Source organism: Panthera pardus, unplaced genomic scaffold (assembly GCF_024362965.1).
Source record: "Panthera pardus isolate Hobbes unplaced genomic scaffold, ASM2436296v1 HiC_scaffold_21, whole genome shotgun sequence".
Lineage (NCBI taxonomy): Eukaryota > Metazoa > Chordata > Mammalia > Carnivora > Felidae > Panthera > Panthera pardus.
The window spans coordinates 20520847-20592935 of record NW_026526777.1 but is presented as its reverse complement, the minus strand read 5'-3'; positions in this window follow the sequence as shown (position 1 = coordinate 20592935).

The following is a 72089-nucleotide window of genomic DNA, read 5'->3' as shown; positions in this document are numbered from 1 at the left end:
CACCCTTCTCCTTCAGCATCTTTCTATGTGCCTTTCCTTCTTTCTGGACATTCCTTCCGTAGCAATCTTCACGATACACTACGTCACTGGTTTGCTCAAACGTCAAGTGAGGCCTTATCTGACAACTACATTTCGCAGGACTAACCTACCGAAGCCTGTTTCCCACCCAATTACCATTATCTTCCTTCCTTGTATTATTTTCTCCTTATGTGAAATAACACCACCACCTGGCCTACTATACCATTTATTTCATTTTTTTTCCTGTTTATTTTCTCTCACTATATGAGTTGAAAAATCCAGTAGCCTGGAATTTTTGTCTATATTGTTTACATTTGAATTACAGAACTTAAAACAGTTTACAGTATGCAGAGACATTTAAAAGATATGTGTCTTTTATGTATAAATGCATGTATAAATCAATGATGATATATCCAGAATCTTGCTAGTGCAATGGCACCTTGATAATGTACCATTGTCTTAAAATCTCTGGATAAGAGTCAAGGAAGTGCTACTTAGTAGGGGAAGGGAGTAGGAGGAAAAAGGATGGAGTAAAGACAATAAAAAGCCCATCAAAGTGCACAAAGATATGAAACTATTACCTAATTTGCTTGAAAATTTAAGAAGACACCTTTTCTTTTCTTTATTTTTCTTGTTTATTTTTTTTTAAAAGTTTGATTCCTTATTGTGAGATAGAGAGAGAGAGAGTGAGAAAGACGGAGGCAGACAGAGAGGGAGAGAGAGAGAGAGAGAGAGAGAGAGAGAGAGAGAGAGAGAGAATCTCCATGCTGTCAGTGCAGAGCCCAGTGAGGGGCTCGAAATCGAGGGGCTCAATACCATGAACCGTGAGATTATGACCTGAGCTGAAATCAAGAGTCGGTCACTCGACGGGCTGAGCCATCCAGGTACCTCTTTTTTCTTTTTTTTTTAAAGTTAAGAATACTATGCATTTTTTCAGCTTGACTAACTAACCTTTCGGCAAATTACAAAATAAAGTTTTCCAAACCTGAAACCAGATGTGTTTCTTTAGAACAGCAACAACATTGGCTATCTCTCTAATTTGTACTGTTATGAGGGAAAAAAATAAAATTAGGATTTAAGTCACTTCTAACTCCTAACTTCAGTTTTTAGGGCTATAGATTTTAAATAGTTTCCTATGTCCTTATACAACTTAACCAAACTATACCTAACATTGGTTTCTAAGTAAGTATTACTATTAAATTCAAGCCATTAAAAAAAAAAATCCTACGTGCATTTATGTTAACCAAACCTTGTGTGCTTATTTTTGCCAATAGATGTCAGTGGTTGACCACATTAGTGACATTATTGCAGCTGTACTTGTTTTATGCCACTGTTAAAAGGCTAGTATTTAAAAGAATGTATCATTCCTCAAACGGTCCTTTTTATGATTTCACCTTGAGAAGTAATATATATTTATGACACAGTAGAGTTGACAATAGAAAATGTTAATAGATTCTCTAATTGATTGCAACTATTGAAATATTTAAGAGCTATAGGAAGTATTCACAAAATTAAAATGACTTTTTAAAATGCTTGCTTTGTTTATATGGATTTATGTATATTCCTTCAACTGAGCAATTTTCAAAGTTCAAGAGAAACTGTTCATATATATAATGCTTTATCATTTTCATGTCTGCTCTGGATATTTTTATTCAGGTTTCAAGTGACTTTTTTTAAAAAAAATCTGGGAACACTGTCCAAGACAGTTTGCAAATAAAGCTTTATTTTTTTAAATTATAAATAATTATATTATAATTAAGGAGTCATCATGTTATACCGTTAAACATGATTGTGAACATTGAATTCAACATGAAATAGTCTCATTCTAAAATCTTAAACATTTCCAATAGATACAATTGTTTTAAATTTCCTTTTCTACCATTTAATATTTTTATACACTCACTGTTTCTTTCCTTAAACACATCTTCTTGAGTTAGAAATAATATAAAAGTAGGGTCACTGGGTGGCTCAGTTGGTTAAGAGTCCAACTCTTGATCTCAGCTCAGGTCTTGATATCAGGGTTGAGAGTTCAAGCCCCACATTGGGCTCTGTGCTGGGTGTGAAGTGTACTTGAAAAAAAAAAGAAATAATATTAAAAGTCAAATAGTCTGTGGTATATTTACCCGGATCAATAATTCAAAAAACTTGTTAATAGTTGTTTATAATTCTTAGGAAGGGTGGGTCATGCTTCTCTTCTTTCGTCAGTGGGAAATGCATGAAGTCCTGAGATTTTCGAAAAATTTCTTCATCGTGATGCTTTTCCCTTAGAAAGCTGCCATTATTGTGTTGGACAAAATATTGAGGCAATATGTGGATAAGAACTTCATTGAACAGAACTGAAATGTGTGCTGTCATCTTTTGATTAATTCAAGACATATTTATTAAAGCTCCTACTGTATAACAGGAGTTAAATATGGTTTCTTTCTTACTTATGGTTATCTGTTTTCATGCAGAAAACTTATTTGCCTTTTCCCCTATGTATAAAATAATTGTGTGTGTGAATGTGTTTTAATAAACCTCATTAAGTGAAAGAAAATACAAATCACAGAGTGGGAGAAAATATTCGCAATACATAACCAGACAAAAAGTGTGCATGCAGAACATACAAGGAACTCGTACAAGAGAAAGACATTCAGCTCAACTAAAAGAAAAGTGGGTAAAAGAGTTAAGTGAGCACATTTCATAACAGAGGATATCTAAACGGCCAATACGCATGTGGAAAGACGACCATCAATATTAGTCATCAGAGAAGTAACAGTTGAAACCACTATGCACTCACTACAGGGTCTAGAGCTTTTTATAAAATGGCAATACCCAGGGTAGGCAAGGCTACCATAGAGCAACAGGGTCTCTCATACAGCTCTGACGGGAGTGTAAGTAGTTCCAATGGTTTTAGAAAACCGTTTGGAAGTATCTTTTAAAGCTGAACATCTGCAGAACAAAACCTATGATCTGATAATTCCAAGAGCATTGCATACACATGTGTACCCAAAGATATGCATCAGAATGTCATTAGCAGTAATGCTTGTAACTCCCTGGAGAGGAATGTTTCTCTAAGGATTCTGCAAAAGATGTCACTCCCTCTTTCTTTTCAATAGGAGTTTGGAAAGAATTATTATCTAACTGCACAAATACAGATTGCTTATATTTTCTGTAATAGGCACATAAAATAATAATGAGTAATAGAGTCTTTCCTATGAGAGAAACATTTAAAAATGAAGTTCCCATAGTCTTTTCTCCCCATGCTCATTTTCTTCTAACACAGCATTCACTCAATAACACACACACCACTTAGGTCATGTTCAGTTTATATGTCAGTTTCGTTTTTAAAAAAATTTTTTTTCAACGTTTTTTTATTTATTTTTGGGACAGAGAGAGACATAGCATGAACGGGGGAGGGGCAGAGAGAGAGGGAGACACAGAATCGGAAACAGGCTCCAGGCTCCGAGCCATCAGCCCAGAGCCTGACGCGGGGCTCGAACTCACCGACCGAGAGATCGTGACCTCGCTGAAGTCGGACGCTTAACCGACTGCGCCACCCAGGCGCCCCAGTTTCGTTTTTTAAAAACACACAGTTTAGACTTAGCCAAAAACCACATCTTCTTCATTTTTCAAAATTGAATGAATGTAAATAATTATTTTCAGCTATAGTTCATAGTTCTTCAGGAATTGAGCTTTGGGCTGTTCCTCCTCAAACATGGTCACCTGTCAGGAGCTTTAATAATGCTGACTAAAGCTTTCTTATCGTTGTAGGTGACACCGTAACTAAATATGTGTATAATTTATGTATTATAAGGTTTGAATAGCTTAATAGGTGCCCGTCTCAAATTTTTCAATATTATAGCCTGAAAGCATTATTTAGAGGGATGTTCTGAGTTGATGAATACATAGAGGACCAAAGGTGAATATATATATATATATATATATATATATATATATATATATACACATATATATATACATATATATATACACACATATATATATATACATATATATATACATATATATGTGTACATATATATATGTTTTTGATATTTATTTGTTTTTTGCAAGAGTGCAAGTGGGGGGAGGGGTAGAGAGAGGGGGACAGGACAGAGGATCTGAAGCGGGCTCTGTGCTGACAGGCTGACAGCAGCGAGCCTAATGTGGGGCTCAAACTCATGAACAGCGAGATCATGACCTGAGCCAAATCATACACTAAACTTGACTGAGGCACCCAGGTACCCCAAAAGATGAATATTAAAAACAATTTCAGGCATGTAGTTGTTAATGCAATTGGGAGATGAGAGACCGAGCTCACATTTATTTTCTTAGTTTTCTCCATCAAAAGTTGGACACACAATTGCAAAGAGTTAGGTTTTATTTATGTTGCTAAATGACATAAATTCAAGAAAGGCGAGGTTAGATATGTATATATAGCACATATAAATTACATGTATATATATCCAAACATATACATAAAATTTACATTTATATATACTTTATGTATATTACACACACATATGCACACATACACACATATGTTTGAAAAACAGAAATAAGGAAGAGTATTAGAGAAACATACTTTATTTTAAAATTTCATTTTCTTGTTCTCTGGTTTATTTGATGTTTCTCTTGAGGTTTCTTACACAATAAAGGAAAAATAACTGTTTATAAGCATAAATCTTTCTCTTATATTTAGCCATAGTCCTTGGGCAACATCTTGAAACTTAATAAACTTGAATTTTGTCAGAAGAAAAGTGAAGGTAATTTAATGGTCAAGACCCTGTCATGGAAAATCTGTTTCTTGGAGCTCTCTGAAATTTGAGTTGGTGAGCTACTCTCTTGCAAGAGGCAGTCAAGAGACCAAATAGAAGAGACACTCATAAAGTTAGCGAAGGCAGGAACTATAATATGCAGTTTGAAAGTACTGTTTTTATGTACAAGAAGCTAATGTAGTGGGAACATCGCCAGATTTAGAAGACGGGGTGCACATCCTCTTTCTGTCACTTCTATCTGAATGATGGGGAAGAGCACAGTCATTTAGGAGCCTTGGTTTATCCACTGGAAAAGCAGGGGATTAGGACAGAAGATGTGGATGGTCCTTTATGGTTCCAAAGCAATGAATGCTATTCATTCCAACATGTTCAAATATCAACAATTTAAGATACATTAACAAGTATTTTCTATATTCTACTGAATGTTCAAATTGTTGCTGCTGTAAAACAACAAAAATTTCACACAAAAACACTCTGGTCTGCTCACCAAGAGCTCAGTATGGAGAGGCAGGATGTAAGAAATCTAGCAAGAAATAGTAAAAATTTAAAAATAAAGCTCAAATTTATATAGCTATCTTTTCTGCTTTATTTTCACTTGTGTGGGCTCATTACAGCTTACTCATAATTCTTATTAGAGGATTACAGCCCTACCATTTAATTTCTATATGGACGTGGGCAAGTTGAGCTTTCTTAACCTCAGTTGTTAGAGAAGAGCATGAATATATCTACCCTGGCAAGACTTAGTGAAATTTATAAGGTCTGTAAGATATGCAGAGCTTCTAACACTGTACCTGTACTTTGTAAGTGCTCAAAATGGCTAGAATCCTGCTTTATCTAACCTTATTGTTTTGAACAAATTATGGTTAGTTAATTAGAATAGAATAAGAGGTTATTAGAAAAGAATTAAGAAGTCAAATATACTAGTACAGGCTCAATGGAGAGATAAGTACAATAATACAAGATCCTTGGTTTTATTGAAACTGTTCTATACTTCTGTGTTCTTCTCCCAGTCTCTCAGAGCTATCTGGAAGTTCATGTCACTGTCACATGGGATAGTATGTTTACAAACTTCTCAGAAGAAGCCTCTAACTCCTAGGCAAATGGGTCAGAGCATTATATGGATAGAAAGTGAGCCAGACAAATTATCATTATTTCAAAACAATGATGATCCTATATTTTGTTTTTCAACGTTTTTTTTTTTTTTTTTTTTTTTTTTTTTTTTTATTTTTGGGACAGAGAGAGACAGAGCATGAACGGGGGAGGGGCAGAGAGAGAGGGAGACACAGAATCGGAAACAGGCTCCAGGCTCCGAGCCATCAGCCCAGAGCCTGACGCGGGGCTCGAACTCACGGACCGCGAGATCGTGACCTGGCTGAAGTCGGACGCTTAACCGACTGCGCCACCCAGGCGCCCCATTATTTTTTTTTTTTTTCAACGTTTTTTTTTTTTGTTTTTTTTTTTATTTTTTTATTTTTGGGACAGAGAGAGACAGAGCATGAACGGGGGAGGGGCAGAGAGAGAGGGAGACACAGAATCGGAAACAGGCTCCAGGCTCCGAGCCATACATATATTTTGTTTTAAGGAGGACGAGCATCTAATGACAATAACAAACATGCAACTTCAAGATGCAAAACTTTTGTCCTTGAACTTGAACTTCACTGGAGAACTTTATTACTTCAGTTGAAATGTGTTAAGATTAATACTTACATACATTTTTCTTTTCATTTAAGGGATAGAAATTTTGAGATAGTATTAATTTGCTTTGGGGTCAATATCATTGCTTAACTCTTATAGAGGTAGTATATTTCTAATAGAAAAGTGAATTTAATATATTCGATTAAGAAAAAATGGGAAAGACTAAGATTTGAGTTTCTAATTAAATTCTTCAGATTACACTCATTTTATCTGTAAACCACAGACTCTAACAGTATTAATGATATAGGCGATTAACCAAGAGGACTGTGATTTACACACTCACAATCTTTAGCAATATCTTTAAAAAATAAAGCCAGATTTTTGGTTCATTATACCCAATATTTGTCTCTGACTGACACTGCTACTAAGGGAATACTTTTGAAAGTATTCTGACTGAGGAAGTCATCCATGACAGTCTCAGAATGCTAACAAAAGGTCCCCCCAAACCTTCATTTTCCTTTAATATAGTCTTACAAGTGCATCATCCACTACTATGTAGAAGATATTATGGAATCTAATTTTTTTTCAGTTTTGGAATAACAAGTACTATCAGCTTTTTCTCCTTTATGTGAAGTACTTCTTTTATCTCCCTTTCAAGATGCTAAGGTGTATCACTATTTCTGGTACTTCGATTGTCCAGTTTAAGATGTTTTCTTTTAAGGGTAAAATTACATTCTATTTCTCATTGCTCCTGGTATTCTAAATCTTTTTAGCCAGAAAGCCACACTGCATTGATATATTCAGGGAGCATGCTACACTGACTTCTACTTCTTTCTTCTCAGTAAAAATCAATAGCTTTGGAGTCCATCATCATAGAATTATTATTTGGATTGTTTTTCTCTCAAATTCCCAATGTATTTATGTTTACCATCTAAGGAGCTTCGCTGTATCTTCTGTAGTTTAGTTTTTCATTTTTTTGAGATGTCAATTTGTGTGCCGGCATCTACAAACTGCCTCACAGCACTACTATCCTTTTCTTCTTTTTATTGATGCAATCCGTGAGATTTAGCTAAGCACATTGCTACCTATCTTTGCAGCGAGATGCAGCCATGTGAGTGGAAATAGGTCAAGAGTATACAAATGGAAACAATGAGGATGATCATAATTTTATGAGAGAATTTCTTAAAATGCAATTTTTCCTGTCTCTTCTAACTGGTTGGATCATAGGTGTGACAAGGCTGAGAGACAAGAGAAAAGCTCTCAGGCTCTCTGGATGATTGGAATAGGATTCTGGATAGAATTTGAGCTGCTCATCTCTGGACTGATATGTGAGAGATAAGTAAATCTCATAGTTGGTGAGCCATTAAATTTTGAAATATCTTTGTTAGAGTAGCCTAGCCTATCAACTGATTAATGCATTATGTAAAACTGAATTTCATTGCAAATTCTTCCAGATGCTTTATGAAGTGCCACGGGTACCCACTTTCTTGGTAATTTTCCATCTTCGGATTCATTCTTAGTTTTTGTCTTCCCTCTAAGTTAGTTAAGCACCACTCATCGAAAGACGACTGAGAACACACCACTGAAATATATTTTTGGGGACCTCTTAAATTTCTTTTCGGAAGAAAAATGGAATTTAAACAGTAAACCAAGCCACTCTGGCATTTTAAGAAAATCTACTTACCAAACTTTTTGATGTGGCTGCTGTTCCCAAGGGGTTATTGGATCTGATTAATATGAGAGCAATGAAAATGTAACAAAATACAAAGGAATGAAAACTGACATAATATTTTTGAATGCATGCATTTTGAAAAGACATAGTAATGGATTAGTATGAGTACCAGGGAAGAGACTTGAAATCATTTTATTTTTGCCTTGAAAGAAAGAATGTTAATATTTTCATCGTATTTCATAGGAAAGAAGCTATGAAGAGTATGAAAAGTCAACCGCATGTGTGTTTGTAAGAGCGGAGGCACCAGCTTCCACCCCTCTGATGTGGAGTTTTCTTTCTTTCCTCCCATATCCAGACACCAAGGTCTGTCAGTTATGTGCCTTGGTATAATGTCACATCCTATTCATTCTCTTCTTTGCACCCTAAAGTGTGGTCATATGGAAGTACTTTATTTCCAAAATTTCGCTATACTTCCTTCTCTCTCCAGATTTTTCAGATGCTATTCCTGCAGACTGCAAAAAATTTTTCTACCACGGTTTAAACTGCCTAACTTTTCCTTATTATTCAGCCTAAATAGCCTTTCCTGGCCATTCTGCTGTGTCTTTTCCTCTTGCTCTGTGTTTCTGAATCCTGAAATGATAAAGTCACATGGATGATAAAGACAAAGAACAACATCTTTGCTCATGCACTGTATTGGAATATTGTGATAATTAATTCTATTTTAAAAAAAGAAAACAGTATGTATGTCTTGATTTAAAATGTATCATAGATTGGATACTATCTTGTATTTGAGAGCAGAATCTGGGGAGAGAAATACTTTGCTTTCTGGCAGATTTTGATTTTATTTCTTTCACCGTCATAATATAAATGACAACTTATTGAACTTATTTTTTCTTTCACTTTTTCCTTCTGCCTTTCTTTCTAGAGGCCAACATCTGTTTTGTTCAGTACTCTATCCTCAAAATATGCAAAATTAACAAATGGAGGAATGAAAGAAAGCATATATAAGTTGTTTGTTGTTAAGATTTTCAGAAAAACCACTTTGATTGTATGAACTCACTTATGATGTAACAGGTGATTATTTTAAAAGTTTAACCAAGTTCCATTTAATTTCTACATAGTACATGGTTTCATTCTGGGCACAATGGACTATTTAAAAGTGAATCAACAAAACTACTCTCTTCAAGATTTGTCTGATTCTGTGGGGAATAAGAAATATATGAATGACCACAATATAAGGCAGAAAGGATCATACACTATAAACAAGAGACTGTGGAAAGTCTAAAGAAGGATCTCAGGGAATCAGGAAAAGCATCCCTTTCAGATGACATTTGTTTGAGATGGGTCTTAAAACATAATTAACTAATTATGTAATTAGTAGTAGTAATTAACTAATAAAAGAAGGTCACAAGAGACATTCCAGGAGTATTGAATCCTATGAGCAAATGTACTAGATTTTTTCATGTGGAGAAATCATTCTGTGTAGCCTGAGCACAGTGAATGGGAAAATGATGGGAAACATGATGGGAAAGTCAGGTTGTCCAGTTGTAAAGCTCTTCTAATGTCAGCCTGCAATAGCATATTTTTCATCTGGCAATGGAGAATTGCTCAAGGTTTTTGAATGGGGATATGACATGAGCAAAATTGTGTTTTATAAAGAAAATATAAGCAGCTGTATACAAAATGGATCAGAGAAGATGCCTATTACAATAGCTTATGGGAAATTGAAGGAAGGTTGTGGGTTTGGGAAGGAGGTAATTGGTAAATACAAAAATAAAATGCACACATTATACTAAAAAGAGGATTAGGCATATTATTTGTGGTCAAAAAAAAAAAAAAGGAAAAGGCCTAGTGAGTTTTGTGTTTCCAATGTTCATGGCTGGGAACAATGTTTAATTTATGTAAGAACATGATCCTCCAAGATAAGAGTAAATCTAGTACAGATTATGAAGAAATAAATTTTTAAAAGAGAAGCAGCAATGTGTCTTTTTTGGGGATACAAAGGAAGGATGTGCATTTGTATACATAAAAACTTTAGAAGGAATAATAATAATATTTTAAATTAATATAGAGAATATCTCAGAGGGTTTAATTGTCCAGAGTATACAAACAATATTAGTCCTTGACAAAACTGCAAAAATGGCACATAACTGTTTTTGTTTTTCTTTTACTGCTGCAATCCTGTCACTCCCTCTCTCTTTTGTCTCCCCTCAGACAAAATGAATTGTCTGGCTTCATCCTGGACAGGCCTAGAGAAATTGTCTCTGTTCTCTCCCCCATGCTATTGAGGCTCTGGTCTTCCTTTCTTTCTTTCTTTCTTTCTTTCTTTCTTTCTTTCTTTCTTCTTTCTTTCTTTCTTTCTTTCTTTTTTTCTTTTTTCAAAAAAAGTTTATTTATTTTGAGAGAGAGAGAGAGAGAGAGAGAGAGGGTGAGCAGGGGAAGGGCAAAGAGAGAGGGAGAGACAGAGAGAATCCCAAGCAGACTCTGCACTGTCAGTACAGAGCCCAACATGGGCCCAAGGTGGGGCCAGAACTCACGAGGCGTGAGATCATGACCTAAGCCGAAATCAAGAGTTGGACACTTAACTGACTGAGCCACCCAGGCACCCCAAAATTATCTGGTCTCTCAATCCCAGCCATTCAGGGTCTCAAAGTTTCAAGGTGACATTAGATAACTACATGAGCCAGCTTGTATTAATATTAATACTAAAAGACTACGTGAGGGCTTTACTTCTTCCTTCCATGGAAGACTTTTATTTAGCCAGAGATATTTTTATGCTGTAATTCTGACTTTGGTTTTAGAACTGATGAAATACAGAGAGAAGGATATTGGTGGCTGTTTTGGAACATCTCAACCCTCATATTTTGACTATGTATCTCTCTGGCTTACCAAATGTTAAACTATTCTGTTGGATTAGGAAACCAAACCTACTGTGTGAACCAAGTCTGTAAATTTGGCATCACATGCATTTGATAAAAATGTTGATTCACATTTTGTAGAGAACATAATACAATGTGTCTCTCATGCAACCTTCAGGAGGCTTCCTGCCAGCTTTCTTATAAATAAAATAGTAACAATTTACCCACACTTAACTTCTAAAGTTGTTATTTAATTTGGGTGGAAAAAAATGAGTGTAACTTGTGAATCACAGTGTACTATAAAATCTATAGTTATTGTTTGTGATTAAATACACTTAGAATATAGTTTTACATGAAAACTGGCATGATTTTCCTACTATGACTTTCATTATGTTCTATTTCACAGAGTCTCACTCTGTTTACCTGGTGACTACTGAGGATATACTGAATGGTACAAATTCCCAAATCCCATCCTTCAGGCTTGCTATGTAGTGAAGTATTTGCATTATTATAAAACAAAAAGTATAGAAATGAAAAAAAAAAAGGCTAAAAATTCCAGGAGGTATATTTTATACCTGCCATCTAACTGAAAAATCCCAAATACAGATGCTAATTAGACTTTTAATGAATTATTAAAATAAAAGTAATGACTATTCAGATATGTTGCAATCAATAGTTCAGTTAACTATTGTTGAGAGAATCTCTAAATCCTAAATGGGTAATAATAGTAAAGCTTAAAAGTGTGTCAAAACATTTAGAGTTTCTTCTTATTTTGGTACTAACTCTAAAAATAAGTTAATATGTTTGTAAATTTCATTGTGTGTGTGTGTGAGAGAGAGAGGGGGGGATTGGGGAATGAGTCTTTAGTCAAGAAATGAATGCCATGTTATGTGTAATTTATTACACTAGCTCAGATTTTGCATACTTCCATTGTTTTATATACTTTTATAGCCAAAGAGATTATTATCTCCTCACATGGTTTCTCTAGGCATTGCACTCAACATTCTAGAATCTGTACAATGTAGGTGTGGTGAGAACCATGGGTAGGGTGAGGAGAGTGAGGTGCTCTCCTGTGTAAAATTTAAGGACACATCAAAAAAAAATCTCACTCATCAAGATAAATGTTTCAATGCAATATTTTTAAAATAAAAATTAATGCTAGGATCAATGATGAACGAAATATGAAATTTTAAATAAAGACAGGATCAGTATTACTGATTTTTACTTTTGCCTCAGGTTTTACCCTGGCTTGGTATAACATTTTTGTGCATATATTTTCTGATCCCTAATGCTATAAATTTCTTTTTTTAATGTTTTTTAAATGTTTATTTATTTTGGAGAGAGAGGGAGACAGAGTGAGAGTGGGAGAGGGACAGCGATAGAGGGAGACAAAGAATGTGAAGCAGGCTCCAGGCTCCGAGTTGTCAGCACAGAGCCCGACACACGGCTCAAAATCACAAACGGTGAGATCATGACCAGAGCTGAAGTCAGACACTCAACTGACTGAGCCACCCAGGTACCCCGCTATAAATTTCTAAATTATGTCTTCTAAATTGGATCTAAAGGTCAATAATTAGGGCACACATTTATTATCAGAGTTGACCAAATAATTTAATATATTTTTTAATTATCTGCTTCATTTTTAAAAAATTCTGTAGAGATTTATATTGTTATCTTTGGTATCTTGGTTTTCAATCAGCTAAACTGCATATTATTCACCACTAGAAGTAACAATAAAACATACTGTCACATTTTATGGACACCAATTTATTTTTATGATTTAAAAAAATAACATAAATCTTTCTTTTAGAAATATACTTTTAGAAGTATATTTGATTACAAAAGCATCACAATCAAGAGGTTATTCAATCGGACTTCCAGTTACGGAGTTAATAAGTCATGAGAATAAAAGATACAACACAGGGAATACAGTCAATGGCATTGTAATAGCGTCGCACGGTGACAGATGGTAGCTACACTTGGTGGGCACAGCCTAATGTGTAGGGTTGTTGAATCGCTATGTTGTGTAACTAAAACTAATGTGACATTGTGTGTCAACTATGCTCACAAAAACTTCAAAAAATGAGATTATTCAATAATTCTAAAGTATAGATGTAAAACTAATAGAAGAAAATTTGGACCACACAAAAAGATGTGGACCCGATATTCAAAGTTATGTATGCATCTACAATTTTTTTTTTTTTTGAAAATCAGTTGATTTTACAATAGGACTTTATTCAGTTCATGCTGGGAAAGAACTATGTATATCACTAAATTACCTCTTATATTATTACAAGAAGTATCTTCAGCAGAATAGGAGAACCTGCCGTAATTATTACTTAGCAATTTTATTTCTGTAATTCAATTTTTCTCAAGGCTTCAATTATGAGCTTGTTTTTAGCCTTGTGATGATAATTTGAAGAAGAAATACAGTTTGAGTATAAGCAGTGAAACAAGATATTAAGGAATCTGGATTTGAATTCAGAGAGAACTGGGTGTGAAAGGAACTTATTGGTTGTACAAATATGAAAGCCTCTTAAATTTTCCAATGTCTACATCAGGTTCTACGTCTAAAAATAGAAACCCATGCAGTGAATGCAAATCCTTATAAATCAATTTAGCGATGTTACAGTTATCACATTTCTTTATTTTTCTTTAAATTAATCAAGCCACTGGTCTGTTGAACAATTTCATTTTATTCATACCTAAGTTCTCTCAACCTGCACCCCACACATCTACTGTGGAGGAAGTCAGGGCATCTTAAATGGAGTGACATAGTTCAGCAAGCTTGTCTAATCTTGGGAACCCAATAGTTGGCACTGAGATGTCCATTGTCTACTGCCAGCCCTCTGTGGTGTGGCCATGCCATGTCCCCATGCCACAGAATCTGGGCACCTTTACTGATACTGAGAGTCTTGCTTCCCCAGATTCTACTTGTCTAAGCCATATGAATTAACCCTCTTCGTTTGGGCATCTTCTACCTCTTGAGGATGTTGTCAGAGTTTGGAACAGAGTCTCTTCTCTCCTTAGCACAGTCTTCGGTATTTCTGAAATTTCTCCCTGTTCTTGAAGAATCTCCATCTTTTTAGCAGCCTTCAAATTCACTCTCTTTTTAATCTCTCTTCTTGGACTGCCTAGGTTAATCTTGCAAGAAATAAAAGATCTTTACAAAGGCAAGGAAATCTGTTGACTTCAGGAAGTTTCAGCTAGACTCTCTGCCAATATTCTTAAAGAACTGTAAAGTACTTTCCTTTGGAGTGGAAAAAAGGTAGGTAGAATAAACATTAATTATCCTGTTACACCTGATAGTTTGGGAATATATATTGAATTAGGTTGATCCAAGCATGTCCTCGTGCTTAACAGGTACCAATAGTACTTTGTGTTTCTCTCTTCAAACATGCACGGATACACATCCTTCTTTGCGTAAATAGAAATATTTTTTTCTGCATGTAAACAGAACTTTCAAGATGAAATTTCACTGAATGAAGGTGTAATTTCCTAATTTTCAAAGAGATGACTGGTTCATTATCTGATACAAAATGGACAGTGAAATAATCTAGGCAAAGTTTATTTTTTTTGCTGCAGAATTTACTGAGCCCATCAAACAATTTGGCCTAAGAAACATCGACCATTGTACTATGTACATACAATATCAATATAATAATTTACTATACTGCATATATATTTTGAACTGTGTTCTCTGTATTTGCTTCCTCCTTGTAGACCACTTATCTCCTTGAGTGATTAATAAGAAAAATACATAATTTACCTTTATAGCCTCAATTTCCTGCAGGATGCCAATTTAGAATCTAAGTCTCCAATAAATATTTGTTAAATGATTAATGGTATTCTGTCGATTCTTATGATTTCATTTATAAAATGCATATGTCCACATATGAGTTACATAAAATACAGAATCTAGATATTGTATCAAACATGTATGCTTATATAATCATGTATTACATACTTTACAACATATTATATTTCATAGTTTATATATTTTATAAAGTAACAATATATATTTCATAAAACTATATGAATTATATAAAATATATGTCATTTTATATTTTTAAGTTATAGTTAGATATTGAATTATAAAATGTCACTTCCCTTTACATTACTTGGCTATATATTTTCCAAGAAATATTGAGAGACAAAAAAGTAGGATCTCAATATCGTATGATAATAAAAAAATGAACTTTTACTATATAATAGTATTAGGGTTCTCCAGAAAGCAGAACCAATACATATATGAGAGAGAGAAAGAGAGATTTATTTTAAGAAATTGGCTCATGTGATTATAGAAGCCAACTGGCTGGAAACTCACAGAAAAGTGACAGCTTACATATGAAGGCAGTTTGCTGGTAGAATTCCCTCTTCCTGGAGTGAGTTTAGTCTACAGAGGGTAGTCTGCTTTACGCAATATCTACTATTTAAATGTTCATCTCACCTAGAAAACACCTTTACAAAAAAATCCAGAATAACATTTGACCAAATATCTGGGCACCTTGGTCCATCCAGGGTGACACATAAACTTAACTGTTGCAATCATTTGTGATCCTTGACTTTAATTTAAATGGTGATGATTTCAGTAATAAGGACGATCATGGTGGAGAAATCATTATATTTTATTCTATTTTATTTTTGAAAGATTAAATCCTGTTAATAAGTTGAATGCTAATTAATCCAGGATCTTTCAAAAGAAAACAATAGACCAGTATCAAACATTCTTCATGTCCTAAGGAAATTGACAGAATATTGATTTTAAAGAATGTGTACAGCAGGGATGAAAGTGAGAGTGAAGGGGAAAAAATGTGAGAAGTGGAGGAGGATAATCTAAGAGACAATGGTGCTGGTGGTGGTAGGCATGGTGAAGCTGAGGACTGACTAGTCTTTGAATCAGAAAGGGTAAATTAAAATTTAAAGTGTAAGCAAAAGAAAATCTACTGTTTGAAAAATACTACCATAGGATTTTCATTGGGACTAAAATTGGCTGCATGCAATATTATTTGATTTTCTTTTTCCACTTGCCCATGAGCAGAGAAAGAAACAAATAAATATTCCATGACACATTGCAAGAAGAAGTTAACAGTTTCTTGTAGAAAGAGGTCACAGGTTAATTCAAAGGGATTTTGTGTTTTGTATGTGTATGTTGTGTTCATTTTCTTTTGTGTGTATGTTGTGTGTTTATTGTGTTCATTTTCTTTTGCTGTGCATAAAAGACTATATTTAAGTATATTGATGTCTTGTCTAACAGGTTTAGATAAAGCTTAAGAGTACTAGACTGTTCAGTGAATGATTAGTAGATGATACAGGTAATTAACTCAAAAATGGTTCCTCTCTCAAAATTCTATACTGAGAAATGTAGAATTTCTATAGAAATGGAGACCAGAAAATATTTGTTAGCTATACTTACTTTAACCAACTGGGTGGCTCAGTTGGTTAGGAGGCTGACTTTGGCTCAGGTCATGATCTCACAGCTCCAAGGCTCGTTGAGTTCAAGCCCGACATCAAACTCTGTGCTGACAGCTCAGAGCCTGGAGCCTGCTTCGGATTCTGTGTCTCCCTCTCTCTCTGCCCCTTCCCTGCTTCCTCTTTCTCTCTCTCTCTCTCAAAAATAAATAAATAAACATTAAAAAAAATAAAGATATACTTACTTTAATCATTTTAAAGCATTGTCTTATGGTCAAGTATGCTGTATTGTTTAAAATTACAGAATGAGATTTTGAAGGTGAGACTAAGGCATCACCCACATCTTTGGGTAATTTACTTCAGTTTTTTTCAGGGAGTGATGATCAAGAGTTTTGTTTTGTTTTGTTGTGTTGTGTTTATCACAGAGGTAAACAGAAGCATCCTTTGTTCCTCCTGAAGCTGTCAATCGAACAATGTTAGGAATTAATTCAAGAAACCTTCTCTTCAGTGTTACTACTGCTATTAGTAACAATAAATGATATTTACTAATGACAATATAAAAGGTAGGAGAACTATTCAGAGATTTCTCATCACTTACTTTACTAAGGAAATTGTGACTCTTCAAAGATAAATACTTTTATATTGTTTATGGTAAAATTTTTGGCACATAGTAATTTCAAAATATATTTCACAATAAACTCTTAACCACATGATATGTGAACAAATAAATAAGTTAACATTTGTACTTTAGCACCCTAAATAGATTTTTAAAGGAACATTACCAGTTCATATGAATTCAACTTTGCTTTGCTCAATTATTATACAAAGATGTTACTAACAAGATTTATCAAGAGAATGTAGAAATTGCAAGATTATTTCTTGTTCTAGGTGGCTATGCTGATATGCTACATTTAATTTTTTTCCCACTCTGACTTGTCTGTAGAACAAAATGACAATAGATATGACCTACTTCCTTTTCTTCTTTACTAATAAGATCAAATAACAAAGTAGAATAAATGGCAAAAGAAACAATAAAATTGCCATAACCTCTGGTTATATTTTTCAAATAAAAAAAGTCTGCAATGTGTCCTTTGGCATGATATAACACTAACCTTTAAAATGTCCTTTTCCTTTGCTTTGACATTCTATATCCCATCAAAAAGTAAATTTGAGTTGATGACATGTAATGGCTGGTAGATGATTGGACAGTGGCAACATTGCCATTGATTGACCTATCTCTAGTTTTACAAGCAGTAGCATTTACTTTTAGATGGCAGACAAGTCAGATAATCACCATGAGCTTTAAAAGTATAATTACGAAGAAATAACTGAAACTGATCTGTTTCCCAAATGTCTTGGCTGGGTTATAGATATTCATACTACTTATCATCTTGTATGAAAATTTACCATATCCATTGGATACTTTTCAAATTTAAGTCAATTTATGAGATTGGGTGGTAAACAAAGGTAACAAAGGAACATTGCATACAAAATATTTAATACAAATTATTTAAAATTGCCATGTGAGTAAAAAGTAAAAAGAATTCACCAGCACCAATTGAATACATATGAGGCAAACCATTATATTTTTTGGACTTCTTAAATTTTTAGAAATATGTCGCAATTTATCTACCTCGTAAATTATATCAACTGGTCTTTTTTCTTTTTCCTTTTTTTCCTTTTTTTTTTTTTTAATTTTTTTTTTCAACGTTTTTTTATTTATTTTTGGGACAGAGAGAGACAGAGCATGAACGGGGGAGGGGCAGAGAGAGAGGGAGACACAGAATCGGAAACAGGCTCCAGGCTCCGAGCCATCAGCCCAGAGCCCGACGCGGGGCTCGAACTCACGGACCGCGAGATCGTGACCTGGCTGAAGTCGGACGCTTAACCGACTGCGCCACCCAGGCGCCCCTCCTTTTTTTCCTTTTTGTGAAGACATGTATAACAAGTCACTTCTATGTCCAGTTATGCTCCTTTCGGCCATTACACTTAGAAAATTTTGAGCATTATTGAGACATAATTGACATGTAACATTGTGTACATCGTGATAACTTGATGCATATAAATGTTGTGAAATGATTGCTGTTATAAGACTAAGTCACACATTTTTCACCTCATATAGTTACTGTGTGTGTGTGTGTGTGTGTGTGTGTGTGTGGTGAGAACTCTTAAGATGTACGTTCTTAGCAACTTTCAAGTATGTTAACAATACTATCGTCACTATGCTGTACATTAGACAGCAGAACTTACTCATCTTATAATTGCAAGTTGGCCTTTGGGCCACCTTCACCCATTTCTCCCAACTCCTCCTTCCCTGCAACCAACAATCTACTCTGTGTCTATGATTTAAGTTTGGTTTTTGTTTTTCTTTTTGTTTTTTAGATTCCACCTATCAATGAGATCGTACATACTTGTCTTTCTTTGTTGACTTATTTGACTTAACATAGCACCCTCTAGTTTCATTCATGTTGTCATAATTGGTAGGATTTTCTTTTTTCCTATGGCTGAATGATATTCCTTTGTGTATACATATAACATCTTTTTTATCCACTCATGATGGACACTTAGGTTGTTTCCATCTCTTGCCTATTGTGAATGATTCTGCAATGAACATGGGAGTATAGATATCTCCTTAAGACAGTGATTTCCTTTCTTCCAGATGTGTACCTGGAAGTGGAATTGCTGGATGATTTGGGAGTTTCGTTTTAATTTTTTGAGAAACCTTCATACTGTTTTCCTTAGTGGCTGCACCAATTTACATTCCCCTCAACAGTGCACATGAGTTCCCTTTTATTTTTCCTTTTTTTTGGGGGGGGGGGTCCCTTTTCTTGACATTTTTGCCAACATTGGTTATCTCTTGTCTTCAAACTCAACATATTTAAAACTTAATTCATACCATCTCTTTTCGGACCAAAGACTAATTTTAGTAATTGGCACTAAAATCCATCCATTTAACAAAGAATATATGTATTTACTGACACTGACTCCTCTCCCTTTCATATCTCACACTTTCCATTCCAATCCATTTTTAAATGCTCGAGATTTTTAAAACAGTTTTATTTATACAATTCATATACTATACAATTCATCCATTTAAAGTACACAATTCAATGTTTTTCAGTGTACTCATAGGGTTATGCAGCCATTATTCCAATGTAATTTTAGAACATTTTTGTCCCTGGCAAGAAAAACCTTTTCCTTACTTGCAGTCATTCACCATCCCCCACCCCCTACCCCCACCCCTCCCACAGTCCTCAGCAATCACTAGTCTATTTTCTTTCTATGTATTTTTGCCTATACCGGTCATTTCATATAAATGCAATCATGCAATATGTGGTCTTTTGTGAATTTCTTTTAGCACAGTGTTTTCAAAGTTCATCCATGTTGTAACACATATCATTACTTCATCCTTTTTAATTGCCCAAAATATTACATTGAATGTACATACTGCATTTTTTAATCCATTTGTCAGTCAGTCATTTGAGTTGTTTTTCATGTTGGGGCTGTTGGGAATAAGGCAGCTATGAATATTCATGTACAGGTTTTTGATGAGAGGTATGTTTTTATTTCTCTCGGTTATTATACATAGGGGTGGAAACAGTAGATCATACGGTAACTCTATGCTTCACATTTTAAAGAGATACTAAACTTGTCTAAAGCAACTGGACCATTTTATACTTCCACTAGAAGTGTATGAGCATTGCTGTCTCCATATCCTTGCTAACACTTGATATTACCTATTTTTTTTTTTGTTCTAGCCATCCTAATGGTTGTGAAATAGTATCTCATTGTGGTTCTGATTTGTAGTTCTCCGATGGCTAGTGATGTGGTGTATCTTTTCATGTACTTATTACACATTTGCATATCTATCTATTTGGAAATATGTTCAGATCCTTTGCCTTGGGTTATTTAATTATTGAATTGTAAGAGGCTTTTTTTTTCTAATATTCTGTATAAAAGCCCATTATGTGATATTTGATTTACAAGGATTTCTTCCTCTATGAGTTGTCTTTTTACTTTCTTGATGGTGTATCATTGCAGCACAAAAGTATTTAATGTTGTTGGAGTTCAATTTGTTAATTTTTCTCTTACCACCTATGCTTTAGTATCACATTTAAAAAACTACTGCTAACACAAGTCATAAATATTTACTTCTATGTTTTATTTTAGAGTTTTATAGTTTTAGCTTTTTCACTGAAGTCTATGATTCACTTTGAAGTAGTTTTTGTGTATGATGTGAACTAGGGATCCGATATCATCCTTTTGCATGTGATATCCAGTTTTAGTATAATTTGTTGAAAAGACCATTTTTTTCCCATTGAATTACTTTGACATCCTTGTCAAAAATCAATTGACCACAAATGGAAAGGTTTGTTTCTGGATTCTTAATTCTATTCTTTTAATCTATATCTCTATCTTTATGAAAATACCACAATATCTTAATTACTGTAGTTTTGTCATAAGCTTTGGAACTGTGAGTCTTCCAAATTTGTTCTTCCTTTTCAAGAATGTTTTGGCTATTTTGAATCCCGTGTATTTCCATATAGATTTTAGAATCAACTTTTCAATTGCCCCCCCAAAAAAATCCAGCTGACAATTTGATAAAGACTGCACTGAATCTGCAGATCAACTTGAGGGGTATTGCTTTCTTAATAGTAATATCTCTAGTAATTTGTGAACTCTGGGAAATTTTAGTTTTTATCTTAATTCCTTTCTACAATATTTTATAGTTTTAAGTGTAGAAGTCTTATACTACTTTGTCGACTTTTTATCTAAGTATTTTATTCTTTTTGGTGCTATTTTAAGTAGAATTATTTTCTTAATTGTATTTTTGAAATATTCATTGCTGGTGTATAGAAATACAATTGATCCTTGGATATTGGAACCTTATTTAATGTTTGAAATTTTAAATCCTATTTCCCTATATCTCTGTAGTCTCTCTCTAGTTCATCTTTGATTTAACAATTCACCTCCCCCTTACTGTCTCAAAACCATGTAGGTTATTTTTTCTCTTTCTATTAGATAATGACATAGCTGTCTTTTTTCTTTATAGTATATATTAAATCTCTTCCTCTCAACTGGATGTTCCACAACAGTGTTAGACTCATTTCTACTTATGTGGTTTCTTAAATCACGATCCTTAATTCAACCTAGCCTCCTCCAGTTTTCCATATTTCAGTCACCATGATATCTTCCAAATGAATTTTGATCATGTCATTCCCTCCTTAAGATCCTTGACAACTTCTAACTATTCATATAATAAGGAACGACATTATGTTAATGTTGTAAAAGTACTACATGATTTTACTCTGCAAGCTTCTCCAGGCTCAAATCACACACAGAATAGCACTCTTCACCCTTTAATCTCTAGTCACGCTTGCCTCCTGTCAGTTCCTGGATCATACCGTACTGCCTCCTCTGACAGGCCCTGAATAGATGGGCCTCTGTCTGACATGCTCTCCGCCACTCACCTTCATAACCCACGTCACCCTTCCGGTCTTAGAGAAGGCTCCCATGCCCTATGTCTTTGGCCAGCTTTCTTTCTCTTTAAGCTAGGTAATGCCACACAGTTTTTCTTAGCAATTACTTTCGTTTATAATTGAATACGTATGGGTTTTAGTACTTAATTAATGACTGTATCTTTTAAAGACAATAACAGAATATCAGTGATTATGTCTATTTTTGCTCCATTGTATCTTTAGTGTCTGACACCTAGAAATGTTTCAAATAAAAATTAATTGAATAAATGGATTCTTTTTATAGTTTCTGGCAAGTAGTTTATATCTGGAGTGCATTGTTTTGTTGTGATTGTTAGAGTCATGAATGGAAGTGGATGCTGTTTGCCTTGTTCATGCCCTAAAGGTGATAGCATTGTTCTGTCTGGTCAAAGGAATCTAATTGGGAGTTTTAAGGTTCAGGAAATTTGTAGTGTGATTATGGAATCTATACTCTTTCCTCAAGGAAGATACTTTATTATTTACATTAGTTTTACATTCAGAAATCTCTATCTTCTCTGAGCAGAAAGTCACTAATGAGGATCCCACCTCCAAAAGAACATATTCTTGAAGTTCTTAATGTCTGTATGGTACTTGGAAAGTTATTTATCATTTTTGAGGTTCAGGTTTCTAATCAGTGAAGTAGCTATCTCATTGCTTGTAAGTGAAATGCCTAATCCATAAAAATGTTAGTTTCTTTCCTCTCTGCTTCTATGCCCCTCCCACTATCTCTACCCTAAGGGTTTTCAACCTGCTAGTACATGTTAAAATAATTTATAATTTTTTGAGCCAGTGGTCTTCAAAATAGAATGCATGTGTATGAGGAGCTCTTAAGATGGCCCATTGGAGTTAAAAAAGAAAATATTAGAGCTTCAATTTATAGTTATTTTTTATTTAAAAATGAAGACATACACAAAAGTTTATTATATAAATAATACAGATTGATGCTGGTGGTCTCAGTGTATGTTAAGTAAAATTAAAGTTATATTATTTAGTGTTTTTACTATTTAACTTTAGCAAAGCAGACTTTTGCAAAATGGATGAGTTTCTTTAAAAGATTCTTGCACAGAAGCCTCAGGTTGAAGGAAATAGCCACAGCTATTACGTCAGCTGCTTGTCAGGCATGTGCTGGGGGAGGGGGTCAGTAAAAACTAAAGCCTTCTAATCGAATCAAACTATTGTTTGCTACCTGACTTTATTTTTAAAAATAAGCACATTTGACTAGGCTCTTCTTGATAAATGTGATTTTTTTTCTAATAGTGAATGAGAAAGAAACCCATGCCCAAGGGAAAGCATTTTGAAGATATATTTGGAAATATTTTGTTGCAAATATGTCACTTATAAAAACTCGTTGTTCTTCACATAAAAAAGGTCTAGAGACCATTTTCTAATGAGTTCATAAGGACAACCAACTCAAGGAATATGACAATTTAACATAAACCCAAATTTTAACAAAACTAGCCTAATTATACATGGACTAAAAAATGTGTGTTATCATTATTAATACAACCAATGATACATTTCCTTTATTTGCTTTCAAGTGATTTTAAGGGTTTTTTTTTAGCCAAAATAATGTCAACTCTTAAACTCCACATATATTCTAAAAAAGAACTTTGCATGTGATAAAAATATTGAGACATTTACAGTTAAGAAAGATTTTAAACACTTAGCCAGTAAATGATTTATTAGAGTATTTGTCTCATTTTTGAAGAATTACATTTTGTGTCTATTTAAAAATATATAAGTTATTAGCACAGTAGTATATGAGTATAATTTTAAATAAATAGATACAGAGAGGGTGCATACTCAACTTATTTTTTTCCTTTTTCCTGATGGGAATGAGTGTTCAGAAATTTGGAGACCACTGGAAATAACCTCCATAAAAGATTCTTAATTATACAGCTCTGGGAATGCAAATTTCACTTCTTCGCTTTTGGCAACATATTCTGCAATTTATCGATCTTTTGGCCTCTGGTTTTACTCTTTTCTATTCTTTAAAAATCATATTCTATCCTTTTGACTTCCTTACTAGATTATTCCTTCCGTCCTTTTTAGGAACGCTTCATTATCACTTGAGTTTGAAAGGTGTTTTTGGCCTCTTTCATGTTCTCTGGTTAGAGAGGAGCTTATAGTCAAGAAGCACATAATTGGCAAATCCCTTAGGCAATGAGACAAACATAGCACATACCTGCAGTTCCCTAGAACAGGTCCTCTCGGTATCCATTCCCCTGGAGGATCTAGTTGAACTATTTTTTTCCCTCTTTCACCTGCCTGTGAAGGCTTAACTTTAACTCCTCCAAATGATTTTCTCTCCCTCACCAGGTAATCTCTGCATTACTAAATAACAGTAATTCACACAAATGTATCAGACTCAAACTTCTTAAGTAATTGTAGCAAATACACTGAGATACTAGGGATGTACACCAAACCTCTCACTCTCTGCTCTCCTTTATTTTGAGAGAGCAGGTTTGCAGGTTGACTCTTAAAAATGTTGTATATATGTTTTAAAAAGCGTTGCAAACAGATTTTACTGAGAAAAGTTTGGTCTTTACATTTTCTATTTCATTTATGGTTTAAAAAGTTTATATAGAAAAATTATGAATTAAGACAAAGCAAATGAATTAAAAGTAACTGGGTAAAATAAATACCTTTACACACACACACACACACACACAAAACACACACACACACACACACACACACACATACGCCTCTAATTGAAATAGTCTTAAAAAGAAGAGGAGAAGTAGTAGGGAAGGAAAGAATGCCTACTTTGTCTTTTTTCCTTCTCAGGGTGGCAAAAGTACTCAGCAGAAATGACAAGCAGAGGAAAAACAGCTACTGCCTGTAAATCCAAGCCATGCAAATGAGGCCACCAGCCTCTCTAGTGGAGGACCACTGCAGAGCTGGGACCTCATCAGGGAAATGCTCCAGCTACAGTCCGTAAAGGCATCAGGAGTAGAAAAACACAGTGGAAGGGCACCCAGGTGGCTCAGTGGTTAACTGTCCCACTTCGGCTCAGGTCATCTCACGGCTTGTGAGTTTGAGCCCGCGTAGGGGTCTGTGCTGACAGCTCAGACCTGTAGCCTATTTCAGATTCTGTGTCTCCCTCTCTGCTCCTCAACTGCACATTCTCTCTCTCTCTCTCTGCTCTCTCTCTCAAAAATAAATAAATACTAAAAAAAAATTAAAAAAAGAAAAACAGTTGAAATACTAGGAGTAAAGAAAAGTACTTAAGTTGGAAAGATTGGTTTGATTAATATGCTGAATACCTTTCCTCACTGGGGCTGCCTTTTAGAGGTTTTTCTATAATTGCTATTCTTTCAAAGGGGTGGCCGGATCCCTGGCATGTCTTCTGTCTGCTGAAAAGCTGGATGAAAATTACAATTCAGGCTATCATTTGGCCTTTTTATTCTTATGGTGCCAAAAATCCATTTTATTATTATTTTTTCAAAAATCCATGTTCCAGTGGATTACATGATTGATTGCTATCATACTCACATAGTTTTTTATTAGCATATTTCCATAAACACTTGCTGAAAAATTTATTTCCATGTTGAATACTCCAAAGTCATCAAAATTCAAAAACAGTACATTCCATTCACCTTGTAAGTCACCAGATAATGGCCACTGCAAGAGGTAAGATTTTTTCCCCCAGAGTTAAGATTTTGACACAGAAAGACCAAAGGTCTGATCTCATAAAGCAATCTCTATCTTTTCTATTCAGCTACCAACTTAAAAAATATGTTTAGATTGTTGGCAGTTTATTATATCCAGAAGGAAACTTGACTTACTTTTGAGAGGTGAAAAAATCTGAAAGTGCAGAAAACTCAAAATAGAACTTACCTTTAAGATAAGTGAAATATATTCAAATTTGAAGCATAGTTACCCTTTTGATTAGTAACTTACAGTCTATAAAACATGTGGTACTACTTAGAGAAAAGGTTCTGCATAAAAAACTATAGCTATGAAGAAGTGTGGTGTGAACATTATAAGTTACTTTTAAATGTCTTTTAATGCCAATTTAACCATTTGAGGAAAACAACATGATATTTTCCCTATAAAAGTTTCCAAATCGACTAGAAAGCTGTTTTTTTCCCCTTTACTATCACTGCCCAGAATTTAAATAAGATTTAAATCAGTGGACTGGTCCACACAGACAGGAGAGTAAAGTCGAGTTTGAAGTGTTATTTTCCTACCACAATCCTTCATGTTATCAAATTTAAGTGCAAATATGAAATTATTCTCTAATCAGTTATGTTTAAAATGTTTACTTATTTATTTATTTTTTTTAAGTTTATTTAAGAGAGAGAGAGAGCAAGCACAGGAGGGACAGAGAGACAGGGAGAGGGAGAGGGAGAATCCCAAGCAGGTTCCATGGTGTCAGCCCAGAGCCTGATGCAGGGCTCGAACTCACAAACCGTGAGATCGTGACCTGAACCGAAACCAAGAGTCGGATACTTAACCACCTGAGCCACCCAGGAGCCCCATGTTTTAAACTTTGAAAACAAAGGACCATGATTAGGATTTCTCCGTTATGCACACATCCAGCTGTAAAGTGATGCAGGGTTCTTAGGGTTAAGTAAGCCTTGGTGAGGCTGAGGAGTATGTAAGAGCTACTGACTGAGTCCCCTGAGTTGTGGACTTGCCTGTGTTGGCACAAGCTCCTTCACTGGTTGTATTCAGTCCAGTATGGAGGAAGCTTCTCCAGCCTTTCCAAGGGAGGTATAATTGTCTAAAGAGCAGACATTTCCTGCTCAGTAGATGTCACTGGTCTCAGTCTGGACTGTACAATATACTGCATTATTTTCTGTTTAAGAAAATATATATGATTTCAGTTTGAACCAGTTAGCTAGATTTTATTTTGGGGGGAAAAGTTGGCTACTTTTACAATCAAATAAATAACATTTGAGTTCAAGCGGGTTTGAGTTCTGTAGAGAGTATCTGCTGAGTGGCAACTGCTGTTACTACGGAAAATGGCAGAGTGCTTAAGAAAAATCTACAAGGACCCATAATGTTGGGAAGGGCTTTAGATGCAGTAGAACCTGCTGGAAGCCAGTTTTCCCAGTAGAAGTTCTTGGTAATGGTGGGCAGCTCTTCCTAATACTGTGTTTTCTAATTGCAATGTTATAGAAACAGTATCAGGGATGTGTGCCTGTTAGCAAGGTAATGTGGAATTTATATCTACCCTTCAGCTATGAAGCATGCTGCCCTGGGGCTCAAATCACTCAGCTTCTGTTGGCTTCTTTAGTGTTTCCCTTTACACCTAATTTATTTTTATTTTATACGATTATTTCACTTTATAGTTCTGATTCCATGTGCTATTTAAGGTTTTTTTTTTTTTTTGAACTGACATTTACCTTTCATTTTGATTTCTCTATGGAAAAATAAAGTCAAGTGATCCATATTTTATAAATAAAAACTTAATATTTTTAAAAAAAATTTTTAACGTTTTTTTAAATTTATTTTTGAGACAGGGAGAGACAGAGCATGAACAGGGGAGGGTCAGAGAGAGGGAGACACAGAATCTGAAACAGGCTCCAGGCTCTGAGCTGTCAGCACAGAGCCCCACGCGGGGCTCGAACCCACGGACCTCGAGTTCGTGACCTGAGCTGAAGTCAGCCGCTCGACCGACTGAGCCACCCAGGCGCCCCTTAATATTTTTGACGTACAGGGAAAGATTCAAGTCACAGTATCAGTTGGATGGCATACTTGATAAAATGCAAATAACGATGTAATTCAAGTTGGGTGGGGAAGGTAGATTAAAAGGCCAGTAATGGAGATCAGTAGACACACTTTAGCTACACAAGGGCCCAAGAAAGATATCTAATACACTGGGTGCTATTTTTAAATTTAGATACAGCTTAAGAGATTTTTTTTTTTAAAGAATGACAACTCTGCCAGCACTGCAAAAGCTGGCTTATTTATAGATGAGGCTAGAAACAGAACAGCTAGGTTAGACGCAATTACAGTAGTGCAGAAGAAAGATTACAAGGGCAAGAAGTAAGGTAGGAGGAAAGGAGAGGAGGCTGGATTCCAAAGCACTTGAGGAGACAGCAGGGAGGGTTTTCGATGGTATCTGGGTATGAGGAATGAGAAGGTCTGGTAAATTGTGCTACACAACTTTAAAAGACCATTGGGTATTTATAAGTATAAATGCTAAATTAAAATGTGGGAGCAATCCAAGTTCAAAAATAAAATATAAAAATTGTATGCATATTATTCAAACTGTGTGCATGAGGGCAAAGGTGGATCACAAATAAGAAAAGAGAAACATGTAGGAAGGATGTTATGCATGAAACCTTCAAGAATTCCTTGATTGCATTTTCATGTTGTTTTAAAAAATAAGAACTGCCAGGTATCAAACACTTTCCTCTGAACTTAAACTGCTTAAACTCAAATGCTAGCTTATTTACTTGTATTGTAAATACAACCAAGTAAAGTAAGTAAAAAAGTGAATTGACAAACAAATGGGATAAAACATGTTAATGAATTTTTAAAACTTGAGCCCAAAGACCTTGTTTTGTATCTTTGACAGCTCTAAGATAAATATTATTTTATGTGAAGCAGTGTTGAATTGTGTTATTTGTTATTCAAGAGTCTTCTTATCATCTTGGACAAAAAAATTAAACCCTCAGGACTATACTGTTTCCATGTATAAAATGGAGACAGGGAGTTATATATCTCAATGTCTTGGAAAGGTTTAAATGAGGTAATATATACAAAGTAGCATGCAAATTGCCTCGAAAATATCAGTTGCCCAACATAGATTAGTAGTATTTTTCCTGTCCTTTCTTAAGAGAAGCTACATTAAGTAAAGAGATATTTGTACAGCATGACTTTACAGATGATGCATGAATCCATATAGTTTCGTATTTGTTCTAGGAATTGACAAAGAAAGCTTTTCTTAGACTTATGACTTAGAGGGGGAGGGTACACCTATCAAGCCGGATTGCCTGGTCGATATTTATATAAATTCATGGCGGGAGTATATTCACTAATTCTGCTCTTGAAAAGGCTCCCTTCTTACGAATCTCTATTTCACTTTTGTGAATCTCTGTCATAAAACTTATCAATGTATAGAAACCGAGATATGATTTGTGCAGTAGATATGTTGCTGAGGCACAAAGTTAAAAATGCAAGAAACATTACAGACTTTGCAAAGCTAATTTCTTCTTCTGAGTTTCCCTGCATCTTTCAGACAAAATAAGAGGGGGATGCAACCCCTCTGGTCACTGTCATTGTTCCTATAAGTTCCTCCTGAGTTTCTAGTGACCACGTAGCATTTGCCTTCATCAAGCCAGGAGGCATTCTGTTCCTTTGAGAGTCTGGAGTTTTCATAAGATCACTCATGGAGTCACCTACCCATGGCATACAGTCAGTCATTTCATATTGGGTGCTTTGTGATGCTCTGGCATACTGTCTGAAGGAAAGGTTTTAGTCTTTTCTCAAGACCTCTGGCTTTGCTTGCCTTTCTCTTTGCAATCTAGTGGTGGACAGGGAGTGGAGGAGGAAAGGGATTGTACCTGTGTGTCCTGCATGCGACTTGAAAGGAAGAAATATCCCCTGCTTCTGACCAAGATTATCTTATTTAATAACACTGATACATTTCCCTTTTATAGCTGTGTGCATTATAAGAGAAGGAAAAGGAAGAAACACAAACCAAGCTGGCTAATATCTCAGAACACCCTGAGATTTGCCTGCTGAGCCCACAAGTATCTTTGAGAGCAGGCTATATATATAGTTTTTGTCATGTTTCAATTCCAGCCCTTAGTGCAGTATCTAGAAATAAGAAATATCTTATTTATTAAAAGACAGAGTAAAGTCTGCCATTAAAAAATCGTTACAAAAGGATCATTACTGAATTTCTTAAAAATCTCTTACTTCATTTTTTGAAATAAGATATTCCATTCATGAAAAAAAAATTATTAGCATGGAACTATTCCAATCAATGCTAATTTTGGATGCATAGAGAAATCATCTGACAGCAAAACTAGAAAAGGAGGCAAATAAATTTAACAGAAATTTTATATCCAGGCATATAATCTAGGATTGCAAATGTAAAATGTCATTGTAATGTAACTGTTTAAAGGCCATTAAAAAAATAAGAAATTCCATTGGTTAGATTTTGAAGTTCATAACTATAAAAAAACAGGGCAAATTAAAAAAAACTAATTTTATAAATGTTGGTACTTGTGCATATGGTAAAGTTTTCAGTGAGCTATTATAGATCATATATTAATCAGCTAGTGTTGTCATTATGATGCATAAAAATAAGTAAAGTCAGGTATCACCAAATATTTCTTTTTCTTTTTCCTTTCCTTTTCTTTCCTTTTTCTTTTCTTTTTCTTTTCTTTTCTTTTTTCTTTTCTTTTCTTTTCTTTTTTCTTTTCTCTTCTCTTCTCTTCTCTTCTCTTCTCTTCTCTTCTTTTCTTTTCCTTTTTTTTCTCTTCTTTTCTTCCTTTCTTTCTTTTTACTGACATCTAGTCGACACATAATGTCACATTAGTTTCAGGTAATGACTCAACACCAAGCCTTTATTTTTCTCATTCACATGTCTGTAAGTTGACTAGGGTGGCTCCATTTCAGACATTAGATTGCGTTCAGATCTGTTTGTCCATTCATTCTCCTTGGACCAGCAGCCATCTGAGGAGAAACCCACAGCACAAACCGAATACTGCAAAAGGATAACAATATCCTCTCACTTCAGGCTCATTAACTTTCAATTGATGGACTCAAGTCACATACGGAGTCTAGAGGCAATGGAATGATGGAATATTATCCTTTGAAAGGAGAGTAGGAAACCATGATCACAGGAGGAGGGAAGGGAAGAAAAGCAATAGTTATAAGCAGATGACACGAATCCAAAGTTTTTGTCTAAAATGCTTCAGATGGAGGTTAACATGATCCTGATGTCAAAGAAACATGTGAACTTTCAATATATCATTAGCATATGTAAACTGCTATGACAGTAAACCTCCAAATTTAGTACATTATATAAAATTTACTTAATTATCATGTAACAGTCCAGATTGGTTGTCATTAGTCAGCAGAAGCACCATTCCACATAGTTATTCAGGAAGCTGGGATAATGGTGGCTCTCCCATCTTCAAGGTCATTGTGGTTTTCCCCCATCAGTGTTGGTTAGAAGACCTGGAATGGCACACATCACTTGCACTAATGTTCCATGGAAATTTCTAATAGCCAACGAAGCTAAGCAATGCAGACTAGCTGTGCCTCCAAGGAGAGAGAGGAAAGCAGACTTTAGTGAGCAGTTTAGCAGTCTGCCAAAAACACTACAAGTCAATGTAGTTAAATTATTTTTGAAACGTTTTGCTCTTCTCGTTGGGAATATGGTAGAATAGATTTTTAGCATGCATTGTCTTATAAGTGGGTATACCTACTGTGTGTCACATATTGAATAAAATGTATTAAAGGAAAAAACACTGTCAATCAATTTCTTCAACAATAAACATCTAAAATATAAGAAAGGGAAGTAGAGAATACATGTACTTTCAGTAAGAAAATCTATAATTTTTACTTTTTAAAGCATATTGCCTTGAATATGATACATGATAATATGTGTTGAATGGATTAGATTTCAGTAATAAGAACACAGTGAAATATATAGCCCATCATATATGTTTAAAATAAGTAAAAGGTGAGAGAGTTTAACTTGATGAGGTTTCAAACTATGAATTGTATGAGTAAAAGTAAGTATTTAAGCATGAAAAGAACATTAAATCACTAGACAATAATTTTTTCCTCTAATTTCTGTTCCCTTTCTTTTCTTCTTTACTTCTTTTTCCTTTTTTTAAATTGCACACCAATGGCAGTTTATCTCAGGAAGTTGAAAAACTACACTTTAATTATTTTCCTCTCAACTATGATTAACTGGTATGTTTTTCTTCACAAAACCTGGGAAGTTTATTTATTTATTTTTTTATTTTATTTTTTATTTTATTTTATTTTTTAATATATGAAATTTACTGTCAAATTGGTTTCCATACAACACCCAGTGCTCATCCCAAAAGGTGCCCTCCTCAATACCCATCACCCACCCTGCCCTCCCTCCCACCCCCCATCAACCCTCAGTTTGTTCTCACTTTTTAACATTCTCTTATGCTTTGGCTCTCTCCCACTCTAACCTCTTTTTTTTTTTTTCCTTCCCCTCCCCCATGTTTTTTTTTTTATTTCTTTTAATTATTTTTTATTTTTTATTTTTTTTTATTTTTTAATATATGAAATACCTGGGAAGTTTATAATGTCTGTTTTGTGCAGGTTTAGAATTTGGTGCCTCGTGACATTTTGTCATGGCAGTCTTCTGAACACCACCTTAGTTTTAAACAAGTTGAAGTAGAAGAGTGTTTATGTTCCAAACACGCTTTGAAATTTGTGTCCAGATTTTAACTGATATAAATAAAATGGTGTATTTTCTAAACGTGTGTAACTTAAACTTTGATTCCTAGTGAAGAGACAGTGCTCAAGTTTCCAATATTGGAGGGCAAACACCTTTTTTTCTAAGTTAGTTACTTTAATTTCACTGCAAAATAACAAGGTTTATAACTATTTTTTTCTCAAACGTAGCCGTTCTAATATATTCAGTGTTAGCTATGTGTTTTCTCCTCTATTTTAAATTATTGCTTCATGTAAATTTTCTCAGAAATGGAAAATCTACCCAAAGTTACAAAAAAAAGAGCAAATGAATCATGTTTTATATAGAAAGTTTATAAATTTAAGCTTTAAAATAGATATAAAGTTGATATATAAATTTAAGTATGTATTTTATTCATATATCCTATCTGGAATTAACTTTGAATTAACTTTCAATATATTAGGTAGCAACTGAACAACCCCCCAAAAACAAAAAACAAAAAACAAAAACAAAAAAAATTTAAAGCAACAAATATCCTGGTATGTTTAAAAATACTCAAACAGGATAATTATTATTTTCAGAGAGTATTTGCTCTTTGGATATTTCACATTTATGCATGTTTTGCCTACGGGGATAGAAACAGGCATTATCTAAAAACATGAAGTGATTATCCAAAAGCACAGCTTACTCCTGGAAAGATATTGATATTCCCTGAGAATTGTGAGGCCATGTTGAATCAAGATCATTATATTTCCTGGTCACCCCTTTCTTTCCCCACTTTCCCTGAATAAGTCATATCAAAATTGTCTTTCATTACATTGTGTATGTCTTCTACCATCATCAGACAAGTCTTACTGACTGAGTCATGGCAGCATGTCTCACTATATAGTAATATGCTGCTATATATTAATATATTCCAGTACATAATTGACTTTTAGTGATCTCAATTAGTCATGAAGTTCAAGAATTTCATATAAGCAGGACCAACCTTACTCTCAAAGATTCACTTTATTTAATTTAAGGAATGCCATTTTTAGCCACTTTCTAGTTCGCTTTGTACATACTTACCACACTCTGTTGAAGACATTCACTTATCTGTTTTCTCAACATGCTATGCCCGCTTCAAATATAAATACACACACACACACACACACACACACACACAAGCTTGTCTTGGTCTTCTTCATATCTCTACTATTAAAAGTTTCTGTAAACCTTATCTTACTTATCTGTAAAATCAAACTAATACTGTATACATCTCAAAATCAATGTGAAGACTAAATGAATTCATATGTCTGGTGTTCTTTTCCACATACATTTCCAGAGAACCTTACTTATAGTATAAAAGCTTCTTGTTATATTTATATATATATAAATTATATATATAATATATATTATATATATAAATTATTATATATATTATATATATAATATATATAATTATATAATTATAATTATATAAATTATATATAAATTATATATAAATTATATATAAATTATATTATAATAAATAATATTAATATACATATAATATATATTATATATAATATATATTATATATAATATATATTATATATAATATATATTATATATATAATATATATTATATATATATAATATATATATATATATAACTAAGACATGGTTCCTGGCCTTGAGGAAATTTCAGTCAAGTAGAAGTGTACCAGTCATTAATTGTTGTAAAATAAACTATCCCAAGGGTGACCAGTGTCCAGATTGCCTGAGATTGTGGATATTCTTGGCACACACTGTCAGTTTAAAACAGAGATAGCCTTAGTAAGCTGGGTCAAGAAAGTCACCATCCATCCATCCCGAATCTTAGTGGCTTAAAGCAAAAATGGTTAATTGTTTCTCATGAGGCTGGCCAACTCTTCTGCTGGTTTTCCCTGGGCTTATGCAGCTACATCCAACTGGAGAGGCAGCTGGGCTTTTCTGATCACATGGTCTCTGATCCAACCAATTTCTTCACAGCATGGTGGGTGGTCTCAGTTGTCGGACCATAAGTGACCATAAGCCCCACTGCTCAGCAAGCCTTTATTTTCTTCACATTTGCTCCTGTCCTACTGGCCAAAGCAAGTTGGAAGGTGAGTCTTAAGTCAGTGTGGGAAGAGCATACAAAGGGCATGAATCCCTGGAGGCATTACTCTCTTGGAGCCTTTACTGCAAAGATCTACACTTACACAGAGAGTTCAAATATCATGGTCTTCTTGTAAGTGATACAAATGATACAACAGAGGTGGTGTAGAAAAACGAAAGTGGGAGGGAAGAGCAGGGGGCTCAGATCCCCTGGCCAGGGACTGAGCTCTATTCATTGCTTTTTATACCTTAGTTAGCTAATTTCTAGAAGCTTCATTTCGTCATCAATAATACCACCCATGTCAACTTCACAAGGTTATTATGCTATAAAAATGTAAGCTTAAGGTATAAAAATACAAAATATTTAAAGATTAACTAAATTATCTTAGGATATGTTTCTTTTTGCTACTTAAATCTTATGACAAGGTTTAAAAAATCCTGGTAAACAAGCAGTTTACAATTCTTTTTAGAAATTAATAAATGCAGTTACTTGTTAATATAGTTACCTGCTTTAATTATTTTATTTATATTGTCTTCAAATATTATTTTATTCTCCTTACTGTTTCAACTTCCTAGTTGTTTTTATGAATCAAAAGTTGATAATTTTCATTTGGGGGCCAATGAGTTAAAATGGAAACTGATATTTGCCCAAACTTGGAACAAAAGCTATTACCAAGCACACAGAAGTAATTACATCTCACTGTTTGAATATCATGTTCCTTAATCCATTGTAGCATCATGTTAAGCTTCAAATATTGTGATTTCTACATTGTCCACTTATGTTAAATTTCACTCAATTTTGATTTATTTTTAAAAAACAACTATTATACTTTGAGGGGTGCCTGGGTGGCTCAGTCAGTTAAGCGTCTGACTCTTGATTTCAGCTCAGGTCATGATCTCATGGTTCATGGGTTCAAGCCCTGTATCTGGCTCCACACTGACAATGTGGAGCCTTCTTGGGGTTCTCTGTCTATCTGTCTCTCTCTGCCCCTCCTGTGCTCTATCTGTCTCCCAAAATAAATAAATAAACTTAAAAAAAACTATTGTATTTTGAATTTAGTAGGCTCTATCCATGTGGTTATTTTATATTTATTTATTTTTATTTGTTTTTTTATTAAATATAATTTATTGTCAAGTTGGTTTCCATACAACACCCAGTGCTCATCCCAACAGGTGCCCTTCTCAATGACATGTGATCATTTTAGACCTGTGCCATTGCCTTTTCCATATGACTTGGACAAAATGTATCTGTTTGAAATCCATTTCATAATGTTTTAAGTGTTTTTGTAGTATAAGTGACTTCAGAGTATTTTTTCTTTTTCTTTAGACTAAATCCACTGTGTAGTGATTTCCCTTAGGTAAAAATAGGGAGCTAGTATCTGGGTTCTAAAGTTTGTCTAGGTTCACGTGTCAGCTCCCCTGGTTAATAGCTGGGTGTCTTTGAACAAGTTACTTAAACTTTCTCTGCCTTTTTATTAAATGGCGATGATAATAGTATGTTATCTCATGGTATTGCCATGGATAATTAGTAATTTAACAAATGCTAAATGCTTATAACAACTTCTGGCACAAAAGAATGGCTAAGTCAATGTTACCTTTCTTACTACTACTATTACTTATGTTCCATCACAAAACAAACTAAATTTTTCCTCCAGCATTGGTTTATTTATGCATTCATTCAACAAATATTTAAGGGCCTGCTCTATGTCAAGCACTGTTCTAGTAAAGGGATCAGGAGTGTCAGGGCGGAGCAACAGGAACAGGTTGCAATGCTCAAGGTAGCTCTCATTGAGTAGAGGATATTTATGCAATACTTTGAAGGAGGTGCTGAAATAAGCAAGGATGACAGCTGGAGGAATGATGTTCTAGGTAGAGGAACAGAGAGACTCTAATTCTAACGTGAAGCAGGTGGAAGTATGCCTGGGGTGTTTAAAGGACAAGGAGGCCAGTAGGATTGGTTGGAGCTGAATAAAGAGAGGGAAGAATAGTAGGGGTCAAAGACAGCTATCGCAGAGGCAGATCACACAGAGGCTTCTAAACTTCTGTAAGGACTTGACTTTCCTGCTGAGGGAAATGAGGAGCCCTTCCAGGATTTTGATTGAATGTTTTAAAAGGCTGCTGTGTTGGGTAAAGTGGTAAAGAAACAGAGACCAGACTCCACTGTTAGTGATCTTGCCAAGGTCAGTCATCAAATACCTCCTTGCTCCTATACCCTAAGGGCACTTTCAGTCCTTATGTTACCCAAATTTCCAGCAGTTGGTACCACTAGATCATTCCTTTTCTGTAAGCGCTCATTCCCTGCCTATTCTGAAGGCACACTTCTTAATGTTCTTCTTACTCCCTAGCTTTTTCTTCTTTGTCTCCTTTATTAGCTGCACTTTCTGTTCCTTTTAAATATTAGTATTGCTCCAAGGTCTCATTCTACACACTATACAGTGGCATAAAGGATATCTAAGTGGAATTAATTTGACCTGGTTCACCTGTCTCAAATAATTGCTAGGTGTATGTTCTTGGGCAGATTAGTGAACCTCAAAGTTTCTGTAGAATGAGTATAAAGTTACCTACTGATGTGTTGTGATGTGAGGTCCAGGAGTGAAAAGTCAAGAAAGAATTCTTGGGATCTTTTCAGTACAAAAGGGTGGTTTTATTAAGCCCGGGGGCAGGACCCACGGGCAGAAAGAGCTGCACTGGGATTGTGGGGAGTGACTGATTATATACTTTTTAGTTAGTGGGGATTAGGGACAACATAAGTCTCTAAGAAATTTGGAAGCAAGGCTTCCAGGACCTTGAGGGGCTAGATGCTGGTAAGATAAGGTCATTTACTACTGTCTAGTAAAACATTTCTCATGAGACCCTTCAGCTGTATATCAGTGGACCATATGTTTGGAGGATGATTTCTAACATGTCTCTTGGAGAAAAAGGATTAAGGAAGTTTCCAAAGGGATTTTCATATGTTCAGGAAGACTTACAGGATCCTGGAGGTGGAGTTAATGTCAAGCTAAGGTTACCTTTTGCCTTTAGCAAAGTATTAGTTAACACTGAAGCAGGTGAGCTCCTGGGGGAAGGTCACTGTGCCTGTCTCAAGTACTGGTCAAAGGTCTGCAAGTCGTAAGAAAAAATTTTTTTTTCTAAATTTCTTTTGCTTTTATTCTCTATATCACATACTTTATTGTTATGAAACAAATTTCATATTGTTATGAAAACCAAATCATATGTTTAAAAAAATTTAATGTTTATTTATTTTTTAGAGAGACAGAGACAGAGACAGAGAGAGACAGAGAGGGACAGAGAGAGAGAGAGAGAGCAAGCCAGGGAGAGGCAGAGAGAGAGGAAGAAACAGAATCTGAGCTGTCATCTCAGAGCCCAACCAGGGCTCTAACCCATGAACTGTGAAGTCACGACTTGAGCTGAAGTCGGAGGCTTAACTGACTGAGTCACTCAGGCTCCCCAAATCATATCTTGTTTTGAGGACTGAACTAAATGTGCTTATTCCAGTGCATGGAATATAGTAAGTGCATGTAAGTGGTACTTTACCACCTGGGCAATGGAAAACATTCCCAAGCCTTCATTTTCCAATGAGAAGCTGATGACTTCCAGATGTATATCTTAAAGTCAGTTATGTAGCATATACTTTTGTAATATCAGACATACATATTTAATTTCCTACTAAATATTTCCAATTTAGTTATTCATAAACATTTCACACACAGTATATGGAAAGCAGAGCTAATCCTTTTAGCTCCTTCCTCCAACCTGTTCTCCTTCCTTTGTTCTTAACAGAGTAGAAGGTGCTGACATCCACCTAGGTAACATCCATTTAGGACTTTCTAAGTTGGCTCCCTGTATCCAGAATCGCCTGCTCCAATTTGTTCTCCACCTTGAAGCTATTTTTCAAATACAAATTACAAATTACATTGTTCATCTGCTTTAAATTTTCATCATAACCACAATTTGGCCAGAGAATAAAGTAACACTCTTTAACATGGCTATCAACCCTCTCCTTGAGTTAGCTCACACCTTCCTTTTTCACACCTTTTCCAATATCCACTTTCTACCATGTTTTCTAGTTATACTAAATTACAGAAAAACGTTGGTTTGTGAGCATAATTTGTTTTGGAAGCAAGCTTATAATCCACAGCCCTTGTATATCAAAGCGAATCTCCCCATAAGCAATAATGGAAACTCAGATGATTGGTTCTGTAACCCAAAAATATTCATACATAAATGATTACAATACTGTAACATAATAGAAAATAATAAATAAAATACAAAATATGAAGAAAAAGAACCAAATTAACCTGCACTTACCTTTGAAAACCTTTCTCTGGTGTGAAGGAGGCAACAGAGAGGAGGGTTATTGTGTAGGATGACTTTAACTATCACTAATGGAATCACTGCTATTTATTGGCTCAATGGGATCTTTTTCATTTTTTTAATGTTTATTTATTTACCTTGAGAGAGAGACAGAGAGGGAGAGAGACAGAGACAGAGAGAGAGACAGAGAGAGAGAACATGAGCAGGGTAGGGGCAGAGAGAGAGATGGAGAATGAGAATCTCAAGCAGGCTCCATGCTGCTGGCACAGAGCCCCAAGTGGGGCTTGAACTCAGGAACCATGAGATTATGACCTGAGCCGAGACCAAGAATCAGATGCTTAAATGACTGAGCCACCCAGGTGCCCCAATAGAATCTTTTTCTGCATGGGGGCCATTGTATATGCTTACGCGGATGACTACAGTACATTATTAAACTCTTGTCATATACTGTATTTAGTGTAACTGGCAATAAGGCAGCAGAGGAAAGGGTCCATATCTGCAGGCAGCCTGACCTAGAATGAAGCAAAGCATTCCTAAGCTTACCCTTGTATGGAGAAGCAAAGCACTGTCCAGAGGTGCTTTGAAATGACAAAAAATATACTAGTGCCAGTTGTGGGCATCTTCCAATGTTCTGAAAAATCGTGGACTCCTGCCAAACATTGTGGCCTGAGACCAAGCATCTGAGCATGGAAGACAATCCCGCGGAGAGAGAGAGAGACAGAGAGAGACAGAGAGAGAGACAGAGAGAGAGAGAACCATTGTGATCATGTGACATTTGGCATCGTGCAAGACATATGCCAGAATAGCTCGTTTATCAAATTAAAATTATTAGAAATGTTTTCTCATCTTGCAGAACACTTGCAGAACAAGTTTCTCTCAATCCAGAATTTTACTGTACTTTAAAACATTGACTAAGCTTTTACTTCTGACTGGAGCATTTTGCCATGAGAATCTTTCCATCTCTGAAGTTTTCTCCAGTCTTTCTTCTGAAGTCTATTTTGGGCATGTGCCACATGTCCTATACTCTATAATTTTTCTATCATTGCCTGTATCCCACAAAGTTAATTATTTTTTTGACAGAGAGCAAGCGTGTGTGCAAGTGTGAGCAAGCAGGGAAGGGGCACAGGAAGAGAGAGAGAGAGACAAAGAGAGAGAGAGAGAGAGAGAGAGAGAGAGAGAGAGAGAGAGAAAATCTTAAGCAGACTCCATGCCCAGCACGGAGCCCAACATGGGGATCGATCTCATGACAGCAATATCATGACGAGCTGAAATCAAGAGTCAAACAGACTGAGCCACTCAGTTTCCCCCACAAAATTGAAATTTTAATTTTTTTATCTCTCTATAGACTTTAATCTTTATAATGGTCAAATCATGTCTTTCTTGCTCTGGTTCACAGCATACTTTTAGCTTCCCTAACTTATTTTTTTCTCCACATTCCCTCCTAGTGTCATCACTTATAATTTTGCTAGTTTATGCCTTCTCTTACCTTCTTTCTCTTATTTATGGGTTTATAATAGAGAATTCAGGTCTCCTACTGCTTTATGGTGTATTTTTTCTAGATTACACTTCTGAAGAATACAGCCATACACTATTTTGAAGGTTGAAGTAAATTCTCTATACAATCTCTTCTAAAATTATAATTCTGAGATTCTGCGAATCATGCCACACGGAAACATGGGTTTGACCATTGGCATTTAGCACTGTTTCAGGTTGTTTCTCAATGTTAAGGTGCTAAAAATTACTTACAAAATTAATTCTTAAAATGGGGATTCTGTAAGTTTTACAACCCAAACTCCCAGCTTACTCTATCTTTCTCATATATCCCATAATTCACTTATAATGTATTGACAGACTACCAAGTTGGTTAGGCTGAACATGTGGGGAGGAAGAAAGATAAATATATATACTGAAAAAGACTCAGAGGAAAAACTGCTAGATCATGCTTTAGAATTAACATATTTTTATCATTCAATGTTTCAAATATTTGAGTGTCTATTTATGAAAAGCCTTTTGTTTTCTTCTTTCTTTTTTTTAAACACTACTTAGTTGCATCACAATATATTTAGCTCTAGCCAGAACACCTAGAATTACTCTAGACTTTTCTTTCTCTTTCACCTTTTCTGTCTAGTCAGTCTCTAATTAAAACACATTTTTGTGGTGTCTTTTCTCTATATCTCTTATTTACCTTATTCTCATTATTTATAGTGTCTCAGTTGGACTATCAACCAATTTCCTAACTGGTTTCCTTATCACCAGGTTGTTTCAAAAATTATGAGCAATACCCTACCTTTCCTTTTAAATCCCTGTTTGTGTTTCCTTGATTCCATGAGAAAATAGACCCTCTTTATCATAACATATAAACCTTAAAACATGGTCCCAGTCTGATTCTAACCTGCCCTTAAAGTCATATCCCTTTCCATTCCCTACACTCACTGTTCCTCTGTTAGCCCTCATCAGTTGTGCATCGTAAGGATCCAGATCTTTACCTTTCCTGGAATTTCCTGGAATAGTACCCTCAAATTTTGCTACAAATTATTTATACCTAACTTAAATTTTACTGTTTCTGTTAAGCCATTTATGATGGTTAATATTATGTGTCAACTTGACTGGATTGGGGATGCCCACATACTTAGCATTTAGGATTAGCATTTGAAACAGTAGACTTGGTTAAGCCAATGGCCTTTCCCAATGTGGGTGAGCATCATCCAATCCATTGAGGGCCTGAAAATAATAAAAGGTGGAGGGAGGGAGAGTTCACCCTCCCTTTTTTTCTCCCTGGTTGTTGGAGCTGAGACAGCAGTCTTCTCTTGTTCTTGGACTGGCACTTCCATATTCTGCTCCCCTGGTTCTCAGGCCTTCAGAGTGGGACTGAACTATACTCTTGGCTTTCGTGGGTCTCCAGCTTGCAGATAGCACACTGTGGGACTGCTCAGCCTCCCTAAGTGCATGACCTGATTCCTCCTAATAAATTATCTCTATCTCTATCTCTCTCTATCTCTATCTCTAATCTATATCATCTATATCTATCTATAATCTCCTATTGGTTTTCTTTCTCTGGAGAACCCAAACTGATATATCATCTCTGATAACTCTGAGGACTTAATCATTAAAAGATTTGTGGTCCGTAGCAATTTGTCTGGTATAGTGCATTAAGTATTTGGATTCTAAAGTTAAATTACCTTAGTTTCCCCACCACCTCTAGCACTTAATAGCTGAGACGACTTGTTAACTTCTCAACATTTCTGGTTTTTTTCATGCATAAGTTGAGGATCATACTAATAACACTGAAGATATTTTTGAGGAATAAATTAAAGAATTCAGTAGAAGCTTGAGATAGTCGACTTCCACTACAACTGGTAGAGTGTAACTGTACAGGCTTCTTTTGGTTATTTGTCTATTATGATTTGTATTTACCAACTAAATTTTGAATACCTTGATTTACGAACCAATGTATTCCTCTTTTTCTTATTTCCCTTGCCAAGCAAAGGCTCTATAATATAATAGGCATTCAAATATCTATTGAAAACTGTAATAAAAAAATATATGTACCATAGTTGAGATTTTAAAAATGACTATTGGATGTCAAATAGAGGCCAATGGAGCATAGCATTCATGGGAAGGTAGCATTTGATGTAGGACTTAAATAATGCAAGTAGGGCAGGAAAATCCAAGTGAACAGATCACCACGATCAATGACAAAGCTGGGAAAGATGGAGTCCAATTTTCTTAGCACATAAAATATAAATATGAAGTGAGTATATATTATAAAGACTTTGAATGGTAGAAGGAAGTTTATTTCCAATGCAATTGACAGGTTTTGAGCAGGAAGTAGACTCACTCTAAAGGGTTCGTGAATTGAAATTAACTGGATAATGGAGTTGAAATGGAAGAGCTTGGGAGAAGTGATTTCAGGATGACTTCAGGTTTTGAGCATGGGAATTTAGAGAATTGTTATATTTAACATTCAGGAATGCTAGGCATAGATTTGGTGTTAGAATGAGATAAGCTGAATTTTGGACTTGTTCTTTTTGAAATATATTATTATTAAGGTGAGTGTCTTAGTTCAGGCTGCTAAAACTAAAACACCATAGACTCAACAAACAGCAAACAGCAACCATTTATTTCTTATTGTTATTGAAACTGGAAGCCCAACATCAGGCTGCCAGCATGGGCTCTTGCTCAGGGCCCTCTGCATGGTTTAAAGAGGACTGCCTTCTTGTTATATCCTCACATGGTGGAGAGAGAGCTCTAGTCTCTTCATCCCTTTATTAGGTCACCCAGTGCATCATGGGGGCTGTACTCTCATGACCTAATAACCTCACAAAAACCCAATGTCTAAATACTGTCACATTGGTGATTAGGCTTCAACATATGAATTTGGAGGGGATACAAAGATTCAGTCCACTGCAGTGAGTATATTGACAGTTAAAAACACTGATCTGGAATTCCAAAGAAAGAAGTGGGAATCAAGCATAGGAGAGGAAGTGGGTGATATTGTGGGCACTGAAGATCAATCACTTCTCCCAAATAAAGAGAAATCAAGAGAATAATGAGGATGAGGCTTGGGACACTGAAGATTTCCAATTTATGGGCCGAAAGAAAGAGGAATGAGTAGAAGATTGAGAAAAGAAGTGATCAGGGATAAGAGGGGAATGAGAAAACTGCAGCATTGCAGAGACAAAGGCAGGGCAGTTTCAGGAAATAAGAGTTCAGCTACGTGACATGTTGGTTCTGTTGAGAAATGAATTTACAGGGACAAGAGGCAATATGGAACCCTGTAAGGGGCTTGTGTACTGGAGTCACCAGAACCTAGGTGTATTATCTGTTTTTGCCTCTTCCTAGTTATGATTCCGTAGGCAATTTACTTTCCTAAGCATCAGTTACTTAAAAGATAGAATAGAGTACCAACCTTCCAAGTTATCTGTGAGGATTAAATGCAATAATAGCATACGGGAACCTGTCAGCACAGTCCTCAGTGTATAGTAAGGGCCTGTATCATCATCTAGCACAGCACTGTGTGGCTGGTGTGACTGACAAACTGAATTTCTACTTTAATTTTAATTTAAATTTTAACAGCCGCCAACTAGTCTGGCCTAGAGTGAAGACTGGGCTGCTTATAAGAAGAGAGAACACCATTTGTCATATGACTTTCTGGAGGTGAGGGGTTTAGGCTTGCAAGGATGCTCTGTTCCATGTGGTCTTTCAGGAATTCAGGTTCCTTCAGCTAAAGTCTCCTCTTCCTTTGCGTGTTTCATGCTTTCTCAGAACCAGGACTATGTTCCTACCTTTGGAAGGTGATTTCTTCCTTTTTTTAAAAAAATTTTTATGTTTATTTCTTTTTGAGAGAGAGAGAGAGAGAGAGAGAGAGAGAGAGCATGAACATGGAAGGGACAGGGAGAGAGGGAGTCATAGAATCTGAAGCAGGGTCCAGGTTTTGAGCTGTTAGCACAGAGCCTGTCATGGGGCTCGAACTCATGAACCGTGAGATCATGACCTGAGCCAAAGCCAGTAGCTTAACCAACTGAGCCACCCAGGCACCTCGGAAGGTGATTTCATTTTAGGTGATACACAACTTCTGCTCAGTTTCCATTGGTGCAAAATTGGCCACATGGTCTCAACTTGCTACAAGTCTGGCTATATGCCTAAATAAAACCAATTACTTTTAGAAAGAGGAGTATAGAGATTTAGAAACAATTAACAGTCCAACATAAAATGTGATAGAAGTACCCGGGTGGCTCAGTTGGTTAAGCCTGCCACTCTTAATTTCGACTTAGATCATGGTGTCATGGTTTGTGAGTTCAAACCCTGCATTGGGCTCCTCACTGACAGCGTGGAGCCTGCTTGGGATTTTCTCTCCCTCTCTCTGCCCCTCCCCCTCCCATGTCCTCTCTCACCCGTGCATGTTCACACATACTCTCTCTCTCCAAATAAATAAATACACTTTAAAAAGTCATAAATATCAGTTACTTTGTTGTTAGTCCATTACAAGAGATATACTACACATTTTAGTAGTATGTGTCATTGGTATACTTCTTCAATTTAGAATTCTGTGATCACTCTCAGAGAGAGTAATCATGGTACATTTGTACTGGACCTGCTCGTCACATCCTAAAGGTCTCCAAGAAGAGACCTTTGCAGATCTTTACAATGATAAAATTATTTTTTTGGTCAGGCTATATGCATGGTTTCATTGTCTTTTATTTGATGACCAACATCCATTCCTGCTCTTCTTTACTTAATGTGCTTCACTTTTCTTTGAAATAAATTTTCCTCAACTGTCAATATTCCACTTTGGGGGTGAAATTAGTTCCTACATGAGCTACTAGGGTGTACCTCCTGCAAGTGTAAAATTTTGGGGAGCAATTATCTTCTACTTGAGTTTCAAGAGTGGGGCCACACTGCCTAAAGTAATCAGTACATCACATTGTGTGCTAACAGCTATCGACACAGAAGTAGGCATGTGGAGCAAATATGTGCCATATGTGGGGAGTCTTTGGAATTTTGCTTGGGGTAATGAAGGATGTGAAGCTTGGGACCTGCTGAAGCTGTGAGTCTGGGCCTGCAGAAAGCCGCACCAGAGAGCAAAGATTGGATGTCGGAGGTATGTTTTTGATTGGTAAAGTCATATGTAATGCCTGTGTACTGACTGGAATTTTCAGTTAATGAGCCAAATTTTTAATTTTTTTTAACTCAACCTGAGTTGGGATTTCTTGATGTGTCAACTGAAAAATTCTGAGTCACACACAAAGAAATAAAGAGAAAAAATATCTTCATCTGCAGCTTTCATCCCAGGCTCCAGATTTTTGAAACATGCGGAAAAAGTTAGGTTTCATAATTGACTGAAAAGTTACTTCAGTCGTCAGTTTCTAGTCAGAAAACAGAAATCATTCTAGGAATTTCAAACAGAGGAAATCATTTTAGTGATTGGTTGCAAATTGATGAAAGGGTTGAAGGAAAAGAAAAAGGGACCAGTGAAGATATACTGGTATTAAAATATGCAGAAAACTTCTCCTATACCTGTACCTGAGGAATAAAAGGGGAAATAGCACTGCCAGAGTCCACAGTCACCTGGCAGGAGGACCGCACCGATTACGGGATGCCGGGAGACGCACTGTGTCTGACCCAGCACAAGCTCTGAATTTCGCCGTGCCGGTTAGAGCCAGAAGTGTGCTTCAGCTTACATCATATTTCCTTTGCAAACTATTAATCTCCAAGATGAAGTATGACTTTTGGGAGAAGGTTTTTAAAAGGAGATTTAATAAAATATATATTTCCTAGCACTGCATCCATGGCAACTGTTCAAGAACACAGTTTAGTTGCCCTTTCTGTTACTTGACTTGCATACCAGATATAGAAATATGGTCCTGAAGGAGCAGTCACTGCAAAACAAAACAAAACCAACAAGCAAAAAACACCTGAGAAAGAATGGAGATGTACTTGGATTAGTATACACTGCATAATGATGCTATTTGGTGTAATTTTTCTGGGCTTGCCTTTGAGAATGCTATTTTGACAGAGAAATTAAGTCATCATTTACCACAGAATGATCCAAAGAAAAATGAGCATTGCATCTCTCTGAAAATGCAAGTTGATGTAGGGAGAGGCTGATGGAATCAATGAATCACTTCCCTGATATATTTTTGCCACCTCAGCATAGATCATTAACCTAATGGATTATGTTTTGTAGTAGATGCATTTTTTTTTGTCTGTGTACTAAAATAACATATAGAACCTTCCCATTTTAATGGTCACTTAACCTTCACTGTGTAAAAGGCTTAAGTGGATTTAAACATTTGTTTTAAAATCCATACCATCTATCTTAGATACTAAGTAGCTAGAAGATTTCCTTGGCTCTCCATTATGAGTAGCAACCATTGTTGGCTGGCGCGAAAACACTGTACATGCCTTTGGTTTAGATCTGAGGCACTTTTATTTTTGGAGAAATTGGGAAGTAGACAAGTTTGCCCTCAGAGTCCTATCTAGATTCTCTCATTTATTCCCCATCTTTCGGTCTTAGTTACTCCAATCTTTTTTTTTAATGTTTATTTATTTTGGGGGTGGGGTGGGGTACAGAGCTTCTGAAGTAGGCTCTGTGCTGACAGCAGACAGCCTGATGCAGGGTTTGAACTCATAAACCACAAGATCATGACCTGACCTGAAGTCAGATGCTCAACAGACTAAGCCACCCAGGCATCCCTAGATACTCCAATGTTAAAAGAAATTTCCAATAAAGGGATTTATAGTTATATTAAAGATTTGTGCTGCTTAAAAAAGTAGTCATAGTTTTAAAAAGATCCTAGTAAAAGGATAATTCTTATTTACAAAGAAATAAATCATTAATATTAGCATTTTACGTAGTTTACAAGTTATTTTGGAAAAAAACCTGGTAATTCATCCATTAATCAGGAAACATTTACTGAACACATATTTTAGGCCAGACTTTTTTTTTTCTGGAGTTTGGAGTGACAAAGGTAAATAAAAGAAGATCCTCCACTTCCCAGAGTTCACAGAGTAGTGAAGAAAATTTATAAATAATAGACAAACATAGGTCTAAATAATATAATAAATAATTATACAGTGATAACCTCTATGATAGAGGAGAAGTATAGGAAAAGTATAGAGAAAAGTATAGGGAACATCAAATACCCCAAAACACAAGCCTTGTTCAGAATGAATCTGGAAGGAAAGCCCTATGCTGAATTGTAAACTATAAGGAAAGTTGGAAATGGTGACTAATGCTGGGGAGCAACTGGGGGTGATCTGAGCATAGACGTAATCAGAAGCATGCTTCATATGCAAATAGTGATGTTACCGGGCTGCCTCCAAGCCTTATTACAGAACTGTGGCTGTTGATAGAGAACCCTACCGGGGATTGTGGGTACACAAGTGAAACAGAAGAAGGAGTCCAAGTGTGTTTACAGAGAGCCCCCAGGCCTCTGCCAGGACAGCACGTTTTGTGGAAGGTGTTGATCCCAAATCCAACTTAGCCCCAAGAATGTTTAAGAGTCCACCTCAGTCTAGAGGCGAGAGAATAACAGGTAGGGTAGTTACGGGGATAGGGAGTGCACCATATCCCTCAAGAACATCATGCAGACGCCTGAGAACATGCATTCCAGAAGGACTTAGATCTATACAGCGTGACTTTTCCTGGGGAAGCCCTCCACATGCTTTTCCTTAATTCACAAGTTTTTTGCTTTGGGTTCTGTATCTGCACTATGACAAATGCATGCTCACTGACACAGCTCTCGAAGAGCAGGAAGCAGGTCACAGTCAGCCCACAATACTGCAAATAGTATCGAAATCGTTAGCCAGCTTGATGAGGCCCAGTTCTGCCAAGAGAGACTTCAGTCAGACTTCCTAATAAATGCTGAAGTTCAGTTTCAGTCAGCACATCCACCTGAAACCTGTTGTTTTAGGAACTGTCACCTAGCAAAAAGTCTGTGGATTGGCCAGAATTTTGATTGCCTATTTGACTCAAAGAGGTTGTTAATTTCTTAATAATGGTGGGATTTTAATAAAGAAAAATAGGAAAATTGAGCAAAGGGAGTGAGGCATAATGATTTCCAATCAGTTCCCCATTTGTTTCTGTACCACAATTTCAAAGAAAATGAATCAATTAATCAAATAAAGATGTTTATTTTTAAATATACATTCCAAGCACACACGACTATGTGATATTTTCTGAGTATATCATGCAGTTTCATGACTTCATGCTTTTCTAGTTCCTTCTGTAAGTTTCTTGCCACATATCTGTCATTTGGAAATATACTCACTCTCCAGTGCTCAACTAAAGTGTCCCTGATCCGTTTGCCTTTCCTTGAGATCACTTCAGGAAGGATTAAACACACCATGGTACATTTGCTACTAAATTTCTCATGCCACTTATTTGTATTCTTTTTGCTATTATAATTAGAGCTCTTCATGTCTTTCCTAATCTAGATTAAGCAACATTAATAATAGTACATTTATCGAATTCTGAACGGATGAATTCATTTAATCCTTAAAAGACTCCTGTAAGGTTGATGCTACTGTTGTACCCCCTTTTACAGATAAAGAAACTGAGACACAGAAGGGACTTTCTCAAGATGACTCTAGCAAGTTGCTGAGCAGGTTTCTAAATCCAGAAGTCTGACTATAGAAACTCTCTTAACCACTAAGCTCTAAATGACAGATTTTATATAAAAGAAAACTTTGTATACGTACACAAAACCAAAGACCACGTTGTAAGGTGTAAAGCAGTAAAAGGGGACAATCCATTTATGGTGAAATATAATCATGCGTTTTCTCCTATGTTATCAAAATGCAGCAGCATGGTTAACTTGGCATCTATAGAAATAAATGGCACTTAGATACAGAGCATGCTTCATGGTAATTTTTCTTCTTTACTTGCATTTTGTCACTTTCTTTGGAATTAGGTCACAAACATACTCTAAAAACAGTCTCGAAGCAAGACTGAAACCTTCCGAAAATTAATTTCTTGATCAAAATGTTTCCTGGGAACTTACATTCAATTCTAGGCAACTTTCTTTAAGGAAAACTCCCAATATCTGTCTTCTAAGACTTCAAATCTGAGAGTTTTCTTCTCACCATCTGCTTGTTGATGAGAAGGAAGTTAATATTCAGTCATTTTTAGTTGCACTGCTTAATTTTTTTAATATATGAATCGTGCAATGTAGCTTTTGACTGGATTTATGTGTGTTTTTTCCGAGGAATTAATTTATTCTACTTTACTCATTTTTAATTTGTGCTCCTGGAAGAAACAAGACTCAAAATGCTAGATATTTTACAAGACATTTAAAGTGAATATGAATGTTAGTACCAAAATTTAGGTGAGACCAAGGACTCAAAAATCTGTTTAATTCTATAGCAGAAGCATGTGCTTTCATTTGAAAGAAGGAAACCTTTCTCTGTAAGTAGGAGCTACTTGCCAAAGCATGATGGCACCCTTGGCTATTGCCTCGGGCTCTACTTCTCGCTTCGGTTTTATCTTGATGTTGAGATAATGTTTTTCCATGGCATTAGATGGTCATGTTTACAATTATGTTTAGAAATTATTTTAAAGAAACACACATGCAAAAATAGATTATCTTAATGCAAAAGTTGTTTCTCTTTTCAAAGTTTTCCACTGTAGTTAGGGTTGTCATAAAAAATAACAGCAGTGAGCAAAGTCTCCATAACCTCCACTTCTGGTATTGAAGGAAAAAAAAAAAAAAAAAAAAAAATATATATATATATATATATATATATATATAATGAAATCTATATAATGAAAAATATATATCTTACATAGTATAAATGTATATTTTACATAATATAGATATATATTTTATATAAAAATATATAAGCATATATAAGTAAATATATTGCATTCATGTAAAGCATTATAGAATTCCTCTAATTTTTAATAATTCTCTTACTAATCTTCCATGTGAGAAATCATGGAAAACTGCTGATGTGAGAATATATTCAGAATATTTTAAGCAAGGATTTTTTTTAACCCACTAGAAAAACACTCTTATTCTCAAGTCTCTAATTTAGTTATGTTATTAGTTACTATTATTGGTGTTACAGATCTGCTTCCTTTTGGAAGAGATAAAAATGGAAAAAAGTGTTTAATGATAATGTACAAATAGCTAGAGACTATTAGTTAGATATAGGATGAGAAAAGTATTGATTGAGATGAAGACAAAAAACGAACTGGTATCAAACAAGGACATAACAGGTATGCATAATCATCATTCCAGAACTCTGATACTAAGTTAAAATCTGTATGTTTATTTATTTTCATTTTTTATTTTTATCTTATTTTGTAAAATGTTTATTTATTTATTTTGAGAGAGAGAGAGTGTGTGCATGTGCATGTAGGTTAAGGGCCAGAGAGAGAGGGAGAGAGAGAATCCCAAGCATGCTCTGTGCTCTCAGCGCAGAGCCCTACATGGGGCTCAGTCTCGAAAACCATGAGATCATGACGTGAGCCGAGATCAAGAGTCAGACACTTGACTGACTGGGACACCCAGGCACCTATATTTTTAAAAATTATTTTATTGTTGAATAATAAAGTTGCCAATTATTATTTATTACTTTCTTGATTTTTTGAAAAGTTTTTATTTAAATTCCAGTTACTTAACATATAGTGTAGTATTGGTTTCAGGAGTAGAATATAGTGATTCATCACTTACATATAACACCCAGTTCATCACTAATGTCCTCCTTAATATCCTTTAAAGTCTGTATGTTTAAATTAATGTTGAACAAGACACAAGTAAGAAAGTGCTTTTATTGAACCAACTGAGCAACCCAGGTGCCCCACAAATCCCTTTGTTTAAAATAAAGTTTATCTATTTTGAGGGAGAGAAAAGAGCAGGAGAGGGGCTCAGAGAGAGGAAGAGAGAGAATCCCAAGCAGGCTCCTCACTGTCAGTGCAGAGCCCAATGGGGCTCAAACTAATGAACCATGAGACCGTGACCTGAGCCAAAGTCAGACACTTAACAAACTGTGTGTGCCCTCACACAAATCCCATTTATCCAAGCAGCCTGCATAGCTGTATTCTGGAGGTTCATCATTTCTTCCTGTCTTTGTTTCATGGAATTATTAGTTAATGATATAGGTATTAATATCTATCTGTGTCCTTTGCAACCATGTAGTAAGGTTGCAAAGTCATAGCTCATGTTGTTTTTCACATTTTTATTTTCACATTTTTATTTTATTTATCTGTCATTCTTAACATTTTTGGGTTTCGTTTGTTTCTTTGTTTTGTTTTGTTGTTTTTTGTTTTTGTTTTTGTTTTTTTTAGAGAGAGAAAGAGTGCGCAAGCAGAGGAAAGGGAGAGGGAGGATCCCAAGTAGGCCCCATGCTCTGCGAGGAGACCAGTGCAGGGATTGGTCCCATGACCCTGGATCATGACCTCAGCTGAAACCAAGAGTCAGAGATGCTCAACTGACTGAGCCACCAAGGTGACTCCAAATACCCATCATTCTTAGCACCAAGTATAGGGTCTATCTTCTATGAGAATGTGTGACCCAACGTTCAAGAAATGAGCAGTATGGGCAGATAATAGTGGGGGAAAAGGAATTCAATAAAATCTGAGTGCGGGCAGAGCAAAATATTAGCTTTAAATATGAAAAAAATAACAACGGCCCAATTTTACAATGCATAGGTAAGTTTGAGATGTCTCATGACAGGACATACTGAATCCCACTGGAATCCATGCATACAAATTATTCTGATAACACTTGAATCAAACTGGTTTGCCCATAACAATTGCAACATAGTCATATATTATCATAACATATTCTTATCTCTGTCTTAGACAATTTGTATGGATGATTAAAATTAGTTTCCAAATGTTAACTCAAATGAAGGGCGTTTCTTATGCTATTTCATAGCATACGTAACTTCTCAAGTTGCAATACAGCATTTGAAATGTAGAACCATTTTTTCCCATGCATTGTTTATTTTTTCTACATGCTTGCTCATTCTTCTTTATCCTTTTACCCGATTCCTGTTCTACACCCTCCACTCAACATAGGCAACAATATTAATGTGCTTATTGTGTTTATTATTTTAAGTGTTCCTTTTCAAATGATCATTTTGTCTGCAGACTGAATATACACAAATAGGATTATATGACATAATTTACTTTTCAAAAAAGTAATCAATACATTTCTAAGATTATTTATCTTCCTAGATTTCCCTCTAATGTGTTGCTTCTAACTGCCTCCTGATATTTCATCATGCACTGCCACCACGGTTTACCCATCTATTCCACCCATCTCCATAAACAATCCTTCACTGAGCATCTATTTACATGTCATCTAAACTACCTTCGTGAAAATCTTGCTGGGATGTGTGATCAGGAGCAGATTGTATATATTTTATATTTAATTAAGTAATTCAAGACTGCTTTCCAGCAAGGTCTCACCAGTATAACTTTCCACAGTGGAGAATGAGGGCTTATACACGCCCAGCACTTTGTATTAGACAGCTTTCTAATAGAAAAGTGTTGTGTCCTTATTGCTTTAATTTGCATTTCCCTAATAACTATGATTTTGAGCATCACTCTTCTATTTGTCATCTCATTTGTTTTTCTCTGCTGGAAAGGATTTGACATGCCTTTGTTTATTTTTGTTTTTGGATTGCAGGGGTTTTTTTCCCTTGTTTTAGATTTATTTCTATACTTTTTTCTTATTGGATTGTGTTTTGAAAAGTTTATTTAAGAAATTATTTTTTTGGTTTTGGTCATAGTGATTTCCTAACATTTCTTCCAGTGAACATTTATTCTAGATTTAAGTCTTTAGTCCATCTAAGCTTTCCATTTTTGCATGGTATTAAGTAGGGATCCAGTTTTATATTTATCCATATAGTGAGCCAGTTTTTCTACACCAAACAATCTTTCATTTTCTAGTTGATCTGTGGGGTACCCTATTCATAGTGTATCTGTATGCAGGTCTGTCTGTGAGCTCTCCGTTTTGGTTTATTGGTTCATTTGCGGGTTTTTGTTGTTGTTGTTGTTGTTGTTGTTTTGCACCAATGGCTTTTGAATTGGTCAGAGCAGGGTATGTTATGCTGTGGTAACAAACAGCTTGAAAACATCAGTGACTTAGAACAGTAGAGGTTTAGTTCTCATTCATGCTGCAGATCCCATGCAGGTCTGCAAGGAGCTCCAGTCGTCTCAGTTTCTCAGGAGCACAGCCTGTGGGAGCAACCTGCGATGTGTGTGCTGCTGTTCATGGACCACAGGGAAGGAAGGGCTAGAGGGTTTCATGTTGTCAATTCAATAAACGCTCCAGTGCAAAAGTGAAATATCTAACTTTGGCTTATAATTTACCCTCCAAAACAAGGGTTCAGGGAGCAGCATTCTTCCATGTGATCACAACCTGGAAACCCAGACGTGTTTAGTGAACAGGATTAATGACTGCTATAACTTATAATTTCTGAATATCATATTCTCTTATTTACACAGCCTTAATATACCCTCTCTTAATTTTCTCCTCTTTAAACACAGAGCTACTTAGTCCAATTTTTTCTAATCTCTTAATAGGATCACTTAATAACCCCCAACATTTCCAAACTGCTCTCCAATTTGGCTTCCCTGCTTACAGGGTTACTTTTAACCCTGTCTATCTCCAATTCCAATTTATCACTTTCACTACTATTAATTTAATTATTCTAAATTCAATACTGATATTTTGAATAACCAGCTCAAAGCTGCTAATTTTCTCTCCTTGCCACTTGGAATGGCATGGTATATACATAGCCTTTCCCCCACTTGTTCTGCCCTCTCAAACATTTCTCCAGACACACTATGGTCCTTGTATTTACCCAAATGCACAGGAACATTTTATGCCTTAGTGTCTATGTCCAGTAGTTTTTTTTTCCTTTGTGTTCTTTTCTCATTTGGTACTTTCTAAATTTTAGGATCCTTCATACTCTAATACTTGAATCATATTTTTTGTCAAAGTAATCACAGTGTCTTTTGCCCTTATTAACTTGGACAAACGTAATGTAAGTATCTTGAAGAAATATGTTACATAGGATTTGGCTTTATATTATTTCTGTCTAACATGTAGTTAGCATTCAGAAAATATTTTATTAAATTCAAGAGTGCATGAAAGAACAAGCAGGTAAAATATATTAATGCTCTTCATTTATGAATTCCTATAATGTTCAGTTCTGGGGCCTTAGAACTTCTGGGGCTTAACCAGAGTTATTCGTGAACCCCTCTGAAACTTTAGGAAATGTTGCCAGGTTTTTCCACTTAGATTAAATTTCTATTATTAATAAGTTGCCCTGACTTTGTAGACGAAAGACTTTAGCAAAGACTTGGTGGAAAGATTCTATGGCTCAGTGCAATGGTTAGAACTTCTAAGCTAGGTGATAAGTGTCAACAGTTCTTCCTGTAAATCACTTGGAATTTCACATTAGATAATTCAGAAATTCCACATCTAGTATAAATGTAAAGGTAAAAATAGTATGAAATACACACACACACACACACACACACACACACATGCACTCTCACACACACACACAAATACTCCCATTATATTTCACATAATGTAGTTAGAAAATAAACCTTCCTAAGATATGTTTACAATGAGTTTAATTAGATGACCTAAAGCCAGGTGTTTTAACAATGCTGCAGGTATTTTACATTTAGGAAAATATGTTATAAACAAACTGTTAAATATATCTTCTTCCAAAGGATACGAGATCCCAAAGAGCCATTGATTTGCACATTGCTTAGCAACATAATCATAACATTTCTAACATTTAGAAACTGAGAATGCAAAAGATATAACCCTATAGTTGTTTCCATGTCCTGTTGTGGGGTATGGAGACCATTTTTTCTATTGTATGCAATAAGCAACTTAAAAAAATACAGTGCAGGCAATCCATTTGCATGAAGTTTTGTTAAAGGGCATATTTTTGAATAGTTTTGAGAGTTTCTCACACTCTTATTTCTTATTAGATTTTCTATGACCCCATGGGGGAGGAATGGCTAAAATCTGGGAAGAAAGAGTTAGAATTTGAAGTGACTTTGACGTATTTGAGAAATGGTTAGTAGTAATTTTTGTGCTACTTTCATTCTCCAATGCAGTGCTTGATCTGACTGCTAAAAACAGAACAAAGAAAATTCATTTAAATTTGAGCAAGAGTAATTCGGATCAAGCAAAAGAAAAGTCTTTTAATGGTTCAAAGAGAAGTTAGACATAAAAGTGGATTACTCATGAAAGCCATACTTTTCCATTCACTGAATTAAATATGGACAAACCATGATTTGGACCAAAAAGTTAAGATATGGATAATGGAGTAAAATCAATGGCCAAACTCTAAATGACTATTTCCTCTTTTGCTTACTTTGCATATCAATGTTTTCTTGCTATTAGGTACATAAAATAATTAACTCCAGGAAAATAAATACATATTATGTACATATGCAATGATTATTTTAATAAAATCATAATGGGGCGCCTGGGTGGCTCAGTTGGTTAGGCGACCGACTTCGGCTCAGGTCATGATCTTGCGATTCATGAGTTGGAGCCCCGCATCGGGCTCTGCGCTGACAGCTCAGAGCCTGGAGCTTGCTTTGGATTCTGTGTCCCCTTCTCTCTCTGTCCCTTCCCCTGCCCACACTCTATGTCTTTCTGCCTCTCAATAATAAATAAACATTAAAAAAATTAAAAAAAATAAAATCATAATGGTTAGTGTTTATTGTAAACTAGAAGACTTTGGAGGAGTGGTTTAGCTGAAATCTCCACATGACCTACATGATAGAGACAAACCAAACACTCAGGTTTCTCTCTTTGAAAGTTTGGATATAAAAACACAGAATCATATGTTTTAGGGGCAAAAGTTGACCTATACACAAACTATCAGCAGCTTTTTGCTGGTGACAATGTATAATAAAGAATTTGGCCTTGGCCAAACAGACGTTGACCCTTTGCCCTTTGCTTCTAAGAGGCAACCTATGTTATACGAGAGGGAAGTACTTTTATTTAGGTTGGAGAATGACCACACACAATAGTCATAGAAGGACCTACTGTGTGACTTTTAGTGGGAACTCTGGATCATTCACAAATCAGTGGGCCCGGAGAATGAGTTCCACCATGTGGGCAAATAATCTATTAATGCCTACCTGATCAATCTCCAATAAAGACTCTAGACATCGAGACTCAGGCAAACTTCCCTGGTTAGCAATACTCTGTGTACGTTGTCACACATCAATCTGGGAGGGTAATGTTTCCTGTGGACAACAGAAGCTTCAGATTTAGAACACTTCAAAATTCTGTCTTATGTGTCTCTGCCTGTGACTTATTCTTATTTGTACACTTTCAGTGTAACAAACCATACCATCCCCATGGCTATAATGGCTTTGAATGAGTTCTATAAGTCCTTCCAGAAAATCATTCAAACTGAGGGTAGTTTTGGGGAACTCCTGAGAGTTAGAAGCGAGAGCAGTCTTAGTATGGTGCTCTCAAAATTTGCATTTTGGCTAGCTCTAGGTAGACAGAATGAAGAGCTTTATGAAGAAAGATGGGGTATAGATTTGGAGGGGAAAACTTTCATAATTATAATATTCATAATTATAAGGGACTCAAAGTCCTAGCAGCTTCCATTCATGGTGGGGTAATATAATTTTTGCAATTTTTCTACCTGAAAACAAAGTAAAATTCTTCATCAGCATTATTAGTATTGTTCATGTCAGTTAGGGGACAGGAGAAAATTAATTAATATAAAACCAAGTTGCTACAGTTTCCTCTCCTATGAAATAGAATTTGGATTAGTCAATAAAAGAGCTAGAGCACCACCCACAGAAGTGGAATGTGATATTACCATAAAACAGACCCAGCAAACATTGTGTGTCATTTAAAATAGTGGGCTGTACAAACTATTAGGCACTTTGTTAATTGCTTTACATAGGCTATTAATTTTTCATTAAAATAACTGAGATATATGCTATTATTATTCCCCTTTAGCGAGGATAACATTGAGAAAAACAAAAGTTAAGTTACTTGTTTATTGATCCAGCATGTCCACTGAAAACTTAAAAAGCACCTAAGACATTTTTTGGGTGGTGTTAGAGGGAAGTAAAACACTGTTACTTTCCTCTAGTGTGATATAGTTATGTCTTGGTGCCTGGGGACATGTGGGAGTCACCAGTGAAAACAACACAGAATCTGCAAAAGAGAGATTAGAAATTCTCAAGAACCAAAACTCTTCTCTTCAATAATTTACACTTCAAAATGCAATTTTTCTTTTATAAATTTACCTTTCCAATGTATATATTTTTAAAAATTCAGTCGCATATTTTATTATATATGCTTTAATATATTTTTATTTGTCCTGTATGTGTTCTGCATGGAACTTTATTTCATCATTTAAAGAAACTAGGACAAATGAGAAATAAAATGAAGAAAACTAGCATAGAGAAAATAATGAGGTTAACACAATAAATCATGCTTTTGAGGTCTTACTTATGGAAATGTTAGGCTTGCCATGTTATCTATAAATGTTTCTGGGTATGCTCCTCAAATAAAATAATATAGTTAGTTTGGGATTCTACATATCAACTTTGTTTATAAGCTTGATAGAGGAAATATAAAAAGATATAACTAAAAAATATATATTCTTCATTTAAAAAAATGTCAGAGAGATTTCCAGATTTTAAGGTAATCATGAGTACCCCATAGTACAAGGTTGTGGCTAGAAGCAGCTCCATCCTCTTTTGTGTCTAAATGTTAACTTATAAATAGTGCTTTCAGGGAAGTTTGTCAACTCTGGATCAAGGTAGAGGTAAAGGTACAATTTCTGTATGTGTTCCTTCCTCTTCCACTGACTTGATATAGACAAGCTTGATAATCTTGGAAGTCATGGGTTCTTAAGATGGAGGGATTCTAGATCTCTGAAGATCTCTCTAGATCACTTGGATTAGAACTGGTCAGGAGTAATTAATGTGACCAAAAAATAAACTTCTATTATGTTTAAACAATTATATACAGTAGTGTTACCCTAATTAATACACCCTTTTAAAGATATTTCTCAACATGCAGTTTGTAGATTATGTCATTCACACATTTATTCAATCATTCATTAACTTATTTTAAAATTTGTATTATTAAATGCTTTATTACTTTACAGGAAGATGAAGCAACAATATAAAATTAAGTAAATAAGATTATTTCAGATAGATTTAAGTGCATTTAAAGAGATATAGAAAGAAGTAATTTTTTAAAGGTATAAATAGTATTATGCGCTATGTTATGGTCATTGATCCCTGTGAGAATTGGAATAAGAACTGGAGATTGAGGAAGAGTCAGTCAAATAGATACATAGTCAAGAGTTTTCCAGGAAATGAAATTAATGTAGGAGTTATAAATTTGAAGTACTTGAGAAATAAAAAGAGGATCAGCATGCAAACTAAGCAGAACTTGGTAAAAAAGCAAAACTGAAAAGGTAGGTGAAGGCTAAATAATAAAGGAGCTTATATGTCAAGAAAGGGAATTTGAATTTTCTGTACATGCAATAGAATACCACTGGAAGAGAGTTACAACACTCAATTTAAATTTTTTTCCAAGGGCCCACTGTTGCTGCTCAGTGGAAAATGGATTATATGTTCAAAAAAGTGAAAGGAATGAAGCAGTGAAGAGGCCATTGCAGGGTGATAATATTGAGGGATATTTGACTGGGGAAATGCTGGAGAAGGAGAGGATTGAGGGGACCAGAGATGTATTTTGCAGTTAGGGACTCTATGTAGCTTGTTAAGAATGAGATGTGAGGGGTAAGGGAAAGGGATGAATCAAAATGACCCATCTTCCATGGCTTGAGAACCTGGGAAGTCAGTGATTTCATTTACTAATACAAAGAAACTGGTGTAGAAACGGATTGGGGAGAGCAATGTTCAGTAACTGGGTTTGGGACATGATTAAATTTGAGTTATCCAGCAGACATTTAAGTAAGGGTCTTGCATAGTCACTGGATATGCTCACAGCAAAATCTTGCTCAGCAAAAGATTACTTAAACAATCAATCTTACTGCATTGAAAGCTACCTGGAGATATTGGTCCACTTAATACTTATTATTTCCAGCACCAGGTCTGGCACATAGATGGTAGGAACTCATGACTTGCAGAGTAAACAAATGCTAGGTAAATGGAGGAATTTATTGTTCATTTGTTAAGGTAACACACATAAAAACACACACACACAAACACACACACATTCCTTATCATGGTAATCAACACAATGTAGTGATACAGTGTAGAATGCCAAGATTGATATTCCACTTTTGCTGCTCACTAGGTAAGTGGACTTAGCAGGTTATAAAACACATGGTTTCTACCTCTTTAATATAGAAATGAAAATACTGCATTAGTTCCACTTCCAGGATGGTGACATGAGGAACTCTGTGGAAAGCTGGTGAAAATTATAAGAACAAAACCAAAAAACTACCTTTCTACCATAGGACAATAGGAAATTGTCCTATGTGCATAGAGCGAATCAAGAAACACTTATTCAAGAAAATCTACTAAACCTCAATAAGAACAGCAAAAATGTTGTGGCTTTGAGTCAAAACTCATTCTCTCTTTTTCCAGCCTACAGCTCAACTTGATAGAAGCTCAACTCTGGGAGGGTGTAACTAAAAAATGGGGCTCTCTCTCCCCTCAGCTCCTAATCACGATTTACCATACTTCCCTGATAGGGACAAGCCACAACATTCCTTATTCTCTCTATGCTGAAGAACCTAAATTCCTGGTGAGTGTGGTCAAGAGGTCAGGGACTCCCTTCCTCCACCTATTCCTCACCCATAGAATGGAGGCCGCACTCAAGGTGTGCAGCCTGAGAACCCTGATGCCCCGGTTGCCTTCATTCCAAGGTACTCAGAGGGCAAAGTTTCCACTCTAGAAGAGACAAGACAAGAAGATCAGAGGCTACTGCCCCACTCGGTGTCCAGAGTAGGGGCTCAGAGATTTTGCTCAGAGGGTGAAATAATCCATAAGAGTACATATTTCTGAAGCTTTCCCCAAGGAACTGACTTTATTTAAAACAGAGTGTGTGGAAATACTATGTGGAAGGCTAATGGTGCTCTAGAAAAGCAATAACTTCTCTTAATTGTGAACAGCAAGTTAAATGTTAGGTCAGATAGTTCAACAGAGAAAGGGGAAATGAGACAGCGAAGAGGCCTGCTAGGGTCAGAACAAATTTCAGACTGGCCTCAAAACTACCCCTTCCTGAGTTTAACTGAAGCAGACTGTTGATAAACATGTATACAGGGCATTGCTGAAAATAATAGCCAGCCATTAATTAATGGGGTCTAACTTATAGGTGAGGCAGTCACTTTAACAGAGAAGTTATGGAAAGGGAGTCAAAGACAACCCTGCTAATACTGTCATTTCAGGTGACATGCCTAAGGACCCATCCTCTGAGGAGACACATAAAGGCTTTACATTGTGACAGAAACAGAAATAGCTAAATAACAAAACAAAATAGAAGCGAACAACAAAAATAGGTTCCCTAGAGGGATGGGAGGCAACAAGTATACAGAATTGCTACAATGTATGACCTAATTTTTCCAATTTTTTGGCAAAAAAAAAAATATGAGACATGCAGAGATGGGAAATTGTGGCCCACATATAGGAAGAAAGCTGGCAACAGAAACTGTTTATAAGAGGGACTAGATGTCAGATTTAACAGAAAAAATATTTCCAAATAGTGGTTATAAGCCATTATAAATATGTTCAGAGACTAATGGACATAATACTTAAAGAAATAAAGGAACTATATATATATATATATATATATATATATATATATATATATATATATAGGAACTAAGCAGTGTAGTTGAACTGGTAGGAGAATCAGTGAACTTCAAGATAGATCGATAGAGATTGTGCAATCTAAAGAATAGAGGGAAAATAGAATGAAGAAAAATAAAGGGAGCTTAAGATAAATGTGGGAACTTACCCTTGAAATTTTTGATAATATTGAGCTCCATTAAAAAGAGATCACAAATTAATGTTTATGTGTAAAGTTTATCAGCTCATCATTTAGTTTTAAGTTGTCCAAAATTTTACATAAATAAGAGAAGAATATTGGTGCAATATATCAACAAATAATTTTGGACCCTTACTCTGTGCCCAGTGGGCATCAAAGGATACAAAGATAGAAAATATGACATTTGTCTTCAAATTACTTACATTGTTTTCAAGGACACAAATTGGGTGCCTGGGTGGCTCAGTCAGTTGAGCGTCTGACTCTTGATTTCAGCTCAGGCCATCATCCCAGCATTGTGGGATTGAGCCCCATGCCTGGCTCTGTTCTGAGCATGGAGCCTGCTTAAAGACTCTGTCTCAAAAAAAAGGGTGGGGGGAGACAAATTAGATACACATGGGAGAAGCAGATAATGGTAAAAAGGTTAGCATTAAAAGCTTACAGTGTTGTGTAGACACTAATGTAATGAAAATTTCAAGAAGTTATTATTGAGGAAATGTTAGAATGCTTCCTGCAAAACAGATTTTTCAAAAGACTTTAAAGATCAGATAAGATTTGGACATGCGGAAAAAATGGAGGAGGATGTATGCTGACCATGAAGAATTAATGATTTGGACACCCAAATGATGAATTTGGTCCTTTTCCTTGCAAGAGTCTGAAATCTGTGAAGCAATGTGTCGATAGAGATGTGGACAAATCTATGTTTTTGAGAGGATAACTGATATTTTACTTGACTTATTATAAATTCTGGGAAACCAAGATGGAAGTAAATTGGCCATGAATACCACCGAAAATTCTTAAAGAAATTTATGGGATTTATTTTCTTTAAAGTCCTTTTCATAAGCTTACATACACAAATTCAAATCATAATCTGTGGGCAGATAATTGAAGCTCTTGGTTTCTTTTATTGAAGATAACTTCGCTAGTTTTCTGTAACATCACAATAGTTCCAGCTTTGCTTAATCACACCAAGCTTCAGCATTTAAAGCCCTTTACATAATATAATTTTACTACGGCACAAATTAAAGTTTAAACGTCTTTTCCAACAAGTATATAAAACATACGAGGCTACAGCACCATTTAGAAAGTGCAGGAGTAATGTGACCATCAAGACTCATTCCTTTTAATGTTCCGGTTCTCCCCAAATAACGTCTACTTACTATTTGAATTACCTTGGTTGTTTGCCTGAGCTACTTGAACTAGTAAACTATTAAACACATTTTCTTCTACTCAGAGACAAACACTTCTTTCTAATTTCTGTTCTGAGGTTTCCAGTTTCTTAAATATTCCCCTTCTTTGGAATTGTCATAAACAATATATTAAGCTAATGATATTAATGATTTGTTCTCTCTTCTGCTTTTCAGAGCTGCGGCAGGCTAGTTAATCTTCAGTGCAATATGCAAATCGAGTTTCTGAATTGGGCATGCAAATGAACTTGAGAGGTAAGTGTAAAAGTTAACTTCAGTAAAAAAATCAACGCCCGCCCAGGCCTTCATATTTCAGGGTTAGTGTGTTGAATCCATATTCGTATTAGTTGTATTTAAGAAATATTATTCAATTTTGACTTATTTATTTATTTATTTATTTATTTATTTATTTATCTATTGTGCTGAAATATTTACTTTGAGTCTAGGTCTCTTAAAAGACACATATTTCCAAAGACCCTTCAAAATACCTCCACTAGTGATATAAGTAAATCTATATGAGTTTTGCATTTTAACTGCCAGCTACTAAGAAAAGTGAGGAGGACTGCATGAAAGAAAAACAATCTTGGATTAACATTGATTCTTTATTTGTCTGACTTTCAAGGAAAGTGGTCCTTTTTAGGACCTTGGTTGCAGTCATTGAAATTATTATTAGTGCAAACTTTTTGGAAATCAAACTACATTTATTAATTAATTTGCTCCCACAGGTACTAAAAACAAAGAAGAGAACATTCTGTGCAATCCCAGTTGTAATTACTGTTTGAAGTTTAAAACTGTCAGGCTATTTTAAAAGTTAATTTCACAGATAATAAGCCCTTAAACAGTAGTTATTCTATCACTGGAATGAAATTACATACAAAACTTAAATAAATTTTTCTTTGATTTTACAGAGATAAAATTGGGTATGGCATGAACATTTGATGATATAGCAAATGTAGCTTGCAAACCATTTTCATTGATTGTATATCTGGTTATAGGTTGGATTCCCTGGGAAGTCGAGTTTGAGATGGGGATTAGTGCTTAAGATGTTTATTAAGGAGTGCTTGGGGGATCAACGCTGTGAAGGGAGAAAGGAAGCAGATGTAGGCAGATGTTCAACTGTGAAGTCATCCCAATAAAGGCCTCCGCTAACCCCCAGAGGGACATCAAAAGTGATATTCAGAATTGTCTCATGTAACATCAAGGGATCTAGGCCTTTCCCTCTTTCATGTGTATCAGTTATTAAATGAAGAATGCCTTTGGATGAAGGCATGAGCTTAGACAGACCAGTATTTTCATCTAAGGCAAGCTATAGAGACGTCTGACAGTGACAGCAATCCTTTGGAAGGACTCCCAGCAAATAGGGCAATATTGACTTTATGGTGGAGCAGAATCTGGGAGGGCTTATGCAATGACCAATTAGAGAATCATAGTGCAGATCCCTAGTGTTCTGGAGCAAGGCCATACCAACTAAAATGGAGAATTATATACTTTTTGGAAATCAGTTTCTGTGTTGCCTGGCCATGGTACAGATAGAGTGTCTGAACAGTGAACACTCAATAACCACGAAGCCAGAACTATTAGTCATGAGGTGTATTCTACTGGATCTACCAGGTCAAAAATTTGGGCAGGCCCAGCAGGTACAGTTCACCCCTACCTTCTGGCCTAGGGAGGTCCCATCCCTGCATCTTTTCCCACCACTGATACCTCCAAAACAATAGGGTCTAATATGTCAAATGGCTTCAGCCACAGAGCTGCTTGCACCATGATCTGGATTTGCTGCAGAGCTCTTTCTTCCTTTGGATTTTATACATATATTAGAGCTTTTCATATTATCTTTGCGGGGTGTTGGTCTGCTTGAACTGTCATAACGTAATACAGTAGACTGGGTAGCTTAAACAACAGAAACATTATTATTATTATTATGCCTAATAGGTATAGAGGTTAGCAACTCAAGATCAAGATGCCAGGAAGATAGATTTCATTATGAGGCTGCTTGGCTCGTAGGTTGCCACCATCTCTCTGTGTGATCTCTTCTTTGTGCACACACAGGGAAAGAAAGGTTGAGTGAGCTTTCAGGTGTCTCCTCTTATAAGGACTCTCATCCTATCAAATCAGGGCCCCATCCTTATGGCCTCAATTAACCTTAATTACCTTCTTATGGGCCCTATCTGCAAATACAACATATTGGGGGTTAAGGCTTAAGCATATGAACTTGAAGTGGAACACAATTTGTATTTTCTTTTATTTTTAAAAGTTTATTTATTTTGAGAGAGAGAGAAAAGGAGAGAGGGAGGCAGAATCCCAAGCAGGCTCCATACTTGTCAGCACAGAGCTTAACATGGGACTTGAACTCACAAACTGTGAGATCATGACCTGAGCTGAGATTAAGAGTTGGACGCTTAACTGACTGAGCCACCCAGGCACCCCCACAATTTATATGTTTTATATATTTATTTTTTACATTTTATATATTTGCAATTTGTATTTTACCTATTCCCTTCAGGCCATGACCTCAGAATGTACTCTCCCAGACTCTGCTAACACATATATTCAAGATCCTTTGCTGTTCTTTCATGATATACCCTTTACTCACTTTGATCAGCATGTTCCTCTTTGACTCTTACCACCAATTATTGGCATAATAACCATGAATGGAAGAAATTCATAATGGAAACACTTGTTTTCTGCAATAAGTTTATGAAAATAGGAGTTCTAGCTCTTAACTTGGAGGATGGGCCCATTCTTTGTGTCCAAATGGTTCACGGAAAGCTGGAAATTAAAAAAAAAATGAGAGGATGAGATAAAACCAGGTTTCAAGGCTGTATTCTTTCTCAACCAGGACTCTGAACTTAGGCAAACCTGCCTGGTTTGGGAGTTTCACCTCTTTGGAACTCAGCTATTCTTACGGTGGAGTCCTGGGTTTGATGATCATTGTCAGATAGATAGAAAGCAATCCAGCTCCAACATCCCATCTCAATATTTGTATTTTTGGAACACTCCTGGTTCTCATAACAACTGTTGCATGCTGGATTCCCTGGGGGTTAGATTATGAGGTAAATGTTACCATACAGTATTTTATTATTAGGAAGTGCACTTAGTACACGGGTAGAAGGGTAAGGAAAGAAGCCAGATTGGGCAAAAAGGGAAGTTGAGCTGAAATGCAGATCAACAGAGGCCTACATTGACCTTATAAGGTGCTCTGCAGCTGAGATGAGTCTTCAGAATCATTCCAAGATGGATGAATGGGCTGGACTTTCACCCTCACTTTGGTCAATCATTGATTGCAGCCTGCCTTTGGAAAGAGGTATGATCTTAGGTCACTTTTCTTTATCTAAGCCACTAAGAGAGCTGAGAGTCAAAGGTCATTTCTTGGCAGCATCCCCATAGGTGGGGAATAGTGAGTCCATTTCTGAAGGGGCATATAGCACCAAATTGCAGCACCATCACATGTTGCCACTGGAAAAATGCTGGGGTCATGAAACCAGTTTATGGCACATTTTAACTTCTATTTCTGGCAATCATTTCCTCTTTCTTGCTTCCTCCTTCTTTCTTTGGTGTCTAAAGACATCTATGCCCCTTAAGACCATTACATAAGAGATTTCATAAATATAGAGGCAAAAGGAATGAGCCTGAGCATTCACAAGAAAGAAACCTCACAATTCTACCTTTCCTCTAAAGTATCATGTGTAGGACTGTCAATCTCCACCTGCAAGGTTACATGAAGTGTTAGACTACCCTTAGCCACTTGGTTAAAATTTCCTCACCCATGAAGACTCACTTCAACTATGATCTTCCATAACAACCCTTGCTTATTTCTCCCTTAAACTAGGTTTTGTTTATGTGCATGCATTACTTTTATAAATATAAAAATTTGAATTAAAAATTAGCATTTAACATTTTAGGACTAACCCTAGATAGTCCTGGTGGGGAAAACTTCTGAGAAATTGAGCTTTACCTTACTCTGTCCTAAAGAAAACAATCAAAGGCATTTTGGAAATGTTACCTGTTACCTTTTCCCATTAGGAAGGTAGGCAGTCATTTGCCAGAAAAGTTGGCGGAGATGCTAAGATTGTATAAATGTCCTGCAGGAATGACAAAAGATGTTTCAGGGAATGTTCCCAGAGGGATATGGTGAACAATATGTCTCCACATCCAGCTCACCCTCTCCGTATTGTAGGTTGTTGGATTTACCCCTGGTGCAGGGGAAGGACATGATTTGTCTAAGCCAACCAAGTGATACCACTCCCTTTCCCTTGTTGATTTCTTTTGAAAAAGTGATTTCTTAGCTAATTAGCATATGGCATTTTAAATCTACAGGGATTTATTTATTCAAGAATAAGCACACAACCTGATATTGGCCAATGAGATGTGAAGTTAAGTTAGGTGGGGATTTCTAGGAAAGAAGATTCTAAGATCTCATTAGAGAGTTTCCAGAAATGACTCTATTCTCTTTCTTTGGACATTGAAGTTTATGGATTTAAATTTTTTTTCAGTTCCCAACTCTTAAAAGAGACTGATTATTCTGCAACTATCGTGATAAGAATCCTACAGAATCAGTTTTAAGCTATTAAATTAAACAGAGACAATACTGTTCATTGACCATACTTCTGAAAATTAACTAATGGCACCCACCCTGTCTCTGAACATTGGAAGGTCAGGAACAGCCATACTCCAGGAGCCCAAAGGCAAGGCTTCACTAATGTCTAAAGGAACAGTCCCACCTCTGACAGCCCACCAATCTCTGAATTCCATGCTTCCTAAAACACTGTATAGGATCAACTTTCCTCAGAGAGAGTCTGCATAAAAAGACAGTTCTTCCTTGCTTACTTAAACAATAAGCTTTCTGTTTCAGATATTGAATGCTGGTCTCTTCCTTCAACAGGATCCAGGAAAAGCCATTTTGTATCTGTGAAGACTGAGGATTAAAGCAACACAGAGAGATGTTTATAGCCAAGAGAAATAAGAAGATATTGATTGAGCTGGAACGACTGGAGTAGGCTCATTTAGAAATATCTCCTTCCTTTGGATTTCCAGCTTTGTGAGCTAATAAATTCTGTCATTATTTAAGCCAGTTAAGTAGGTTTTCTCTTACTTGAATGCTATGCAAGCTAACTGATAAAAGAAGTGATGTTTAGGCTAATTCCTGAAAGATGTATTGGAGCTAATGAACAAAGATAGGTGGAGAGGGCCTTGGAAGCAGAAGGAACAGCAACTAGAAAGGTAAAGGAAGGAATAAGAACAGCTGTGTTAAGGAACTTTAAGTACCATTACTCAATGTAGTGGAATTATGAATGTATGTGGAGAACTGGGGAGAGAGAAATTATAAAAGTTATGAAATTAAAATACAGTTTAAGAAAAAAATAGCACATCTAAATCTCTTGTATTCTTATATTTATTCTTATAAGAATCTCTAGGATTCTTATATTTATCTGCCCTCTTGATGATCCACCCAAGTGTGTCATATTACCTGACTTATTCAAACTGATTTTTTTCTTCCCCACTTCTTCTGGGTATTATGGTATTGCCTTCTTAATCAACAGCTCTGTGTTCTCTGTTACTCATGCTAAGTGGCCTTCTTTTTAATATCTCTCATTTCTCTCTCTCTCTTCCTCTTCATTTTAACCTATGCTCCTCACCAGTGAATCATTTAGAAATCATACTTTGTCTTCCCTTTTTGCTATACCACAACAATTCTGGCTTTTTGGGGGTTCCTAGAGTATACTACTCATATTTTTATTTTTTGATGTTTTAACTTTTTGGTGTGTACTGCTCTTCAGATTACCACGTGAGGATTTATTTCTTTCTGTCTAGTCTCATCTCAAATGTCACCTCATAGAGGCCTCTCTGAGGCCTCATCACAAACTAAAAGCATAGTCAACATCTCGTTACTGTTGATTATGTCCCTCTTTTCACTTTCTTCCTAAAAGTGATCACAATCTAAATTTAATTTCTATTTTTTTGTTTGTTTATTACTATTCTCCTCCTTTTAGACTACAGGTTTCACAAAGGAAAGAAACTTTCATGACTTGTTCATGTATCTACAAGACCAGGAAAATGTCCTGCCACTTAGTAGATGCCCACTTGATTATTGCTAAAATAGCAAAATGATAATAATCTGAGCTGAAAATGTTTTTCTTTGCCCAATTTTTTTGCCTGACATAGAAATGAAAGAAACAAAAAAAGAATAAAATGAATATTAAGAGTGTGAAGAATGGAAAAATTACATGAATAAATCAGCAATCTCCATAACTAGCTAAAGATAGGAAGAAGGTGATTACATTTTGACAGACGACCCAGAAATGGAAATGGAGTTGCCTATTGTCTATGTGTTTTGGTCAATAACTAGAAGCTGGTAGGTTAATTTCCCTTTGGCAACTTAGAGAAAGGTTATACAGATGGAGGTGACAAATCATTACAGTGATGGAAAGAGGCAGAACAGAATGGCCCTTTGAGCCAGTTTCCTCTGGTGGCTTTGTCTTTGAGCAGTGCCTTGTACTACCTGGCTAGCAGTTTTTCTGATCCTTTTTCCCCAAAGTCCCCACTTTCCCCAAACTGTGCAGGGCACACTAATACAATGTCTTGAACACCCAAGTCATTTGATCAAGGCATCCTATTTGCATTTAAGAAAGGGATGAAGGCATTCAGATGGTAACTGCTGCAAGGATTTTATTTGTTTGTTTAGCTGTGATCAGGTCTCTGTATGACACACTTCTTAATTTGAGAGTTTCCTCCTTATTTATAGGACTGAATTACAGAAATCACAACCTTATGTTCTTGGATACATTTAATATTTTCAGATATACTAAAGACTTAAGCAAAACCAAGGAGAATTCTGTTCCTTCTGTTTCAGGAATCTGAAGCTATGGTTCTGCAATTCAACTCGTCCTGGACTGATTATTTGACTTTCCTTAATATCAACTTGGAAGTTGAGGTTGTCAACTTTGAGAAGGGGGTGCTTTGTAAGATAATGTGTATGGTGAAGACCTAAAGTCAGATTTGCAGAAGGGAAGCAAAATAAAATTAAAATGAAGTATATTTGCCGAGAAATAGAGATGTGAGACCAATATGAGAGTAAGATTTGGGATTTCTAATAGTTTTACAAGTTGAGTTCCAGTCCGTTGGGAAGTCTAGGTGCTCCTGGTTGCCATGACATACATATTCAGGTGTGTTATTTAGAGGATCAAAAGACTCTTTTCTTTGGCCTTACAGGTAGAATTATATGATTAATGTGATGGAGATAATATTGTGTGTGTTTTGTAGCATGTTCTTCATCTTCTTAGTCATGTTCACAAATAGACTCTACCAATTCATCCCTAAAGAAGGAAAACAATGCAGTCGATTAAAAGCATCAGATAAGAAGAAGTGGAATGACCACTCCTCCCAGATCTAGCTGATGATGGGAGAAAGAGCCTGAAAGTGGGCAAGACATCATGGTGCACCTGTCTTCTTCACTTGTTCTCTCGCAACTTAAGTCCCTGAAGGAGGATGTACGTTACATTATGTTTGTTGAAATAAAAGACAAAACTAAGGAGCCTTTCATCCCATTCACATCTGGGGTTCTGGGGGGAGACTCCTTGCCAAATGACAGGAAAAAAACAGTGGTGTAGAATGCTTACATGGAGGGATTGATCAGAATCTTTTATCTATCACCAACCATATACAATGTATCTGAGTCAGTGATGATAGCTGTCAAGTTTGGAAGAAGAGTGGGGTTGTTCTCATTGAGGCAAAATGATCCTCCTATTGAGGGTTGAGGGGAGACTCCCTTGGCAAGGATTAAATTTGGATCATTTCAGACCTTAGGAAAACATACAGAGAGGGCCTGAGGGGAAGGGTTCAGCTCTTCAGAGTTTATTGCTCCCAAGAGCTTGCTCATCATGTGGTCCTCTGCTCACAGGGGAAGCACTGAACAGGCCAGCATGAAATAACATCTCTGTAGGGGCCAGCAAGGACCAGAGAGTAGCACTAGCTAGTGAGTGTAGATTAGGTGCCTACAACCTCTCATCACCATGTGCTAGAGAAAATCCCGCAGTCTGTGAATCTACCTGAAATAAACTGTCGAAACAGAAAAAAAAAAAAAAGTTTAAATTTGAAAGGGCTAAATATCACTGCTTGTCAGGTTTAATTTTTTTTTTTCTTTTGCTATCTATCCCGTGGGGGCTTTGAGGAAGGTCAAATTCATTACAGACACCAAGGAAACTACATTTTCTTTGTACATGTGCATAGTAATAGTGAGTAAAGTCAGAATAGATTATTTTTGCTGTGATAACAAACAGTACAGACAAAATGGTTCACTTCTTACATATACAGCGTGTCTATCATGGGTCAGCGGAGGCATTTCCTCTCATAGAGTCACTCAGGTACACTGAGGCATCCAGCATCACAGGCATTGTTGGTAGCTTGCAGTGGGAAGAGACAGGGTTTCACACTGGCATTTAAAATTTCTTTTAATGTTTATTTATTTTTGAGAGAGAGAGAGAGAGAGACCAAGTGCGAGCAAGGGAGGGGCAGAGAGAGAGGGAGACACAGAATTCAAAGCAGGCTCCAGGTTCTAAGCTGTCAGCACAGAGTCCGTCATAGGACCCAAACCCACAAATCAGGAGATCATGACCTGAGCTGAAGTCAGACGCTTAACTGACTGAGCCACCCAGGCGCCCCCACGGAGGCATTTAGATGGTCCTGCTCAGAAATGACATTCGCCATTCACTGCTAATTGATCAGAACTGATGACGTTGTTTCATCTAGTTTCAGAGGGGCCGGGAAGTACAACCCTACCATGTGGCCGGAAGGGAGAAGAATCAGAAATATTTCAGAGATAGCACCAATGACTCTAATGAGTACCACTGATATCAGGGAAAAAAATCAATTATCCTTCTGCTCGTTTCCATTTAAGAAACTGAGGTGGAAGAAAGTCATAGATAGATGTGCTTTATCAGGGTGCATTTACACAAAGGTAAGCCCTAGAGCTGAGTGGAAAGAACTGAGCTCAATTATTCTGCTTAATGAAGTAAGGGAAATACAAAGGTGAGAAAGACTTGAGGGAGAGACTCTGAGTTTCATGCCTGTGTGACTAAATGGCTTCTACAAAGGAGGCATCTAATATTTATAACCATTAGTGCTACTGTGAGCTTATCCCCAATGTAACCCAGAACTCTGTAAAGTGTGTAACACCATAAAATGCCTTTTATGAAGTTTTGTTGTTATTTGTTTGTTTTGAGAAAATTAAAAGGTTGGGTTAAATATCTGTGTAGACACAGAGCGAAGAGAGAGAGGAGAGAGAGAGAGAGAAAGGGCGGGAGGGAGGGAAAGTGAGGGAGAGAGGGAAGCAGAATGGGGTGGGAGAACGCTAAGTTCAATTGAGAATTAAATATGTACAAGGACATGGAGCCAGTGTAAATCCTGAGAATTTTCACATATTGTGAGGGTATTGAATTGCCTACAGAGTACGGGATAGAGTACTCGTAACAATTTTGTTTAAAATTCAAAGCCGCGATCTAAATAATAGTCCCATATATTTTCTCTGTTTGTGCTAGCCTGAAGTGCATGCCTGTTATCTGAAACCAAAGTAAATGTGAATAAGACACTTTATAGAATACTTGGTAACCAGGAGAAGCTGCATAGATTTTCCATGTCCATAATAAAAGAAGCATGACAATTATATGAAAAAAAATATTTTAAGCGTATTTTAAACACTTATGTTTCTCCAGACTAATTTTGCTCCATAACCAAAGTAATGATATTTGTTATTTATGGCCCTACCTGTACTTTGGATG